The 53,306-nt window shown below is 36.1% G+C and overlaps 4 protein-coding genes and 1 long non-coding RNA gene across 8 annotated transcripts in view; 3 read left to right on the top strand and 2 right to left on the bottom strand.

The window, feature by feature from the left end:
• PTF1 (plastid transcription factor 1) overlaps positions 1-2,342 on the bottom strand; it is a 2,911-nt gene extending 569 nt beyond the window's left edge. Inside the window, exons 1-3 of one of the 2 annotated variants that reach the window (XM_086454811.1) lie at positions 2,326-2,342; positions 988-1,174; positions 1-665 (exon numbers count right to left, since the gene is read on the bottom strand). The exon at positions 1-665 is cut by the window's left edge and continues 569 nt beyond it. In XM_086454811.1, coding sequence (XP_086310937.1) covers positions 1-534 — 534 coding nt within the window. In that variant the 5' untranslated portion in view covers positions 535-665; positions 988-1,174; positions 2,326-2,342. Of the gene's footprint in view, positions 669-987; positions 1,260-2,325 lie in introns of those variants that run through there. The other variant, XM_086454812.1, reaches the window with a different exon arrangement.
• Positions 2,343-9,804: 7,462 nt separating this feature from the next.
• Positions 9,805-23,950, top strand: LOC147394659 (nuclear transport factor 2-like). Of its 2 annotated transcripts, none has more exons than XM_086453570.1 (9): positions 9,805-9,956; positions 16,788-16,975; positions 17,917-18,220; positions 18,669-18,925; positions 19,020-19,200; positions 21,283-21,404; positions 21,499-21,564; positions 22,360-22,423; positions 23,401-23,950. In XM_086453570.1, exons 2-9 carry the CDS (start codon positions 16,790-16,792, stop codon positions 23,652-23,654), a joined length of 1,434 nt encoding a protein of 477 aa, XP_086309696.1. In that variant the 5' UTR covers positions 9,805-9,956; positions 16,788-16,789; the 3' UTR covers positions 23,655-23,950. The 2 variants fall into 2 exon arrangements, with proteins under 2 accessions (XP_086309696.1, XP_086309697.1); XM_086453571.1 differs by having other exon boundaries at positions 18,702-18,925.
• A 2,988-nt stretch (positions 23,951-26,938) lies between these two features.
• On the top strand, positions 26,939-37,092 carry LOC147394660 (uncharacterized). The gene is made up of 4 exons (XR_015181439.1): positions 26,939-27,467; positions 31,624-31,713; positions 33,041-36,979; positions 37,055-37,092. It is a non-coding gene; the product is annotated as an uncharacterized LOC147394660 (long non-coding RNA).
• Positions 37,093-39,262: 2,170 nt separating this feature from the next.
• Positions 39,263-43,308, top strand: LOC147394661 (ninja-family protein AFP3-like). Of its 2 annotated transcripts, none has more exons than XM_086453869.1 (2): positions 39,263-40,352; positions 42,584-43,308. In XM_086453869.1, exons 1-2 carry the CDS (start codon positions 39,734-39,736, stop codon positions 43,003-43,005), a joined length of 1,041 nt encoding a protein of 346 aa, XP_086309995.1. In that variant the 5' UTR covers positions 39,263-39,733; the 3' UTR covers positions 43,006-43,308. The 2 variants fall into 2 exon arrangements, with proteins under 2 accessions (XP_086309995.1, XP_086309994.1); XM_086453868.1 differs by having other exon boundaries at positions 39,289-40,358.
• Positions 43,309-44,976: 1,668 nt separating this feature from the next.
• RPK2 (receptor-like protein kinase 2) lies at positions 44,977-49,460 on the bottom strand. The gene is given in 3 exon segments (XM_086453867.1): positions 44,977-45,777; positions 45,902-48,787; positions 48,790-49,460. Coding segments are annotated over 2 exon segments (3,420 nt in total). The 5' UTR covers positions 49,352-49,460; the 3' UTR covers positions 44,977-45,777; positions 45,902-45,929.
• Between the last annotated feature and the right edge of the window lie 3,846 nt (positions 49,461-53,306).

The raw sequence follows: 53,306 nt of genomic DNA on the forward strand, positions 1-53,306 counted from the left end.
TTTGGTACTACTTAAAGGAGAATCTGAATTCCAAGGTGTTGATTTGGGTGATGTTGCTTGATCTTCTTCACTGACACCGTTGCTAATGATCTTAAAAACGTTCAAGTCATCCTTTACGTACTCCGTTTTTGCATCAACGACACGACCAAGGGAAGATTCAGGTGGGTTTTGGCTGAAGATTCCTGGTAGAATTTGGAGTGGAGGAAGTTCATCAATTTCATGTTTAGCAGCATTAAGCAACCAATCAACAGCCTTACTAGGTTGATCAAGTCCAAGTCTCTCTTGAAGATCATACAATTGAATAGCAGTGGGTATCGAAAGCCTTATGCGCCTGTCTCTCAATCCTCTTATGGTGCGAACTTTGCTATGTCGATCTTTTCCTCCAGAAGAACGGGAAACACGTACAATTCGGGGATCCTTTAGCCCTATCCATGTTCTTGAACTAGATGAACCTTTTGTGATATTGCCTCCATTATTGTCCCCTTCCTTCAAATTCTTTGCTGGAAAATCTTTTCCCCTCAAATTAATATTCATCTTATGACTCTCTCATCATTGGTAAGTAAGCAATTTAACGAGTTGATGGGAAATTTTCCTTTTTCTATTTTCCCCTTTTTTCCAAATGGAATTCTCTAGATGAGTAACTCTTGTCGTTAATCGATCGATCTCTGCTTCACAACCCATGGAGAAAAATAAAATATTATGAAAAATCATGTCAAAACATATCATAACATAATAATTGAAGACCAAAGATTTCCCTTTGAAAAAACTTCTATATTGTATGTAGCAACTTGATACATAAAATAAAGAATTAAAAGAACTTTTGTAGCACATTTTATGAACCTCTTTGATGAAACCCTACAGATGGAAGATGGAATAGTCCATGAGTTATGAGGAGATCAAGTTCATGATTGTCCTACTTGGAACTAGGGTTTACATGAGTGCTATGCTTTCTCTTTAACAAAAATTATGGGTTTTCGATGAACTTACATGTTGGTGGAAAATTCGAGGTGTCTTGCAATGAATTGACCAATTTCAATTTTCGATGTTTGAGTGTCAGGAATACTGAGAATCTTGCAAAACTAACATTGAATCCATCCCTCAACTTTGCTATTTGATCAGATCAGGTTTTGCATATGCTTCAAGGTAATACCTAATTTCGCATCGAAGAATGAACCTGTAAGTCAGGCCAAAGAATGAACCAGAATTCATCAAATTGTAGTCCACGGGGACGGAAAGTAAAACATGTGGCGTATATGTAACCATATGGCATACACTGGTACCTACCCAATAAATTGACTACTCATAGTTTTATATATAATACTTTGCATCACATAAACTTGCTTTCATTGCCATATAAAATAACTTGAGATGCTAATTACTTACATATGATGATGTTTGATTATTCAATAATCATGGTATCACATTAATACAAATGATTTGTTATCTAATAAAACTACATTTAAGAGAACTAATAATATCTTCAAAGGTAAAGTCTGCGTGGTTACCACAGGGATCCAAAACCCCATATTATTCAATTAAAGTTATCACTAAAGATAATATCATAGCGAGCGAAACATGTCATTAACTTTGACTTTCATACCATTACCTTTATACTTATTGAAAGTGATCGCTATGTCTTTATCGATAATTACCAAAAATTTAATGGGTTTTTTACACATAGAAGGTCCAATCTTCAAACCCTAAAATGGACTTGATTTGGTTCATCATCTGTGAAATTTTCCCTATAGTACTGCTAATTTGAGCTACACATACATATCTCTTAATCAAGAAACAAAAGCTCTATGTGAAATAATTGGGGAAGATGTAGAAGTTCAACATAGGTACGAGCAGCGAAAGCATGATAAAATCGAAAAGTAATTGGATTAGATTTCACGCTTCGATTTGTTCTAAAGATGAAAAGGATAAAGCTCCATCATGTGGTTGCTAAAGTTGTGGTCTAAACTCCATGAACTTTATCAGCCTGAGGTAGATGATAACTACTAGGGATACTGAGAAGGTACCCTTATAGGTGAGGGACCAACAACATAACTTCTTTAAAACATTTACTGAGTACAAAGAGGACCACATATAACTTTTCAGAGCCAATTGGCCAGGCATAAAGAATTTGGATGAAGCAATTGAATCAAATTACAACTGACAATTTGCATAATTGGATAATTTCAATTAAAACTCCTAAGCTTTGATGTGCACTAATTAGTATACTTCATGGGTTCCATATCCTGGAGCTAGCCTAGAAACAATGCAATTCAATTGTGAAATAATGTAGTTGACGATAATTTGAATGAAATACGTGTTTGATCTCACTTTGAAGAAAAGTGACGCTAGTCATATAAAGCTTCATGATTATTCTCTTAAATGATCTTCATGAACCCTGCAAAATAAAGCAAAACTAATTAGCTTGTAGAAACCAAGGAAACTATCCTTTCTTCACCAAAATACATGCCTCAATGTTAAACTGGTCTGTATGAGCTACTCCTGATTCATATTTGAGTGAAGTATATGACAGAAACACTCGATATCTCTTCTCTTGGTGTTGTTTGAATTGAACATAAAAGGGTAATTTTAGGTTTGTAGTTGCACCTGCCTAAATTAATGTTCTTAAGCTCTTCACCCACACCACACACACACACAAAGAGATGCAGTTACACTAGCCTAAATGAACTAATAATCATCCACACACACACACACACACACACACAACTAGCCTAAACTATCATCCACACACACAACTAGCCCAAACTATCATCCACACACACACGGAAGGATTAATTGTAGCTGCACTAGCCCAAATGGACTTATGATCCCCCACCCTTAAAAATATACAAAAGGGTTTGTAGTCGCACCAGCCTAAAAAAACTTATCATTCTCTCTCTCTCTCTCTCTCTCTCTCTCTCTCTCTCTCACACACACACACACACACACACACACACACACAAAGGAAGGAAGGATTGTAGTTGCACCTGCCCAAATGGACTTATCATTGCACACGCACACACACACACACACACGATGTTCTTTTCACTTCTCATGAATCCAATTCTAATAAGCAAAACATCATGAATTTTTTTTATGATGGCTTGATGCACCAGATCACTAAGCAACTTTAGTTCCTTTATTCTCTTGTTCTCTCAAGCAAAAAAAAAAAAGAAAGAAAGAAAAACCTCTATTTTTTATCTTGTATTAGAACCTAAAACGTCCATTTAATTTCTTGTTTCTTGAAGTGAAAACTAAGATGGGAATTTCATCAAAGAGTCGAAGTAATCAAAACTGACTTCCTTCCACTGTGCTGACGTGGCAGTCTGCAGAGAACCACAGATTCTTTTTCTCGAGATACAAGTTAAAAAAATCAGTAGTTCTCAGCACACTGCCAAGTCAGCACAGTGTTGAGCACAGTGTCCAAGGAAATCAGTTCAGCATTTTCCTTCATCAAATCATCAGAAGTAGTTAGAAACTTGTTATCCTGCAGAGAGAGAGAGAGAGAGGACTCCTTTTAGGGTTTGCAGTTGCAGGTAGACAGTGATATGGGCCTTGGCCATTGGGGAAAAAAAAAACCCTAGAAATTTTAATTTTCTCTCTCCACTTCCATATAAAGTATAAAAATCTGAAGGCACTGTTCTGATTTAAATGGTCCCCATATTCTTCCGGGCCAGATGATTTAGTCTGACTTAATTATATTATTATTAATTTTTAACATTAATTTCAATGCACATGGATCAAAATGCCCAACAATTAAATCTTATGTTTGATTGTATGGAAAGTGACTTTCCATGAAATTTAAAATTCATAAAAAAATAGTGGTGAAAAATAGGTAGGGTTAGAAAATCAAATTTTATTGTTTGATTTTACTTAGATAAAATCATGAGAAAAGAAGAAGAAGAAGAAGGAGAAGGAGAGGAGAAAGAAGATGAGAGGAGGGGGAGAGAAAGAAGAAGATGAGGAGAAAGAGGGAGGGAGGAAGAGCATGTGGTGGTGGTGGCGGTGGCGGTGGCGGTGGCGACGGTGGTGGCGAAGGTAAATAAGGAAGAAGATGATAAGGAAGAAGAGGGGAGAACGTGGTAGTGCTGGTGGCGGCGGAAGTGAGGGATGGAGAAAGAGAAGAAGAAAAGAGAGAGAAAGAAAGAAAGTGGCCGGAGATGGTGATGACGACGACGACAAGGTTAATATGATAATGGTTATGGTGGTGGTGATACGAAAGAAGAAGATATAAGTGGAGAAGAATTGGGGATGAAAAATATGGGTGAGAAAGTGAATTATATGTTTTGGTGGACTTTTTGATTGGGGTGGAAAATGAATTTCCATGGATATGTGCAATCAAACACTTGAAAAATGTCATTTTCCATAGAAATTGATTTTTCACCATATTTTCCATATGCAATCAAACATACCCTTATGACACTTTTAGATTTTTTCCCCCCTTTTTTGTGCAAAAAAACATATTTTTCAGATCAATAATGCTGAAGTGATAACCTCAGCTTGGAACCCTTCACGACGTGAAAGTGAATGGGAATCTATGGTTCCTATCCACTTTCACGTCAAGAAGTGAGATATGAGGTTCCAGGCTTAGGTCACTCCAGCACAACTCTTTTCAAATCTTGTCTACCACAAAATTTTGATTCAAACATGCCTTTGCCGATGTAATTAAGCATCACCTACCTTGTCGAACAACAATATTGTATTTTTTTTTTTTTTTGAGGAAGAAAGATTGATTTTTTACTTAAGTGAGTTGAAATATGGCAATTTCTACTCCTTGAATTACATCCTCCATGTAGGTTGGCATTCAAATTTAAAAAAATGGATTCTTTTGAAAATTGGCAAATATCATATAATCATAAATTAAATAGGGATAACCTCCCTACTTTATGTTTTAAACATCCACATGTCTCCTTCAAACCCATAACTAGCGAGGGGGAAATTAAGAGTAAGAGAGAGGTTGTGCGAGAAAAAGGGGTACTATGTGAAAATTGAAAAATTCGATGGACCAAAGCCAATGAATTTTAGAAATCGAATTTCGATGGACCAAGACCGTTGAAAATTTTTATGTTCCCTAGATTCAACAGCTTAGAGCCGTCGAATTTCTCTCATCCTTCAGTAATTTAATGGTTTCGACCCATCTAAAAAACCAACTTGACAATGAAAAATTCGACGCCTTGGTCCATATAATTTTATGAACTTCCGCACCATTGAGCCGTCAAATATGGGCTTTTTTCACGTTGGAGGGGATGGGGACCAAGGGGGGAATATAAGAAGACCTCAAGGGAAAGGGAAAGGGAAAATCTTTAAAAATAATAATAATAATCTAGAAGATAAAAGATAGGGAGAACATAATGAAATATAAAAAAATCGAAGAAAAGAAATCTTAGAAGAAGATGAAAATGGATTCTATAATCGGTTATCCTTGCTTGGGATACCATCCAAGTTGAGCAACTACCTAAAAAGGCTCTATTGTATGCCGTGTCTTCAAATGCCTAATATTCACTACGTGAAAACTCGAAAATTCAACGGGCCAAGGCTTCCCCAGATTCAATGGCTTAGAGCCGTCAAATTTCTCCCATCTTCCATTAATTTGACAGTTTGGGCCCGTTAAAAATAAAAATTTGACAATGAAAATTTTGATGCCTTGGTCCATTGAATTTTATGAAATTCAACGGCCATGGGCTATCAAATATTAACTTTTTTCCCATTGTGATTTGCTTTTCTGAAATTTTGACTCTAACATCATCATATCCATTTTCATGAAAAGCACATTCTCGATTGGGAGCTACTTATTATGAAATTTACTCGCACACCTTTCTTTTCAAATATGGAAAAGAAATACATTTTTTTTAATATTCCGGACGCAAGATCTACACTTCTGAAGGAAGCAAAAATCCAATTACCAAGCTCACTACCCCAATCAGTCGATCACACATTCATTTGGAATATAAGGAGTGCCTTACAGTTATACTCAACAAGTCCTTAGCTATTCCACACTACTCCATACACAGGTTGTTGATATTCTCGACGATGAACCTTCATAAAACACGATTCGAGGAGCTTAAAATCTTCCAAGCCATTAATTTATCTCAAGTACTTACCTGTCTGTCCATCCATGAGAGTCATCCAGTGCTTGGGAATAGCTTTGTTCTTGTTCCATAAAAACTTAGACCACTCCACATGAAACTTAGTTTGATGGAGGCCTTAGTTTTCACACAATCATACTCTTCATTTGGGCCCAACTCAATCTCCCCTAGTTGGTCCCAAAGGTGTGTCATACTTGGGTCAGATGTGATAAATGGACTCCATCAATTTTCTTAGAATTAATAATAATTTTCTAACTAGAAAGTCTTCACTCGGTTAGTACTCAGCTGACATGGAACAGACATGGAACCATAGATCTTTTTTCTCAAGATACACACTGTACATCCCCATAAAAGATGTACTGTTGTGTATCCTGAGAAAAGATCTATGGTTCCGTCACAACGTGAAAAAACCTATCTTTGATGGTCCAAGGCCGTTGAAATTTTCATTGTCAATTTTATTTTTTCAATGGATCGAAATCGTCAAATTAATAGAGGATGGGACAAATTTGATGGCTTTAAGACGTCGAATTGGAGAACATCAAATTGCAAAGGCCATGGGCCATCGAAATTCGATTTCTAAAATTTATGGGCTTTGGCCTGTTAAATTTTCTTGTGAGGGAAACCTATCGTGTGGTGGAAGCTTATTCCTCCCCCACATTCATCCTCTTGTTTGCCTAACTAATTGGGTAAGATTTCTTAACCATTTCTAGGATAGCTTGTAGGAATCTAGACATATATACTTTCTCTACCTCTTTGAACAACTCGATTACTAAACATCGATGTTTTCTAGCATTGATTTTACAAGCTCCGCTCCCCCTGCGTAGGATGAAAAAGAAAAGAAAATAAAGTATATATGTCTAGATTCCTTGTTAGCCCCCCTCCTCAAATTTTCAATGAATATTTGAGACAGCCCTTTGCTTTCAAATCAATAACATGCCCCCTAAATTTTTAATGGATATTTGAGATACCCCTACGTTTACAAATCGATGACATGCTCCCCTCCAATATTCTTGTTGATTTGAACACCCCTCAGTTTTTCAATGTATATTTGAGATGCCCCTATGTTTTCAATAGGAAGACATGCTCCATTGATCTCATTCTTATTTTATACATTAACAAAAAAAATGATCTGAATACACACATCTTCAACCTATAATTGAAAATCCTTCATTTTTTGTCCTAAAGTCTAGCATTTTTATAATCTTCAATTTCTATAGAAAATAAATTTTACAATAATTCATTATAAAAACAAAGGTCGCGGAGGCATGCATAGGTGTTTTATTCAATATTTGAGATTCTTATATAGGTTTTTGAGCTGATTTGGTCTTTTCTCGTAGACTAGTGAGAAATGACCCAAATGCCATTTTCTTTAACTTTTAACAAAAAATCATTGATTTTTCTCCTAAAAAATAAACATCTTCGAGCTCTTCAATCTTATTAGGCAATTATAGTTTGCCCCCTCTATAAGAAAATCCTGGCTCCACTACTGTTTTACAAGACATGTGTGGACCTTGTTTTGCCCAAATAAATCATTTGTAAAACAAAGGTGAGTAACAAGAATGAGTGTTTCATATTGACTACATTCTTTCACTTTTTTAGGATTAAGGTGTTGAAGGCCTCCATAATAACCTCAAAGAGGTAAAGAGACATTAGATCCCTTTGTATTAATATCCCTTTCTCTTGTCAAATAATCCTTTCAACCTTCAATTGATTGATATGCACAACTTGGTAGAGTATTTACAACTCCAAACTTATCTAATAAATCTACCAGGAAAATTCAACTAGGGGCATTGAATAACCACCTTTCATCTCACCGAGTCATAGGCCTTTTTAAGGTTAAATTTGACAAAATTTTATGTCAAATAGTCTCGAAAGATGTATGTATCTATATTCTATATTATAAAACATAACTGAGTTGCTACAGTTTGTAATTTTTGAATTAGGGATAAATGTCTTATCAACTACAATTTTATGGTTGGACAAATATCCCATCGAACATATACCACATGTTTTTCTTTCTTTCCTCTTCACTCCATCCAATTTATTATATCTCCTCTTTAATCCATTTTATTATTTTTTATTTTTTTCACTTAACCTCAAATTTTTCTAATAAGAATGGTGGGACCCATTTTTGTGGGAGGCAAATCCAACTACCATCAAGCTATAAAGAAACTGATAATCTTAGCTATGCTAATATAGGTTATGGTGATAATGAGATACTTAAAGCAATTGAGACGTTTTCTTCACTACATGTGGAAAGGCAAGTCATGACATTTTTTCCACTATCTCAAACTCGATAAGCATACAGTTGAAATTGAAAATTAAACTCAAAAAAAAAACTTCTAATTTATGAAAATTAAGATCTTAGACATTATAATTTTTATTTATTTGTCCACACCAAGGAATCAACTAAGTTTTTTTTAAGAGCATGATAATCTGACTCCCCCTTCTAACATATGCCCCCCTATGTTTGCCTCAGGATATACAAGAAAGAGTTATTGTTCTATATATCCTGAGGCAAATGATCTACTATTCTGTGATGGTGGCGCATGTCAAAGGTGGGCCATTAGACGGGTTGGGCTTGAACTAATCATCCGACCTAGTTTGACCAAGGAAAGGTGCATTTCAATTAGGGGTGTAATTTGGTTTGGTTCGGTTTGAGGTCAAATTGGAATCGAAACCGATATAGGTCGATTCCACTAAATAAGAACCAGAACCAAACCAAATTCCATTGGAATCAAACCAACCCAAACCAAATTAAAGTCGGTTTGGTTCGGTTCCATGGATTGCAAATATTTTATAAATTATAAGTAATATTTATAATGAAAAAATAAATATAAAATTTCATATAATAAATCACAAATCGATCCATAAAAAACCATTAATTTATCCATAAAAGATCACTAATCTATGTACTAACTCTTAAAAATAATTCATAATAATTATTATATACATATATATTTATTTATTACATAGGGGTTCGGTTCTCGGTTTGGTTCGGTTCTATACAAGCTTGATCCGAGAACCGAACCAAATTGATCGATTCTCCATTTTCATAACCTGGAACCAAACCGCAACTTGTTCCAAACCAAACCACCCCAAAGCTATTAATTTGGTTCGATTATCGGTTTGAACCGGATCAACTTGCACCCCTAATTTCAACCTTAAATATGCTCACATTATCCTTGCTCCCAAACAAAAATCCCCAGATTTTTTTGCCATTGTGGATGGGCGGTCTAGATCAAATTATATAATAAAGATGAAGAAAATATCATTTAATACCGTGGTGCTGTGCAGCACTTGAACATTTTGAAGAAAATATTCCTTATTGATTAAACAAATAGAAAAATGCTGGAATGACACAAAGGTGACAAAAATGATATAGTGGCGTGCATATAACCATAGATGTTTTTTACTCGTATCTCGTAGAAAAACATCTACGGTAATGTGTATAACAGCAGGAGTTTTTGCCACCTTTGTGTCATCCCCGCACGACTCAAACAAATATGGCAAAATATTAACTCTACAGCTATTCGAAGTGATTCCATATTTACACTCTTATAAGTCCCCACTCCCCTACTACGCCACCAGGTTCTAATCAGTCAAAACCGCTAAATCAGTGGACCCACCAATAGATGAACCAACTGAAATGTAAAATGTGGGCTTATATAGGATTTTAATCTGTATACGAATTATACTAGATATCTACTATGTATACATTTTTAATGACTAAAATACCCTCCGAAAATATACAAAACCCTTGAAAGAAGAAATAGCTTAAAGATCTTAATATTTTCTGTTGCTGCATTGCTTTCTTCGTGCGCGAGCTCTCTTTCCGAATCTCTCTCTCTCTCTCTTCGAATTGGTCCAGAAGAGGTAAGAATTTTTGTGTTCATGACAAGTAGAAGGATCGGTGTAAGTTTGATTTTAAATTTTTTATCTGTTTGGATTGCTTGGAATGAGTCGTGGGTAAATGTACTTTTTTTGTTGGAGTGTGTTTTTCGATCGAGTTTTAAGTTTTATTCTTAGAGTTTCTGTGATTTACGGACATGGGGAATCTTCTGATCAGTGTTTTTGGCGGATCACGGAGTTTTGGATTATCAAGTTGCCACTATTTGATTTAATATTTGGGGTTTGCCTTCTTTTTATTTTTTTAAAAAGATTTTAGGGTTATGGGGTTTCAGTTTGTGTTCATTTCTAGGGTTTATTCGATGATTTTAGGGTTTTAGGGAATTTATTAATCCACCATCATTTGTGTATATTGCAGATTGAATCCATTGTTTAGTGTTTGTGTTAAATTTATGATTTTATTTGCTTGTGTTAAATTTATGATGGGTTTCTTTTAGGGTTTAGGGTTTTGAATTGTTAGGTATATTGGTTTTATCGACCATGATTTATCTCGGGATACATATTTATTTTGTTGGATTTTGTGTTTTAATGGTCAGGATTTTGTGTTTTTTATATCATTTTTCGTGAACCATCGGAACCTGACCCACTAGTAAATGCCTATTTTTGGGCTCGAATCATCTTAATGTAGGTTCTTTCAGATAGCCCATACAACTATGGCATGTGGACCAAGAGTCACGATGCATAAGATTTAAGACCCATGCCACTATGAATGTCAAGAGTTTTAATTTTCATTTATATTATAGGAATACTTTTAGAATTAACAAGTTGGGTAAAGAGATAGTTATTAATATGTTTTACTTGTAAAACTTATAACTATTAGGAATAATTCTTAAGAGCATCTCAAATGGACATGTTAATCAATGTTGTCAAATGTGGTTGCATATGCGAATATGCAATCACATATAAAAACAAATGCTATTTGATAAATATGCGATGACATACTATCCTACAGTCAATTTTTTTTGCAACATATGCGATAATATACTGTCCAACAGTCAAAGTTTTTTTTTTTTACAACATATGCTATCGCATATACGATGTGTGAAATCACATATGTGAACAACACGTGCTAGTCGCATATGCTATTTAACAACATTGATGTTAACTTTTACATGTTAAAGGTGCCACGTAAGCATATTTTTAACTTGTTAGTCATTTTTTAACAAGTGAATTTATTCAACAAGTTCACTAACTCTAATGAACATGTTAGTGTATACGTTAGAGCATCCACAATGGACGCGTTAAAATGTATGTTAGTGTCAAACGTCAAAGTCTGAGGTCAACCAGATCCTGGAAGGTGGCCCTAAGGAATTCATTGCTTTGTGAGCTCATCCTTTGAGGATCAAGAAATGATTATATCCAACATTATATAAAACGAGTGCAAAAGACAACTAATTTATTGCTGACTCAAATACTAGCTACACTCTTACAACCAGTTGGGAACAGACGATAGGGAAACCATCTATTGATATGGAGAGATTATTTCTTCGAGAATTGTACATATCTAGCTGACTTCTTTCACAGATGTTACCGAATGCGATGAGAGTTCTTTCTTCGCATTTTGAAGAACGTTGAAATGTATGACGAGTCTTTCGTCCAAAAGAAGGACTGTTGTGGTCGTTTGGGTACTCTTCCGATTAGAAGAGGACAATTGCAATACGTATACTTGTTTACGGATCATTATGATGAGTACTTAAATATTGATGAGAGCACTACGATCCAGAGTTAGGAGCGCTTCTGTGATACTATCATTACGTTGTATGAGGGACAATACATGTGTTCACCGAATGAATAAGACATTGCATGTTTTCTTCAAGAAGGAAAGGAATGAGGATTCCCAGGTATGCTTAGCTCTTTAGATCATATGCATTGAGAGTGGAAGAACTGCCCCACTACTCGGCATGACACACACGAGGGCCACCATCATAAGCTTATCCTCGTATTAGAGGTAGTTGCATCAAAAGATTTGTGGATTTGGCATGTTTTCTTAGTTATACCAGGTTCACACAATGACGTGAATGTTATAGATCATTCCCACTATTCGACAATCTCATCCATGGTAAAATACCCCCGGATAATTATAAGGTAAATGGGTGTCAACATACATTGTGGTATTACCTAATTGATGATATATTACTCTCAATGGGCAACTCTAATGCAAGTGACCTCACACCCAACAACGGAAAATGAGAGATTATTTGCTAAAAAAGAAGAGGCTATTAGGAAGTATGTTGTACGTGCGTTTAGCATTTTGCAGATTAGGTGAGGTATAACACAAGGACCGATGCATTATTGGAATAAAGATAATCTTTGCATCATAATGAAAATGTGCATCATATTGCACAACATGATCATCGAAGACGAGCGCAACATTAACGTCGAAAGATGGACATTTCCATCAAAGGAGGGTATCTACCTTCCAAAATACAATTGAAATCCAATACTTTTAGCGGCACGCATATCATCTCGTCTTAGTAGGATTCGTAATAGAGAGACAAATACAATGCTGAGTTTGATCTCATGGAACATTTGTGGAACCAATTCGGTGATCAAGTTGTTTAAAATGTTGTTCCATTTAGAGACTTATTTGGTATTTTAATTTTATGTTGTTTTTTTGTCATTTTCTAGTCACGTGTTGTTCTCGAAGAATGTGTTTTCATTTAAATAATTAATACAAGTGGAAAAGAAAATGAAGGATCGATCCCAACCACCTTAAGTTGAAGAAATAAAAAAGATAAAGAATGTGTGTGAGTGTCCAAAATGGTCGGACGACTGACGTATGTCTGGTCGACTAAACTTGAGAAGAACACATTTTTTCTCTTCATGGGACGATCTTCAACCTAGAAATTTTTTTCATGGGATGATCTTCAACCTAGAAATTTTCTTCATGGGGCGACTAAGGTACATTTGGTTGACTAAAACCCGAGAGATGGGCATTTTTTACATCTCATGGGACAACTAGTCGGTTGACCCTGCCTTTTTCTATATGGGGCGACCAAACCTAAGAGTTGCATAGCTCTTCGATTTCTCCAAAAATTCTTGATCGACCAAACTTTCTTTGGTCGACGAGCAATATTGTTCTAACAAACTTTGAAAAATTATTTGTTATTTTAATTGTTTAAGAAAAAATAAAATTGGTAAAAGATTTGTTAAAACCTATTCAACCCTTCTAGATTTTCATTATAGTAATTTAAAATACAATCTTAGATATTAATGGAATTAAAAACACTACCTATTACGTATATAGAGTTAAACTCCACTACCACTTGAGCTATCTCCAAAGTCCCTTTGCATTCATATCAAAATTTTCTTTTGTTGTTCAATAATCCAAGTTTTCCCTTCTAAAGTGAGAATCAAATTTGGATCGGTCATCATGATATCTTTCTCCAACCTCATTCAATCAGACTCATGTTTGGTCGCAATTTTCAGTTGTTTTTAGCCTTTCCAGTCGCTTTTGTTTTGTTTGAATCTTCAGTCAATCTTGTTCATGTGCCATGATAATCTCTTTTTCAACAATTTCCTTTTGGTCCATTCTCAAGTTAAATTCTTTAACGAATAAGTTTACAGCATCTTTGTTATTTTCCAACACATTTTCTTTGCAGCTTTTCGTCCAGGGGGTCATGGTAACTTGTGAGATACTTTACTGAATGGTGAATCTTCATCGTCAAGGCTTATAGATCTAGTAGTCGAACCCGGTGTTGCAAGAATAAAGGGATTCGATGAACCTCTAGTTTTCTCAACTTCCACATTGATACTACGTTTGCAATCTTTTGTTTTGTTTTGTTTTTTTTTCACTTTCTTTGGTGTAAGTAAACCATTTTTTATTGTCTTTGAACAGTAATCAACAACCATCCCACTTAGAATGGTGTCCCTCTTTTTCATAATATAGTTGTTTTATAGCACCTATCTACAAATAACAAATAACAAATAATAATTGAAATTAGTCACAATTTAAATAAAATCATAAGAGAAAAAATGTGTCAACTAATTAACTTAACGAATCTTCAACATTATATCCACTTGACAGATGCATCTCTATTGTGCAAACGTATCCATGATATTTGTTGAGGTGGGATTGGACGCTTGACCACCGATTCATCAAACTTGAGCTAATTCTCTTTGTTGCGATCCAAAGTATTACCAAACTAGTCACGAATTCGATCTCATAATTTTCTTCTTGCTTGATCTGTAGTCGTGGCCGCATCTTCCGAGACATGCCACCAAGTTTTACACAATGCTTCGTCTTCCGTCTTATTCCAATTAGAATTCTTTTTCTTTTGCTGCGTTTGACTCTTTTTCATTTTTTTTGGGTGGGATTTTGTGTATTATTAGTTTAAAAAAGGTTGATGAGATGACAATTGTGATTTATGAGGTGGATTGAACATATATTGAGTATCAAATTGTGGGGGTGGTTGTATTCGTTGAAATTAGGTTTGAAGAATGGAGATGGGAGGATCCATGGTGGGAGAATGGAAAATGAAAAAACTGAAAGAATAGAAGAATTTGAAGACAATTTGATAGTGCATAGTAGATTTTATGGTGTAGAAAATTTGGAAGAAGTTTGGAGGAATTTATAGTGTATAGTGTATGAAAATAAAACGGTCAAATTTTCAACCGTCAATGTTCTATTTAAATTTTAAATTGTATTAAAATAATTGAAATACCCGTTGTATTCAAAAAGTGAATTTTAGCAGATTGACGTGACTAGCCGTTTAACACATATTCTAATGTTTGACACATTTAACACATGCTAATGTGTTCGTTAGAGTGAATTGGGTTGGCTAGACTTTGACACTAACATACAATTTAACGCGTTCATTGTGGATACTCCAATGTGTATACTAACATATTCATTGGAGTTAGTGAACTTGTTGGGTAAATTCACTTGTTAAAAAGTGACTAGCAAGTGATAAATGTGCCTACGTGGCACCTTTAACTTGTAAAAGTTAACAATAATGTTGTTAAATAGCATATGCGACCATGTGCAACCAACGTGTTGTTCACATATGCGGTGGCGTATGTTGCAAAAAAAAATTCTGACCGTTGGACAATATGTCATTGCATATGCTGCAAAAAAAAAAAAAAAAAAAAATTTATGACTGTTGGACGGTATGCCATCACATATTTGTCAAATAACATATTTTTTTAGATGTGATTACATATTCCCATATGCAATTGCATTTGACAACATTGGTTAACATGTCCATCAGAGATGCTCTTAAGAACTATTCTTAATAGTCATAAGTTTTCAAAGTAAAACAAATTAATAACTATTTCTTTTACCCAACTTGTTAATTCCAAAAGTATTTCTCTAAAATAAATGTTTTTCATTGTGAACGTTTGTAATGGCAAATCAATGCTTGGTGGATTTGAATGGGTAGAATACCTCAATTCACTTAGGTGAATGGTTGGACAATTGCAAAGCTTCCCTCGAGAAACATTTGGTTGGGGCATGATGTTGTGCATTAAAGATGAGATAAATAAGCAAAACAATGAAACACCAATGTACATTTCATCAAATTGAACTAAAATAAGTTATACTTCCCAGAAACTAAAAGCAAAGGAGTACAACACCTATAGTTATAGTGAGGAGTAAGAAGTCTAGAACTCCATCTCCTTTTATAGATACAATGGTGGGTAAGACTATACCTCTTCCATGAATGTAACGATCACAATCATAGCAAATTGTGACTTCCTTGGTTTTGATGGTAATTAAACTATAGGATCTTGAATTCTTTTGTGGATTTTTCCAAAATCATTGTCACGGCTACTTGACAAGTTGATCGTAATGATCAAGATCACAACTCTACTCCTCACCAAGTGCTCCTGGCTCTAACCAAGTTTGAAGACGTGATGCCTAAGGAACTCCCCAAGTCATTTCCTCCCCGAAGACCGATCAACCATCAAATTGAACTTGTGTTTGGAGCTCTGATGGACCAAGGCCCTACCTAGCTTGAGCTCTCAACTATTGTTTGATTGTTGAGGAACACCTTACAACCTATTTTCAAATGTTTGTAGTTTGTCATTTGCTTAACATTGGCAAACACAACTATAAGATCTTTGTCTAAGACATTCGAATAAGACAATGATGAGGAGAGAAATCCATGGCGAGCATTGCAATTACCGAGTAACCTAAATCTTTTCAATTTGAGGAAGATTTGTTGATCAGAGCATTGGTTTTACTTCTTGATGGAAACCCTAGGAGAGAAACAATAACGGGTGTGAGAGAGAGCATGGTCATTGGAGGATGGGGGGGGGAAAATGAAGTTTTATTTTATGGAGCATTTAGCAACATGTATTTGGCTGCAAACATTTGCATTATCATAGGTGCAAATTGGTGGGGCCAGCAACAAATATTTTCCAATTTGTACAGACATTTACTGTTTACTCTTAGCCCCTGAAAATTTCCAAACGGATGCATATATATACATTGTTACAATTTATGGCATTCCAACATGGTCTAACAGTAAAAAACTGTAGGGAAGGGGGATTAATGATTTTTAATATTAAAAGAAGCTAGATAACTTCTTTGTGGATGGTATTGGACTAATTGGAGTGGAAACTTGTATTTCTTCGGCATATCATTAATTAGGGTATTCCCAACCTATTTTCTTCATCTTTCTTACTATTGTTTGTTTTGGTGATTTATTTTCTTGGTTAGGATTAGCTATTTGATTCCCTTTTGTTGATAATATTTCATTTATGGTTTAGTTTTTTAGTGTCTTTTTATTCATTTATCTAGAGGAATTAATTGGAAATTTTTTGCAATTTTTTCCCTTTTCATTGGATTTTATGCAGACATGGCAATGCCGACAGCAACTCCTGCCGCTGCTCACAGCGCCCAAGTGGTTGGAAATGCATTTGTGGAGCAGTACTATCATATTCTTCATCAATCCCCAGAACTGGTATACAGATTTTATCAAGATTCAAGCGTGCTAAGTCGGCCGGAACCCAATGGGATAATGACTTCGGTTACAACCATGCAAGTATGTTTCTTGAAAGTTGAAACTAACCTTACATAGAGTTATTGACTGAGATGCGTATTTTTATTTTTATTAGCTACCGATCAGCACAAGAAGGGATGCATGGAGAAAGTAAACACTATTAATCCATTAGCACCAATTTTTTTTAGTAACAACGACAATGTCAAAAGCTACGTCAGACATGCCTTAAATAATTTGCACCCTTCCCTCACACTGTAAATGCATAGTCCCGGTTATTGTTTCTTTAGTACCTTTTAGTTGTAAGCTCAATATTAGATATAGATTCCGATTTATACTGGTTAGAAGAGATTTCAAATCCTTTCTAACATTGAATGATATGGTCAACAGTCAGAAGGAAATTGTTCTTCCGGCCATGTCCAATCAGGAGTGGCTAGTTATTATGATTAAAAGCTGTCTCATCCAATAGTAGAGTCACAGCTTACAATCAGTGTGTTCGTGAGGCAACATGGTTCCTCACCCTGCCCGGTTAGGAGTTTCTACAAGTACCTTGATGAATGTGTTCATAAATGTATTGTTTAAGATGGACATAAAACTTGTGTGCCATCAACATGAAGTAGATAAAGAAAACCAACAAGCATAATTTGCCCATAGTGCATTACCTAATCTATTGTTATTTTGACATTGTTTTATCCGATCAGTTGTAATTTTCTCAATGATTTTATTACTAAATGGTAATATACTCTTTTTTGAGTAAAACTCATTGTATTTTATATAACTATGATGAATGTGCTTTGGATGTGTTGGGACATTTGGATTGCTGTCTCTGATCTCCTTCACCAAGTCCAATGCCAATTCATTTTTCTAAGTCCAAATTAAGTGTTACAAAATGTTATTGGACGAATGTTTGGTAAAAAGCTTCATTTTTTTTTATTGTTTAACCTAGGCTGATAAATGACCTTTCACTGCTACCCATCTTGGAGCAGGCTATTAATGACAGGATTATCTCCTTGGACTACAAGGACTGCAAGGCAGAGATAAAAACTGCAGATTCTCAGGACGCTTACAAGGATGGAGTGATTGTTTTGGTAACGGGATATCTAACTGGGAAGGATAATTTGAGAAGGCAGTTTGCACAATCCTTCTTTCTGGCCCCACAAGATAAAGGTTACTATGTCCATAATGACGTTTTTAGATATGTGGAAGAAATTGAATCACCGGAGACCATTCCCATGGTGGCAAATGGTATTGTTGAAACTGCTCCAACAGCTCCCCTGACCCCCGATCCAGGTTGGCTTCTCTCCTCCCCTCCCTACCTCCCCAAATTAAATAAGAGAGCTGCTATTGGCACCCCAACTTTTACTTATTACACCTCAATTAAAAATAAAGAAAATGAGTGTACGGTTGAGAATAAGTAAAAGTTGGGGTGCCAAAAGAAGGTCTGTTGGTTTTTTTTCAGTGCTAGATTTCTAAATTTTGGGTTAAGGATTTTATATGAGCCTAATCATAATTGTAAACAACTACTGAAATTGTTTGAGCGAGTGTAACAATGTTTTGTAGAGTTGAGATTGTAATGTGAGCCAAACCTTTGTAATGTTTGAAGGGTGTGTTTTAATCTTTAATTGGGGTGAGATAAATAATTTAAATAAGAAATTTGGGTGCAATAAGTTAAAGTTGGGGTGCCAATTGCAGCTCTCAATTTAAATGACAGCTTTACTCTTATCTTTGATTTGTCCAGAGCCTGCTTATGTTCCTGATTGTCATTCACCAGACCGTCCAGCTTCACTTGAAGAGGGGGTTCTTGATAATGGTGGGGAAGTCTGTAACCTGTCAGACAATGAGGAAGTATCAGTTATTAAAGTAGAGGTTATTATGGATCCCCCAACTCATCCAATTCAAACTGAAGTTCAAAGTCAAACTGAAGTTCATCCGGTTGCCGAGTTAGCTTTGCCAACTGTTCGTGAAAATGGTCCTAAGAAGTCTTATGCATCAATTGTGAGTACTTCTTGTTAAAAAGTGTCATCTTTCTTGAACTTGAATTTTATTTTATTTGCTCCGGAATGTTAATGAAATGGAAATTTGGGTACAGCTGAAAGTAATGAAGGCTAATAAGGTGCCTAACTCAGCTTATGTACCTACTAGTGCTGTAAGGGTGGCACCTGTGAACACCGAACAATGGTCAAATGGGGTTGCTGCACCTGCTCCAGGGCCTGAATCATCAGCTCCTATCAGCAATGATGCCCATGGAAATGAAAGTGGTCAGGAGGAAGGTATCCATATCCATCTCTCTTTTAACCTCCATTTTTGAAATGTATGTTATCAGAAACACATAGAAGCTTTTACAACAATCTATGATTTATCTCTTCTCTTGTTTTCTGAAGCTAGTTATGTATTACCGGGTTTGTTATAGTTTATTCTAATGCATCCTTTGTACAGTGTACTCATGTACATTAGTGTTATACAATAACTAGAGTTTGCCCGTGCAATAGGCATGGGCATCCTCTTTGGGGTTAAGGGGGTAAAAGTGGAAAACGAATAAAATTGGAGGGGTATTATAAGAAGTCTTTGAGGTTAAGGGGGTAAAAGAGAAAAAAATAATAAAGTTGGAGAGGTATTATTAAGAAAGGTGGAGAAGAGGAAAGACAATAAAGTGGGTTAAAGGGGTAAAAGAGGAAAAATAGTGAAGTTAGAGGGGTATTATTAAAAAAAAAGGGGGAGGGGGGGGGGGGGGGGGGGGGGTGGTAAAAGAGGAAGTATAATGATAAACTAGCTAAAAAAAAGGTCACTTGAATTTCACTTGTTGATGTGGATGTGTGTACGGAACCATAGATCTTTTTCCTTGTGAATCTGGAGGAAAAGGATCTATGGTTCCGTGCGCATGCTATGTCAGCAATTGAATTCCGAGAGGCTTTTTTCGAGTCAGTTTATCATGACTCAAAGAGGAAAGAGGGTTACTTTTAAGAGGGGATAGGGGGAATAAAGTAAGATTTTTGGAAGACTCGTGGAGCGTAGTGGGACACCATTGAAGGATAGATTTTCCTTCTTGTACGCAGTTTCAAGTAAGAAGAATCTTCTTGTGGCAAGCTTTTGTGTGTTGGAAGTAGGTGGAGAAGGTTGGGTTTTGGTTCTAAGGAGGCTGTTAAATGACTGGGAGTTACCGGAGATCGCAGAGTTGATGGGTGTTCTTGACTTGGTATTTGGGGGCTGAGTGGAGAAGCTCGGAGAATTTGGGCTCCTAATAGTAAAGGTTTGTTCTTGGTAAGAGAGTTTTATAATGATCTAAGACATGGGTGGAGACCCTAATTTCCCCTTTGTTGCAAAGTGGATCCCAAAGGTGCTGTCTAAGGTGGCTTTTTTCATTTGGACAACCATTAGGGAAAGGATTCTAACATTTGATCAATTGAGGAGAAGGGGTTTCTGGGTCTGAATATTTGTTGTTTGTGTTTATCAAATGAAGAATCAGCTAATCACTTGGTTGTGAATTGTGTGGTGGCAAGGGAGTTTGAAACCATTTTTTATCATTGTTCGGGGTTGATTCCTGTCTTCCGGGATCGGTAAGAGAAGTCTTTAGTGAGTGGCTACAGTTGGGGATGAGCTTTCGTAAAACAAAATGGTTGATTTGGAGTTTAACCCCTTTTATGTTTTTGTGGAGTATTTGGAAAGAAAGAAATGCTAGTGTTTGAAGGGAGGTCTCAAACAAACCTAGAATTAGTTTTTTTCGGCTCTAGGGATTCTCTTTTTTTTTTTTTTTTTTTTTTGTGCAAGATCTATAAAAAGTTCAAAGGGGTGTTCTTTGAGGATTTCGTTGTCCGTTAGGGGTAACATTTGTAATATTTCAGAATTGTAGCTCATTTCTTTCTTATTTGTTTTTAATTTTCTTGGGTTGGTAATCTCGTCCTTCCTTTTCTGTTGTACTTTTCCTTTTTTCCTTTATCTATCAAAAAAGAAGAAGAGGAACTATAGTAAAATTAGAGGGATAATAGTGGAAGGAGGAGAGAGAAAAAAAATGGGGGGGGAGGGGAGGAAAGAGAATAAAGTTGAAGAGGAAAGGCAAAAAAGTGGGTAGTGTGGACCCCACTCCACTATAGCTGGTGTGAGACATTTACCCCCACAAAAGTAGCAGAGTGGACCACTGTTGTGTTGTATTATATAGATATGTCCAACATGGATGTACTATGTGAAGGTAGTGTATTGGATCTATACGTTTTTGTGTTTATGACACCTTGTAACTTATCTAGTGAAGGCTATATCTTGTTGCTTTTCTTCTGAAGTGCTGAAGTATGTTTTTACCCCTGAAGTTGGATGTTTTGTCATTTATGCTGTTCTAGTATCTAACATTTTGCTCCTCGCAGTTGAGGGCCACTCCATATATATCCGTAATTTGCCTCTGAGTGCACTAGATGAACAAGTTGAGGAGGAATTCAAGAAATTTGGCCCAATTAAGCCTGGTGGTGTTCAAGTCAGAAGTAACAGGGTCTGTTTCAGTTTTAATTTTTTTTTCTCTCACATCGCATCTAAGCATCTTTGACATCATATTTACTCTTTCCCTTAATTTATGGTCTGTACAGCAACAGGGCTTCTGTTTTGGTTTTGTGGAATTTGAATCGTTGAGTTCCATGCGTAGTGCAATTGAGGTATATACTTTTTTGTTTTAGTTGAATTGAATGTGTGTTTCTTCCTTAACTTTTGAATATTTTTAGATGATTACATTCTCTTCATTACACACCTGGCACTGTTTAGCATTGTTGTTTGATAACAAACTTTAACCATATGTCCAATGTAGTAGCCAATTAGAGAAGGTTGGCTGAGTAAACCTCCAGGTTTCTTGTCCTTAATAGATGAGTTTCTTTAACATGACTAACTTGAGGAAGTGAATTTTGTTTCCTATTTTATTGGAGCGAGCTATTTAAGGTGTTTTGTTCAAAGACTTAACATTAGATGGGATTCATTTGGTCTGTAAGGATAGGAGAAGACTGCTCGGTTTGTTGTTTTTCTTAAATTTTAATAAAATCTTATATTTATCTGAAAAAAAAAATTGTTTTTTTCCTCATCTGGATTTTATTTCCTATTTCTAAGGTGTTATTTTACTTCTCTTCTATAGGGTGTTTTTTTAAAGATTTGAAAGGAAATTTGGGAGTGGGTTTGTAGCATTTCCTTGTAATCTTCATTTATCAAAAAAAAATAGAAGAGCATTAATAATGTCATGATCCGATAGGATCAGATAATGTATGAGAAAATATATAAATTATGTTTTATATTATGTATACCAATGGTTCAAGCACTAGTAGCCAGTAGTGTCTATTTAGATTCTGTTGCATATATGCTTGAGTATTTTAGTAGTTTGACCCCCCTATAACATTTTCTATTTGCAATATTGATTTTTAATTTCTGGCTCAACTTTATATCTAATTCTGAAGTTGTCCACTCAGGCTTCTCCGATCACCTTTGCTGGACGTCAAGTTTATATCGAGGAAAAGAAAACTACATCTCGAGGCAAGTTAAAATCTTTAGCCCTTTTGTGTTCTTACAAGGAATTTAAAGTTGGTCTGATTTATTTAGAGATTTCAAGATTAACAACTTGTGCTAAGATATTAAGACTTGTGGAGTGTCGTTCCCACGTCCTAGGTTCAAACCCCCAACTCTTCTTCACCTTGGTGACCACAATAACTCTCTACCTGTTAACAAAAAAAAAAAAAGATTGACAGTAGAACACCAGCCTTTTTCCCTTTAGTTTCGTTTTCTAGTGGAGTGAAGTTGTTTTACTTAGAAAAACGCTTTACTTACTAACTTAGTACGATTTAAAATCTTACTAAGGGTCGTCGGGCCCACATGGATTACCACATTGGCAATCTAACACCCCACAGCTTTCTCGATTTCATGGAAAAAACTCAGATTCAATATATAGGGGTTAGAAGTTTCGGAATGGGCTGATTTTTGGTGAGGATGATCTCGTCACCATAGAGATGACGAGATCATCCTCACCAAAAATCAGCCCATTCTGAAACTTCTGACTCATATAGGACAGAACACATTTGTCAAATAGTTGGCTCTTGATCCTAAGCCAAATATATATGTATATTAAAAAAAAATTTGAGCTTGAACCAAGGTGTTGAAAATGGATGACTACCAAACTCTCAAAACTTAAAATTAAAATGCAATGGTGAAAAATAATGTTTTTTGAATTCTTCGTTTTAAAAGTTCTTAAAATTTCATCCTCTACAAACCTTTGGCATCAGATCATGTTTTTTGATGTCAAGATGTGAGCTCACGACCCTTAGTAAGAGTTGAAATATCACCAAGTTAGTGAGGCTAGACAGACTATTTTACACCCCACCCCACCCCCTCTAAAAAAATAAAAATAAAAAAATAAAATATTGATCAGTCATCTGAAACTCATTCATAAACTTGAAACTGAGCCAAGAATGTTGGGCTTCACATGAGACTGACCATTCTTCTGGGGGTCCTTGCAGTTGGCAGTGGTAGAGGACGCCTACCTCCAGGTAGAGGCTGGCTCCGGAATGACAGCTTCAGGAACCGTGGGAACTTCGGTGGTGGCCGGGGGGGATATGGCAGAAATGAGTTTGGAAATCGGGGCGAGTTTTCAGGGCGAGGGCGTGGTCCATCTGGGCGCAGTGGGGACGGTTATCAACGGGCAAATCAGAATGGAAATGGAAGAGTTGGGCATCAAGGCGTGATGAACCACCAGACTGCAGTTCCTGTATGAAACCGCATGCATGGTGAAATCTGTGAGTGATGAAATTTTTCGTGATCAAGTGGGGTTGTTTGGGGTCATCCTTCGACCCTAAAATTTAGGTTTGCAAATTTAGAATTTCTGACTTTGCATGAGGAAATTAATTCTTTTGACCCTAGGTAGAGTGTGTCTGAGATGAGATTTTTTTTTTTTTTTTTGTGTGTGTGTAATTTTTAACACTTTTACTTCAAATTTTTCTTTACTTCTCCATGATTTAGAACATTATGATTTTTCAGTAGAAAATATGAGAATTTTCTTTAGAATATTAATCATGATTTTTCTTAGACTCTTCTCATCTCACAGTTTGATATTCATGCGTGCATGGTTTTAAAATTAAGTGGGAGGCCGAGTTGACTCAGGTGAGTTATCTCGGTCATGCAGATAACTGGTTGACATACTCGATAACTCAAAATGTGAATTGTCCATCAGATTGATTCCTCCGAGATCGAGATGGCTCATCAAAGATTTATAATTGAAGATCTGTTAAAGAGTCACCTCGGTTTGGTGAATTTTTAGTGTAAAATAATCAATTTTTAATGGATTAAATTAAATGGTTCTTATCTTTATTATATATATATAAGATTAAATAAGAAAATTCAATGAATTAATCGTTGATTTATCTATTAATCATGGAATATGATGACATTTTTATCCTTAGAATTACAAAATCATATCTTCCTTGAATCTCAAGAACAAGCTATGATTTTGAATCTCAAAATCATATTTTTAGAAGGTTGAAGATGAAGGGTTTTATGAAGAAACCGTGAAATATCATTTGTATAATAATCATCTTCTTAGTGGTTGCTGATTCATGAGATGGCTTTGGACTGAAATTCTCAATAGGTGTTTGATTTGTAGAAGTGTGGGAGAGTGGGCTGAAGAAGTTGAATGGTTTGCCATTAATTTAAAGGGTGAGTCGATGGTTGATGGTCCAAAGGGTGAAGCAAGTGGCCACAGTTGGAGGGAGTGATGCAATAGAGTTTATCAGAATAGGTTCCTTAGTTCGGAGATGGTCCTTGGTAAGATCGTGGAGGACATTTGGATCAACTTCGAGGGTGAGCTCTAGTTGACATTGAAGACTCTGACTTCAATCGGTCGTTCTTTCATCCTTGGGACCTTTCAATCAAGCTTCATCCATAAACCGAGAATTTATTGCTCTTAGCTTAAACCAGGTCATGGTGTTTGGGCCATTAATATTGATGGTTCCTACTCCCTTACAAGAGGAGTTTTTGGGGGCGATTATTAGGAATCATGATGGAGAGGTGATGGCAACCGTGGCTGGTTGTGAAGCTCCGTATTTGATCACTTACCATGAGCTTCAGGGTATTTTTCATGGGATTAGGTTGGCCATTTCTATGTTGGCCATCCAGGTCTTAAAAGGATATTTGGAGCACCCTTGGAGTGTCCTTCACATGGTCCTCTCCAGAAGGAGCTTGCTTAATGGGTTCATCGAAATTTTCTTTTTCCATGTTTTCAGAGAGGCCAACAGAGCTGCTGACATGCTTGCTTGCTTGCTTTCAGGTTAGTCTGGGATGTAGTATTCTTGATTGTGAGTTGCTCCCTAACAATTTTGTTTCTATTTTATTTCAGGATGCTTGCGGTGTCCTTTTTCTAAGGTTGTAGTTGGTTTGAATCTGCCTTAATCCTGATCTTTCAAAAAGGGCAAAAAAAAAATCCAAAATATTTTACTAAAATTAACTAAATTGAACCTCCGAATCCAAACTTGGTTACTATGGTAAAAACCACCCTATTACCATGTGTTTGGTTTACGAAGGAAATTTATTAAACTATGATTAATGTAACTTGGTTGATATTCACATATTGTTGTGTAATTGAGACATACAAATGGAAAACCAAAATCATGTCATCACATTGAACACTAGCTCACAATTTCACATTCCCTACATGGTTTGGTGGATGGTTCACATAGAAGGATCTAACACATGATCACCATGGTTTTAAAATTGGTCGGGGTCAACTTGACTCGAGCAAATCATCTCCATCTAGAAGGCATCTGGCTAAGATAGTAAATGTGAATTTTCCTATCACATTGACTTGTTCGATATCTAAAAAGATTCGATCAAGTCATTTTGAACTCGAAGGCATCTGTGTTAGACAAGACGATCGATGTGAATTGGAAGTATAATAAGTAAAAATTGGGGTGTTAATAGCAATTCTTTTTTAAACAATACTTGATAAAGTGAGCACTAAAGAGCCCATAATTTTTTTTAGAATGGACTTTATTATATATATCTTGAAAAAATGGGTCTTCGCAGTCATTATCCCAAAAACTTCAAAAGTAAGCAACACGTGTAGTGCGTTAAAAGTGATTGGCACTTCAAAGTGAAACAAGACAGTCCCAAGTGTCGTTTTGTTATTTTTTTAATAAAAATTAAAAAAATATATATTATTTTTCATAAAAAATTAAAAAATATACTATTTTTAAATAATTAATAATCATTTAACAAGGGATGCTAATATCCAAAATCTCATCAGGATGTTAATATTCTTCGCCACATTCACTTTTCGATAATACCCTTATCTATTTCGTTTTTTAGTGAAAAAGATAATGGTATATTGATCATTTATAATAAATATTTATTTACATAATAATATTTTCTTTATATAATAAATATTAAAAATAGTTTAATTTTTAAATTTAAATGTCTTGTTTGCAATAAATACTTTGATAATAAATGCATTTATTATGTAAATAAGTATTTTATCATGTAAAAGATCAATGGAATTTTGTTTACGTGTGCCTTAAAATACATAAAAATGCAATAAATACATTTTGTAAATTGTATTTTATAACAAAAATGCCCTTAATTTTTTATTTTTTTTTATCAAAATGTCTTCAAATATTTATTTTCAAAGTGCATTTATTGTATTTTAGGGTACAAGTTAACAAAATTCAAGATCAACATATCCCTATTTTTTTCACTAAAAAACAAAATAAACAGATATATTATTGAAAAGTGAATATGATGGATTATACTAATATCCTCATGAAATCTTGGACATTAGAATTCCCCTTATTTAATTATTATTTTTAATAAATTTTAATAATCTTTACCATTATAACGAGATAAGATAGAGTAGCAATGGTTCAACACGAAAATTTGAGTTGCCGTCCTCACTTTCATATTTAAATTTGATATAATCAAAGATCATTTGATAGACTTATCAAAAGGATAAGTATCAATCATTTGTATTTTGTATGAATCATTCTTCGTGAGCAAAGTAATCTGACACAATAACAAGAGGAAGATTAATGCTGGAGTGATCTCAATAGGAATATATGAGGGACATCTTAACATGATGTTGCACATGCCCATAGATGCATTTTCTCCGAGATACAAGTAAAACATATCTATGGACATGCATGCGACACCACGTCAAGGTGTCCCCGGCAGTCCAGCATGACTTGACAGCGGGGGGGGCATTTAGTAAAAAAACATTTTAAATCACCCCCGCAAATTAGGTCCCACAACCTCAATCCTCACCCACTAACCCTAGACTCTCTCTCTTTATCTCCTTCAATGGCGGACTAACGTCAAGGTGTCCCCGGCAGTCCAGCATGACTTGACAGCGGGGGGGCATTTAGTAAAAAAACATTTTAAATCACCCCCGCAAATTAGGTCCCACAACCTCAATCCTCACCCACTAACCCTAGACTCTCTCTCTTTATCTCCTTCAATGGCGGACTCTGCGATTTCGACGGAGAAATTGAAGGAGTTCTTACACTGGCAGCTCCACGACGAAGAGAAAAGGGCCTTCAACATGGTACTTTCGAGTTTTCTTTGTCTTATAATTTAGAGATCTTAGTTGCATTTTAATTTAATCTTCGATTCCCAAACCAAAATCCGAATAGAGATTGCGCTTTAATCCTTTTTGAATCTGTCTTGATTTAAGTTCGATTGCAATGTGATCTTGATAATTGCGATATAATTTATTGATCTGCAATATTTAAAAATAAAAAGGTTTCTGTTTTCGATTGTGATATTTGGATCCTAGAGTTGTTAATCTTGTTTATCTCTATTTGATTCCTTGAGTGGTTCTTGTACTATTTCATGACCTAATTTATTAGCCTTAATGAAAAATGAACAAGAAACACTTGACATTTAACAGATTGGCATCTTCAAGGTTGAATTTTCATGTCTGAAAATATGATTCAATGGTTTTAAATCTCGTCCGAGACCGAGATGACTCGGACAAGATTTCGAGTCAGTAAAATTTGTCCGAGTCAACTGGGATTTTGTTGTTTTAATTAAAATAATTAAATTTTTTAAATTTAAATATTTATTGTCTAAATAAAATATGATTTTATAATTAAACATCTTCTAGTCTACCTTATTTTATAAAAAATATATAATTATTTTAATATAAATATAAATATATATTATATATTAATAAATAATTGTAAACCAAGTTAAATGGTTTATCTTGTACGAGACAAGTTGACTCATCCGAGACAAGTCAGTCTCGTCCATGAACGAGACGAGATGTCAAACTGAGTTTTGAAACCATGGATTCATGTGAGAACAACAGATAGTAAGGTTGAGTTTGAAATTAAGAAATTGGAATAACTATCCTTCATTGAACCACAGTTCTGATTTTTATTTAGAACTGTGATAAAATGAATCCCCCATGTGGCATACTCAATCAACTTTCTTGACGTTACATGTGTTAGAACCGTAGATCTTTACTCCTCGGGATACACAACACCACTTCACCATAAATATGTGCAGTTGTGTATCCCAAGGAATAAAGATCTACGGTTCTAACACATGTCACGTCAGGGAGTCAATTGAGTATGCCACGTTGGGGATTCATATTATCACAACTCTTTCATGTATTGTAGGAAACTATGATGTGGGTGTCCCTTATCTCTCTATTGAACCACACAACAAAAGAGAGCGAAGCATAACTATCCCTATTTTGAAATTTTAATGCATGCCCTTATGGTGTTGAAAGTCAATTGTTTTTTTTTTTGTTTTTGGTAAGTATTGAAAGTCAAAATATTGGCAGCCCTTAGTAGTCATTTGGAGAGTGCAGTGTAATTTGTTGATGTCAAAAATGGAAACAACACTGCTTGGCTCTTTAGTCAACTTTGAGCTTGGATCTAATCAACTCCTTGCCTTCATTGAACAGCATTGGGGGTACTGGCAATACATTTTGATGCTCAATTCAAAGATTTAGACTAATTAAAGTATTCCAACTCAAGAAGACTTGAATTCAATTACTTCCCATTGAGTTCTCTATCTTGTTTGCATATTTTCATAGGTCTATTCCTAGCCTAATTGTGCTACACTGAGTCTGCACCCGTCAACCAAGGTTTTTAATCTGGTTCCAAGGCAATGTTTTGGTTAAGAGAAAAATCAAGACACTGTCCGAAACATTCTGAGACAATCCGAATCATTTAATGTTTTGAGGTCAATGTTCCATTTCGATTTTTGCCAAAATGTTCTGAAATGGCATGAAACTTTGAACCATACCTCTAGCTCATCAATATGTGTTTCTCGTGATTACATGGCGTTGGAAACTGGCTACTAGTTTCTAAGAAAAGAGAGTGAAGAAAATCAAGAAAAATTCTTATTTATGAATTGAATGTAATAGAAGAAACATTACATAACTTAATTTAATTGATAGGTTGAGCCATGCACGAATATACTGCCCTAAAGCGAATTTCCTACCTGCTACAGTACCACAATTTTGTAGGTGTCCTTCTCCAAGATACACCAACCCACACTACATTAGGGTACTCTAATTGAAATATAAATGCGAATTTGACTAAAATGTGTGTTCTATTAATGTAATTTTATAATAGTAAAGTGAAGATTAATCAATTGTAATAGAGAGACGAGTGAAGTTGCAAAAAATTCTAGTGCTCAAAATTGATTAAACCAAGGAGAATTAATTGTCCAAGCAATCACAAACCCTTTGTTCATGTCTTTGTAGTATTGGTTCAGAATAGACACAAACATGGAGGGTTGTAAGGATGTTGGACTTGTTTCCGACAGACATAACAAATTAAAATTTGATTAGAAATTTTTAAACAAAATTTGAGTAAAAACTTGGTCAATTAAGACCCAAACCCAAGTCCGAGCCTGGCTCAGCCCAACTTGCACATGTGTGTGAAATGCGCAGGATGCACGACACTAGCTAAGGGGTTTCGGAGGTTAGATCCAAATTCCATTTGAAACTCACTAGAACTTTAGGTTTTCTTGTTGCCCCCCCCCCCCCCCTCTCTCACTCGTGCCCACATTAGCCTTCCCACGCGTGTGAGACTGCCCACTATCTTTAATAGCTTCAAGACTAATAGAAACACATCAATATAAGAGTTGCATTTCAACTCTTCTATTCGATGTGAGACTAAACAAAAAAAAAAAAGACAAAAATACCAAAACTTTAACTAAACAAAAAAACAAAATGAGGTTTTTACCCAAAGAATAAAAAAAGGTTTTCTACATTCACCCTTTTTAATTCCAACAATCCCCCATAGGAATGAAGAAAGATACTAGAATTAGGTCGTTTCTATAAGAGTTTGAGCTAAGCTCTCTAAACACTCACGTTACCAGGTTATTATTTAGGGCCAAAATGAACACCACCAAAAGGACGTGACTATTGATTGATTAATCCGTGTGTATAGTCTATTGTCTTGGTTTACATTAAAAGTTGGTAGTTCAAGGATGAAATTCCATTGATCGATTAGTAAATCCGATAGACTTCTTCTAGGTAAGGTTTAAGTCCAAAAGACACCTACTGAAACATGGTTGATCAAAAGTGATATCTGTATTTTTTATATGTATTATTTATTTTTTGTTTTTCTATATTCATGTGGGGGATTGTTGGAATTAAAAAGGGTGAATGTAGAAAACCCTTTTTATTCTTTGGGTAAAACCTCCGTTTGCTTTTTGTTTAGTTGAATTTTGGTGGTCTTGTTTTGGTTTAGTCCCACATCAAATAGAAGAAGAGTTGAAATGCAACTCTTATATTGATGTGTTTCTATTAGCCTTGAAGTTAATAGAGGTAATGGACGGGCTCACGCACGCTTGCACATGGGGGGTCCAAGAGGGAAACCCAAGGTTTTAGTGGGTTTCAATTGGAATTTGGATCCAACCTCCGAAATCCCTTAGTGCTTGTGTGCTGGCGTCGCACATCTTGCGCGTTTCACACACAAGACTAGGCTTGGATCTTAATTGACCAAGTTTTTATTCAACTTTTGTTTAAAATTCTAATCAAATTTTTATTTATTTTGGCTGTTGGAAACCCAACTGTGGGAAACAAGTCCAATATTGGTGTCTCTCTATGGTGTCCTTACAACCATCCCTGTTTGTATCTATTTTGAACCAGTACAACAGAGAGTCATGAACAAAGGGTTTGTGACTATTTAGACAACCACTTCTCTATTTAAATTATTGGTTTAATTAGTTTTGACCACTTGAATTTTTCACAACTTCTTCTCTCATTCTCTCCCTATTACAATCGATTAATCTTCATTTTACTATTATAATATTAAATTAATAGGCCACACATTTCAATCAAGTTCATAATTACGTTCCAATTGGAGTACCCCCTTAGAGTGTGAACGCCTACAAAATTGTGGTACCGTAGTAGGGGCGAAATTCGCTTTAGGATAGTGCATTCATCCATGCCTCAACCTTTCAATTAATTTAAATTAAGGAATATTTCTCCTATTATTTTCAATTCAGAAATCAGAATTTTTCTCAATCTTCACTCACTTTTCTTAGAAACCTGTACCAAGTTTCCAACACATGGTTCTATCGATTCTCTAGGACTCCTCGCTATTTCGGTTTTGTATCTATATTCATTTAGCCCTGGAGATTACTTTGGATCCCTATTAGCAAGGGGGGCATCATTATCATTGAAGCCTCATCTGAAAAGAAAATTGCCTAGACTTTCGTGTGTGGGTTTTCAGGCTTCACCCAGGCTTGCTTTTGTACAGCCTTGCCTAAGGGATCAGGTAGGCAAGGTGGGATGGCATCACATCTCCTCCCCTAACACCTAGGTGAGCACCATTCTCTCCTTCAATATCACTGTCTATAATATGTAATCTTAGTCCTATTCATGAGATTTCTCCATCATTTCACACTCTAGAATATGTTTCAGTTTTATCAGATCTCCGAAGAGACATCTGCTAATTGCAGTGCATTTTTGTGGTCATGGCACATTTATTGAGTTCTGATGAGGTTTTCTCTATAGTCGAATTCTATCTTGAACCTGACCTAGAAATTGGATATATATACCACATTTACAGTCTAATGTGGTTCCAAGTTTATGTACCACATTATCATCTTCCGACTCTGATTGGGTGATTTGAGCATGGAGGCGCAATGATGCTTTTATAATTAAATATTTTATGAGATTCAAGCTGAGTGTGATATCTCCTTTTCCAACTAGAGTCGATTGGATGCCGCCATTCCATTCAAAAGTTTTTTTTTTTTTTTTTCTCTTCTTTGGACGACTGTACTTGATGAGAAGTTGATGGTGGACCAACTCCTGAACAAAGGGGTTTCTAGTTCCAAATAAAGTGACTATGTTTAAGCATCTATACGTATATATAGTTCTAAGGAATAAAAATACATCAATTAGAAACGTTGTGGTACAAGTCAAATGCTCTAGACACTGATGCTTGTCATATTCCCTAAGCAAAACTTGGAACCAACCTGTTGGGCTTTGTGGAGCCTAGTTATATTTTGATCCGGTTGACGACCCGACCCGACCCGAATAATGTTTGCGTGGTATTTTGATGGGATATTTTCTGAGGCTTAATCCATGGAGTGGAGGCTTGGGCCCGTTTTGTAACCCATTGTGTATCTTGTGCGCAGTATATAGAAGCCGTTTTTGGTGATTAGGGTTTTTTAAGGTTTTGGTTGTCGTCTTTGAGACTTGAGCCGCACTTTTGTAATTCTTCTCGAAATAGTGAAATCTCTACAACTCCGTGGACGTAGGCAAATTGTCGAACCACGTAAATACTGTCTTGTGTGTGTGATTGTTTTCTTTTTCGACGTGTGTGTTTTTTTCTCTATTTCTTGTTTCTCACAGGTTGGGAATTTCGGGTTGAATTCCTTACACAACCTTGGACCGGCTCAAAATTATGATTCTGATATTGGGTGCCAAACCTCATCAACCTCTTGGCCTAGATTACCTTGGACGAACCCCACTCGGAAAATGATGAAATGGAGCAAAACTGATTTGCTCACAAAGCTGTTGTTTACAAGATTTATATGCTTTGTAAAACTGGTTTTCGTTCGTCATAAACATCTTTTTGTGGCTTTCTACATTTTGTTTTTTTTTTTTTTCTCTGACTTCAACAATGTTTTGGTGTTCTCCAGAAGCTGTTGAGGAACGCTGGATTCTTTGTAGGCTCCATCTTTCTAATGCGCAATTTTGGTCATCTCATGGCCATTTGAGGATGAAATGCAGGCTCACACGGACTTAAATCCCTTCAGTCTTTGATATCAACCCGGATCGACAATAGGTAGTTTTTTTTTCCCTTCTTTGAAATAGGCGTGTAATGGATCTCATGTATATTTGTTTGGAGTATCCAGTTAATGGGCCTAGTTAAAAGATAGGGAGTGGCTATGAACTTCGGACAATGTTCATCTTTTTGGGTTGAAGATCCACGACTGGCCCATTGATTGGATCTTCCAGTTTCCCACATTTTCGACATTTATTGCGAAAATCAATCTTGTATTATAGTGACCCTTTGAAAAATTCATATACGACTAATGATAAAATAACTCCCTAAAACATACTTGGTCTGTATGTGGTCGACGTATATCACAAGGAAAAAGATCTTCGGTTCTATGCACTTGCCGCGTCAACCGTGTACTGACGGAGTACGTTTTTTTGAGTCGGGTTATCACGACTCTTCGTATAATTCGATTAAATCTAATCAGTCCTTGTGGATGATATTATGTGTGGGGCTATCAATGGGCCCAATATGGCCCAGCCCAGTGTGGACCTGGTTTGGGTAGTGTTACTAGGCCTGATTCATGTTTGAGACCAGCCTATATCTTCTAAATCTGTGGGATGGCCCCATAAAGAAGCTTCAATACATGCGGGCTGGGTTTCTTGGATCTAGACATCTTATATTCGGCCGGGCTCCACCATTAGATGGGCTGGGTTGGATTAGGATTTTTTGGCCCGACCCATGGACACCCCCCTCTCTTGTTGTCACTTGTCAGTACCATACGGTGGTCCAAGCACGGATTTGGTGTGTCATAAATGCTCTATGGGCCCATACTGAAACTTATCTCAACCACCCAAAATTTTCATTGGGTCAATAGCCCAAATTTTCTCATTGAAATGGTCTCAATCCTCTGATTTATGACTTGTCCTCAAACTTCAACCATCAATAACACTTGGCTGTTGAAGCTTTTAGAGCTTGCTAGCTTGGTACCAATCTGAGATCTGATCTTTCATTTTAAGAGGACTTGATTTGATCTGTCATTTTAAGCCCAGACCCAATCTGGTTCAATATGTATCGTTTTTTATCTGATAAAAGAAATCAATATTTTCAGATCAGTCCAATCGTCGGGTCTTTATTTGAACCCAAATCCTTGATTTGGACCTCTAGATGTCCAAAGTTATTGTATCAGATTTCCAGACTGATCTGCCCCATCAATTGCTCTGTAAGGTTATGTTTAGGGGGTGTCAATGGATCGGTTCCTAAGAAAGTTAGAATCATAACCACTATATTTTTTTCGGTTTTGGTTCTTGTCAGTTCTGGATCCGGTTTTTAAATAAGTGGAACCAGAACTACCAAAAATCACGGTTACCCATTAGTACCGGTTCTCAAGAATCAAATGAGAAATATTTTTAAAAAATTTATTCTTCTAAAAAATAACTTATCATCTACAAAATATCAACTTAATTTTAATTTGTTCCACTAAAAGTATGGTGTACCGGTTTTTTTTTTCAAAAATTAAAACTCATAGCCATTTTAAGTCCCATTATTTAGTTTATATGAAAAATTGAACAACTTTATATAATATATATATATATTAATTTTAAAATATAGGAAAACCTGAAATCATGTATAATGTAAAAAAATAAATTGGTTCCGGGTACATGTGGTTACCCTCCGAATATAACCTAATGGTTTTGGTTCCTATCGGTCCAGTTCCATGTTAGACCCGATTCTAATAGATTCCAATACAAAGGGAATTGGAACCGTGGTTGTCAATTTTGGTTCTGGGTTGGTTCTAGGTAAATGAGTACCAGTTAACATGTCACTTCAGAGATCATGCAAAGAGAATCAGTTTTAGAGTGTCAGATTACTTCTTAAATTACTGATGAAGATCATTAAAAAAGGGAGCCGTGATTTTGTGACTCGAAAATTTTCACTCGATCTGTACATGACTGATGTGGAAAGGGCAAAAAAACCATAGATCTTTTTCTTTGAGATACACAAGGAAAAAGATCAATGGGTCTGTGCCCATGCCACGAGAGCCGAGTACAAACCGAGTGAAAATTTTCAAGTCACAAAATCATTAGCAAAAAGAAAAAGTCATGCTGGAGTGACCTCAAGATTAACCTCATTTCACACTTTCCTGATGCATAGGTGCGCACAGAACCATAGATGTTTTTATTGAAAGGGTTCAGAAGCATCCGCCATATCAAGAAAATGCGAAATGAGGTCAATCTTTGAAGTCACTGCAGCATTATTAAAAGAAATGGTACCACGTGTAGATATGTCATGGGTCGGATTAGACCCAAAATCTGATTTGATAACTTTGGGAATGGGTCGGGTATTTTAATCCTGATAAATATTCGATATGGATCTGATCCGGACACAATCCATTAAAAAACCATACAGAACAGATGCAGGTACTATCTGGGCAAGGTTGGGACTAGGCAATAAGTCCCCAAGATCCTTATATATTTGCTCGTATTAACTGACACGTGGCGTTAATATGTTGGTTAATCCTCTGACAGTAAGTGACTGTCAGAATATTATTTTGTCGTGAAGAAACCTTCGACCGCTTTAATTATAAAAGTCAATATCGCTGACGTGTTCGAGATATCTTAAGAAGATTTCACACACTTTTCTATCCTCTATCTAAGATAAGTCCCTAAACTTAAGTAATATTTACATTTCTTCCCTTTAAGTCTTACTTATTTTCAACTTCATTACATTTTTTTTCTTTCTTACAAAATCATTTCTTCTTAAATAAGAGTGGTCGAACAAAAATGTCTTTAAGATGCATTAATAATGTACATCCTTCGATTTCATACCATGGTTTTAAATCTAATTGAGTCATTTGAGTCTCGTTCAGCAACGATACGAATTTATACGATGTCTCAACATTAACATCATCTCACAAGATAAACAAAATATTTCGGATAATATTTTAAAAATCTCGATCAAACCAACTAGGATTTTAGTTAAAATAATTAATTTTTTTTAAATTTAAATATTTACTATATTGATAAAATATGATTTTATGAATAATTAGTTTCTAATGAATCTTATTTTATTTAAAAAATTAGAATTTTTAATGTAAATATATATAAATTGATCAATGTAAACCAAGTTAAAATTAGATTGTCTTGTCCGATACGAGTTGAATTGTCCAACACAAGGTGTCAAATCGAGTTTTGAAGCCGTGGTTCATACCTAATTTTCTACCCTTAAACACTCAATACTCTACCTTATAAAAACATTTTGATAATCAAGTAATTGTTTATGTTGACAAACGTATAAAAGTATGTCAAATCAATCTATTTTCAATAACAATTTCATACTTTTGTTATTCATAAATGTCATTTTTTTATGGGGGTATTTAAATTTACATTCGACTTGGGGGACTGAAAGAATTAGGGCAGGAGCCTAGGCATATGGGTCCTCCCTTGAACACCTGCAACGCCCAAACATCACTCCTAACCAGGTAAGTGAGGGTGGGCCCTTGTGGGTGACCCCGAGGAAATACTGTTCATACTGTGTATCAAACTCACAATCTATAGACTCTCACCGTTTATTGGATCAGAATTTTCCATTGAACCACCCCTTTGGGTTTTATTCATAGATGTCATATTTATAGATTTTTAAGATCATTGGGTGTATCACTAAATTATCTTGCCATATAGTCGGTTTTTATCACATTTTGTGACCTGATTTCATGTCTCAAATCTATGGTTCTTATGCATGTCATGAGACATGTTGAATGTGCCTATTGATAATTATGAAAATTGGTCTCTTTGAACATCGTTTTTTCTTCATTCTTTTATCCGTAAAAAGTAGTTGTCTACTCTAATACCGCATAAAGGTATTACATTTTATTCAACTTTTCTAACTTCTACCCATAGTTGGGGCTCTAGTTGACATAAGTGGAAAAAACAAGGGAAGATGTTTTTTGTTTATGAAATTTAAGATGAGGGATAATCTTGTAATTTAAAAATGGGTCTTGTCTAGGGCACACGTTAAAATGCAATAAATACACTTTGAAATTTGGTTTTTGTATTGAAAATGCCCTTTTTTTTATATATATATAAAATCAAAATACTTTAGATTCCTTTTTCCAAAGTGTATTTATTGCACTTTAACACGTGACGTGAGCCCACACGTTAAAAAAACCCTTGAAAAATAAAAGGTTTTTTTTGTAAGAATAACGTTGAAGTGACCTCAAGATTGGACTTCACATCACACACCCTGACGTGAAATAGAATATTTCCTAGCGATGCGATTGAAAAAAGCATTTATAATTTCGATACCTTCACATCAAGATGTGCGATATGATGCCATTCCAACACGTAAAAAGAGAGTTACTATTCCCACACCAAATTTTACTAACTAACATCACACCAACTATGTAATTCTTGAGTGATTTACATAAGAATTGGTGTGGCATTAATTAAAGTTGGTGTGGCAATAGCAATTGTTTTTTTTGAAAAAAGGAGGATTACAATATAAGTAGCAAAAGTGAGGTTTGGAGAGAATTATCTATAACTTTAGGTGAGAATATGTAAATAGTAAAAGACTCTAGATTCGAAAATGGACTCAGACAGGATACGGGCATGGTGACAGCTGGTGATGTCAGTTATCTCAGTGACAAAAGCTGACACGTCGCCTTCGCAAGTTGATGCAGTATTAGATGTTGGGTTCTCAGATTTAGACACGTGTATAGAATACTATTAAGACACGTAATCACATTATTAACCCTACACCCCTACTTGCAATTAAAATATTCAATTTTGCCGGCTGGGTCCCACTTCCTATGATCTGGGCACGTGCTTCAGGGGACCACCATCTACTTCTAGTGCAATTCATTCTATTTTTGCAACATGTATCAACTTTCTCATGCCAAAAGGTTAACATTGACGTGGACGTTTGGGAGAGAGTTTTTTTTTAAACTCAAAAACTCGCTGACGTGGCAGGTGTAAAAATTATAGATTTTTCTCGGGATACACAATTACATATATTTTATGAAAATATGCAATTGTATATATCGAGAAAAAAAATTTACGATTCTTGCAAGGTACATGTTAGTTGAGTTAGACAATTATTACACTCACGCTCCCTATATGCCTCCTGACATGGCATGGATTAGAACCATAGAGTTTTCCCTCAGAATACATAATTGTACATAAGAGGCAGAGCTAGAATTTTCTTGTAGTAGGGGTAAACTATGGTTAGTTGTATCGTTGAAGAACTTGAATAATGAGAAAATTATTTGTACTGAAAAATACGATTAAAGAAAGGTGAGGGTGTAGGGGCAAATGGGGAGAGAGTGGAGACAAATGTAGGGGTGTTTCAAAGTTCTGTGGGGACAATTGCTCCCACCAATTCCTTATTAGCCCTATCCTCGATTGTACATCCCCATAAATATATACAATTGTGTATCTCGAGAAAAGAATTTATTTATCTTTATTTTGAAATTTTTGTATAAGTTTTTTGAATCTCTAATCGTATTGTCTGAGAATATCGTGTGTGTTCATTCTGTGTAAAAACATGTTTTACATGACGATCACTTAATCGATGTAGAGTCGACATCATGGTCCATCTATTAAGTATGATGTGTGCTTTATTGAGAGGCCATTTCCATATTTAGGATTTAGACATAGAAATTACCAAATTCAATGTATCATTTATGATTTTATGTTCAAGTTGCATTACGATATCTAATAAGTAGTTGCAACTTGCAAGTGGCCACGTGAGAGAGGGACTTTGTTATATTGCACTAACGGTGCATGTTAGCAAACTACACCGCTTTTTCTTCAAACTTCATTTTGGGACTACCGGTTCTCCCGGTTCCTCGCTTACATAGACAAAGAATCCACGGTTCTCCACGTGTCCTCTTTTCAGGCCGTACACACCTATTGTTTCGAAGGACAGCTAAGATGAGAGAGAAAAAAAACGCATGGATTTAATGGTCAATTAAGACATTAATGACACGTGTCATTTATTTTTCTTTCATTATTATAATAACACGTGTCTCCAAATAACTGAATCCACGACACACTTTTTATTCACTTTTGGGCTTTTAGCTAATGGACGCTTTATTTTGGAGTCCCCGCTGAATCTGTCATTGATGACACGTGTCCTCATTAAACAATGTTGATCGACACGTGGCGTTTCGTAAATAAAACTCTAAAAATCGGTCTTTATTTTTTCCTTCGTTCTTTTTCTTTATTTTAATTTCTCTGTATTTTTCCCTCTTTTTCATGGCTTCTACCTGTTTTCCCGCCGGAATTTCGCCTGATAATTGAAATTCCGGCATCTGGGTTTTGTTCAAATCGATCTGATAATAATTTCTGAGGAAAAAAAAAAAAATCTGAGAAAATAAGCTCTTTCGACTCTTTTTATTGATTTCTGATTGATATTTTGCTTTAGCTTGGTTCCTCTGTTTTTGCCTTTTGTTCATGGCTTCTTTTCTGGGTTTTTTTTTTTTTTTTTGAGATTATGAGTTGTAGTTGAGCTTTATAACGAAATTTCTCAATCTGGGTATCTCTAAATCTGATTACTTTTGGCAAAAAACAGTAACAGAAGCGTTAAAAATTTAATTTTCTTTGTTTTTATTTGAATGGGTGAAAGAAATGAAGTAGGTGAGAATAGGTACATGAGAGATCTTCTTCAAAGATTTCCAGAAGGAAAACCCATAGCTTCAAATGAAGAAATTGAAGAAATGGAGCTAAATTTGGGGCTCTCTTTAGGGGGTTGTTTTGGGGGAAATTCGAAAGAAAATAAACTGATTCGATCGACATCGATTGCTAGCTCAACGAAACTGTTGAGGGACGATGTCTTCGACGATGGATACCTTGCGAGGACTATTTCATTACCGGTGGAAACCGAAGAAGATCGAAGAAGGCGTAAAGAGTTGCAGTCTTTGAGGCGAATTGAGGTGATGAGAAAGAGATCAGAGAAGCAGAGGAACTTAAGGGTGGGTAAAGATCGAGTTCCTTTGGAGGGAATTTACGAGGAAGATAAGCGAGTAGAAGAAGAATTCTCATTGCCCATAGCTTTGAAAAGAAAGATCAAAGAAGAATCGATGGAATCGCAGCCCTTCGGATTGCCTAAATTGGTTTTCCCTGCTCAGAGGATTGATACAACAAAGGGTTTTCGAGGATTTCTGAATTTATCGCAAGGGTCGATCGCTTCCCGAGGTAGCTCTTCTGGGATTTTTGAATTCGAGAGCCGATCAGGTCAAGGTACCACATTTTTCTTCAATTTCAATTTTATTGTTTTAGTTAGTTTTTTGCCCAAAACTTGGTGTTAGATGTAAATTACTTTGGATTTATGTTGTTGAATTTTGATTTTGATTCACAATTATCTCTTTCTTGATGTATGTTTAGGGTTTGAGATTAGGGTTTTTAATTTGTTTGTGAAATTGGGGATAGAACTTACAAAGAACATAAGATATAACAAAAAAGAGATGATGGTTGAAGTCTAGTGAGGGATTTTATTATATGTGAATTTAGAAGATTACAAAATAAACCTAAAATGATGGTTTATACAATTCCCAAACCCTAACTTTGAAACTATATATATATTTTTTAAAAGGGTGATTTAGATACACCCCTCCACATTTTGGTCAATATTAGAGATACCCCTTATATTTTAAACTGATGACTTACTCTCCCTTGACCTATGTTGTGTAATAAAGACTAACATAAAATGACCTAAATGCCCTTGTCTTCAAGGGTCCAACAAAACCCCATTAATTTTTCTCTAGGAAAATCTGTTATTTTGAAGCTGTTAACCTCTAGGCTAAAAAGATTGAAGAAGAGGGTTAAAATCTTTACGCTAAGGTTGAAGATAATGTTTTTATTTTGCCAGAGATTGAAGACAAGGGCATTTAAGTCATTTTACTTGAGTCTCTGTTACAAAACCTAGGTGTGGGGTGGGTGGCATGTCATCTTGAAAGGGGATAGGTCTGAATCACCCTTTAAAAAAAGAATAATGCTGCAGTGACCTCAGGCTGGAACCTCATATCACAATTTTTGATGTAAAAAGTATGGGAACCATAGATGCTTTTCATCGAGATACGAGTGAAAAAGCATCTATGATTCCTATCCACTTTCATGTCAAGAAGTGTGATATGAGTTCCAGCTTTGAGGTCACTCCAGCATGACTCTTAAAAAAAATGTAATAAATAAGTTAACCCAAAAGCTTAATTGGGTTAGAACCGTACGCAAACCCAATAGTTGAATAATGTTAGACATTGTTACATTTTGTTTAGAAAATTGGTGCGAAAAACAATAATAACAATGAAGAAACATAAATCAAAATAAAGAGAGCACGACACATAATTTGTGTGCTTTGGGGAAAGATTACCTATGTACATGGGCAATTATGAGATCCTTTCACTATTTCCTTAAAAAATTGAGTTACAATCTCACTTTTTCTCAGTAAAACTGAAAATCTCCCACATAGAAAACTTAAAATGAGTTTACCATGAATTAATAGTCAAACCCCCAACGTGTTGGTGAGATGGCCTAGACCACTTCTCATGAAGTGTGGAGGTCTTGAGTTCGAATCACACCCCTTAGAGGCCACCCTCAGGGATTTGTCCCATAACTTACTTGGAGGCCCGAATACGCCCGAGGCTGATCAGGTGCTCTAAGAGGCCCGAATATGCCGGTTTTAAAAAAAAGTCCATGAAAAGAGGAAATTGCCCCGACGGAAAATGTTTTGAATTATTCTACCCATTTAGGACCCCTGACAGAATACAAGGCACAAACAACATTTTGAAACAATGCTTGATTATAGTCTACTTTTGCTTCTGTTGATGTATTTTAGTTGAAGTAGAAATTATTTGTTGTTGAAGTTCCAATTTTACATGGTTTTATTTCTTCAGATCTCAATAATCATTTTGGATTTCCCTACCCATTTAAATATGTTACCATGTTTGCGATTCACTGAAACAATTGTAGATATGATCTTGCACTTTAACTTGAGGAATGTCAATCGACACCAAAGGAGATATGACCTTATCGTACACAAATTTATGAAATAATGCAGTTATTCCCAAATTGATTAAACTGGAAGAATTTGAACTATAGTAATTAAATTAATAATCTAGCAAAAATGAATTTGAGTCTTCTATGTTATTAACCAATATCCAATAAAATGAGGATTGAACCTATGACATCAATATATAGAGCTTGGCACATAGGTACAAGTCCACATTACATTGTACTAAAGCAACCCTCATCCAATTCGCTAGGTGAATTGGTTCAAACCCTAGACCAAAGAGTAATAATCCAATGTGTTCAAAACCATTGGATTCGTTAGGTTTGTGAGATCGTTGATTAGATGACTTGGGTTCATTCAACCACTCATTAATTACTGACCACTAACTCGCTTGCCTATAAAAATATAAAAAGTGTTCCCTACCCTGTACCTGATGATTTTATGGAATTCTATATCTCAGGATTGAGTAATTGCACCGAAACACGAAGCCCAACAAGTTTCCACTCGTTGCCAGAGCAAAACGAGCAGAAGCCCATCATTGCCCCTAGTTCAACAACCACCGACAAATCCGAAATGTCTACTGCAGTCGAGGTTGAGAATCCATCAAAGAAGCCTAAGGTAATTGATGATGGTAAGAGAGAAATGGGAATGAAAATGATGGAAGAGATGCCATGTGTGTCTACCAAGGGAGATGGCCCAAACGGTAAAAGAATAGAGGGGTTTCTCTACCAATACAAGAAGGGTGAAGATGTGAGGATAGTGTGTGTGTGCCATGGCATTTTTTTCTCTCCAGTAGAGTTCGTCAAGCACGCCGGTGGCACTGATGTAGCACACCCATTAAGACATATAGTTGTCAACCCCTCCTCCTCTTCCTTGTTGTAATGGTAGTGTTCTTCTCAACCTTCAAAGATTGAGGGATGAGAAAGAAAGGGAATTTTCTTTAGTAGGAAAGTACTTCTATTACTTTTGAAGTAGATATGATGCCTCTTCTTTGGAAGAATTGAAGAGCAAAGTCTAGCTTTTTTGGAAGCACTTTTGGTTTCTGTTTTTTCTTTTTTCCTTCTTTTTGTATGTTCTCTTGGGGTACTTTTGTAACACCCCCTCAGAGAAGAACTATGTTACCTCAACATCATCATCAAAGGCTTATCCCAAAATTAGGGTCGATCAAACGAACTTTTCTCTGCATTCCACTTATGGGAATAATAGTATATTAGATAACCATCTTCATAAATAAAAATAATAATAATTATCGTAAGTATATGTAGGGATATGAATTCTTAACACGGTCCATGAATATGACTCGAAAATGATACAAAGTTAATGGGTTTAGATTGAGTCGTATAATTTTTGGGTCATAATCAAGTCAACCAATCTAAACTGGTTATTAATGGGTCGTGTTTGGGCCGGGGACATAAATCCATTTTACCCATTTTGACCTATATAATTACCTAGTCATTAAATGTGTCATGTTGACCTGTGTATAATTTGATCTGTATCTAACCCATTTACAATTGGGTTCAGATACAATCGTTGTTCATTTTCAGGTGTGTCAATCTGAACACAACCCAACTCAACCTGTTCATCAATCAGGATTATTAAACGGGTCAGGTTCCAGTTGGAAATTTTTTTTGGATCGTGCTTACCTCACCACCCCACGGATACGACCCATCATGACCCATTGCCACCATTGTTGTATATGACCATTTTTGCAAATATTAAGAAATTACAGTTGATTCAGTAATTTTGGCAAAATACATATTTGATTCAATAATTTTCTTTTTCTCTATAGGGTATTTTAGGGAGAAAAAAAAGGCCCGCGTGTTAATGCATCGTTGTCCTTACATATACATACTATAATTTTGGCAAAATACATACTTGATTCAATAATTTTCTTTTTCTCTAAAGGGTATTTTAGGGAGAGAAAAAAGGCCCGTGTATTAAGGCATCGTTGTCCTTATATATAGATACTATAATATTTTCATTTAAAAGAAAAAAAAAATGAAAGTTGTATAGATGACCATATAATATTTCGGGTCGATTGTATAGAAAATCTATTTTTAACTAAGTTAGAATTTGGATTTGAGGATGGACTTATATTCTCATATGGTTTGGTACAATACAAAGTTCAATCTATGAATTGATTTCTATTTTTTGTTCCTTTCATTCCAAGGTATTTGGGCCTCGTAGTGAATCTGACTAATCTTCGGGCACATATGCAGTCCACTTCATGGACATGAATCCTTGAGGGTGGTCCGTGGGGGTGTGATTCGTCTCAAGACCTCTGCTTCTTGAGGCATGATCCTGACCATCTCAGTGTCAACTCTTTGGGGTTATTTTTATCAAAAAAAAAGATTTGATGTCCACGATGGGTCTTAACTCATTACGATTATTTGTTAAACAGAGAAGAACAAGCGATCAAACTTCCAACATCCACAAATGGGATTTATACAATCTTGTCAACTTTTTTTTTTATGTTTCACTTTTAAGGCTTTCACCAAAGTTCTCTTTCATTGATGTAGTCATTAACCTTCAAGAGCTACAAAACCTTTACCTTATGCCAAAGATTTGGGATCAAATAAATAAAGTTAAATAATAAGACTCCATGGGTCTCACTTGCAAGAACATAAGCAGGTTTTATGGTTGTAGAGCCAACCAATGAATGTATCCCACCAAACTACATGTGTGCAACATGTGCAAACAAAAGGAATATCGACGAAAATCAATAAAAATGATCTAAAAAGTTGGAGGTTTACTCATCCAATTCCTTCAGCCAGTACTTCTCACAACACTTTTCAGAACGAGGTTCTCAAACGCAGTACTTATCCAGCTCCTTTAGTTAGTATTTCTGGCTCCTGCATCCAAATGGTCTTTAAACAACTCCAGCAGCTCACATAGAACTAAAAAGAAACAACTACTACAACAATTTTGTGATGTTAGAGCCTGCCTTTGATATGGGTCAGTCTTCAAACCTAAGGATTCAATTAGGAAACAAAGTTAAATCTATCCACATATTCTACATATGTAATGGAAACGAAGTAATGGCTGGTTACAAGTTACAACAGGGAGATAACTGTGTTCTTTAGTTTTATTTGACTGCAAAAGGAACAGAGATAGATTTGTACAAAAAATAGTTCCTGTAAATAAGTGGACACACACACTACCAACTTGCCTACAAAGATCAAAGACGTGGCATGGCTACATGACCGACCTTGGGATTCTATTCATCAGGATGACTTGGATTGCTCACTATTATAAATGCCAATAGAGGGCAACGTCGACAGGGCAATGTTGACTTACCCTACCTACCTCGGAACGAAAGCGATTTGGCGCACCAACTATGACAGAAGATGAGACATAGCAGGAGTTGACCTGGACTCCTCACTCCCTCTCTCCTTCAGAGAGTAAAATAACCCTTCTATACCAATAGAAGGGTCACAAGAAATTAGCCTCAACCATAGTTTTTAACTAAATTCCCACACAAATTCTTGATTAGACAACTGTGCCATTAAGTTTCTAGTTCACACCGCGTAACAGTTCCCATTCGGCCTTTGGAGCTTCTCTGTACAAATCATCAAACATGTGAGCGAAGTCCTTATCGACCCTTCACACAGTTCTGATGATTGTTCGAATTTTAGGCCAAGCATCTGCATTCTTCTGCAGAGCATGGAAAAAATGGTTACTGAAACATATTACACATGAGATAAATACAACTCAGAACCAAATCTGAGGAATGCCTAAAAATTAGACTGGCTATAAAGAGCACAAATTACAATTTTACCTTCTATGTCGAGTATGTTAATTGATAGCTAGGATGGCGAGGGTCGGATTTGCTTTAGCCGATGAACAACTTGCTTCATCGTCGGCCTGATTGAGAGTGAATCAACGGTACACATTACAGCCAAGTGCAGTGCCTCCACCAAATCATCGTGGGGGCCTGCATCCCATAGCCCAGGAGTGAAGAACTCCTTAGCCTGACCTTGTTGAAGAAGCATGCATGCCCACGCGACAATATTGAAACCATTTCCATACGAAGAAAACGAGGGATCCAAAGCTTTCTTGTCTGAGATCAACTCGAGAAGAACCACACCGTAACTGTACACATCTGCCTTGTCAGAAACACGACAAGTCATTGCATATTCCGGAGCGACGTACCCAAAAGTTCCAGCTACACCAGTTGTCGCATGGGTTTCAGAAGTACCCAACAGCCTCGCCAATCCGAAATCGGAAAGATAAGCATTGAAGTCGTTGTCGAGCAAGATATTACTTGGCTTGACATCACGGTGTAGGACCCTTGGGACACATTGATCGTGCAGATAGGCAAGCGCGCTCGCTATATCGAGCGCAATCTTGTGAAGTATCCTCCAATCCATGGTTCTCTGACACCGTCCGTGTATAAACTTTTCTAAATTACCTCCCGGCAAGTAATTATAGATGAGGAACATCTCTGTCTCGCTAGCATGGTAACCTATTAATGTCACAAGTTTCGGATGGCGTATCCTTCCAAGGGTTTTGATCTCTGCATGGAATTGTTGAACCCCTTGGAATCGACCAACCGAGAGCCTCTTTATAGCAACTAGAACTCCAGGAGAGATCTCAGCCTTATAAGTGGCCCCAAAACCTCCATTGCCGATGCAGTTACTAGCATTGAAACAACCCGTGGCTCGCACAACATTCTCAAATGTCACTGGAACACCAATGTCGGTAAAAACAGTAACCTCCTTACTTCTTTCAGACCCAACAACTCTCGACTTTGGAATGCATTTTCTTGTGTACAGGAAGAGAATAACGAGCGCAAGCAGAACAGAAACAACGGCTGATGCAGAAGTTATTGCTGCAATTTCAACAGAATTAAATCCGGTACCCTTGCTTTTCTCTTTCATACTTCGTGATGGAGAAGCTGAATAATTCTGTGAATCTGAAGCTTGAACGGATAGAAATTGGCAAGATTGAAGAGAAGGGTTTCCAAGAACACTGTTACATTTCATTAAATTCTTGTTCGACGGTAACGGCCCAGACAAGTTATTAAAGGACACATTGAATGTAGAGAGGGTTGTCACATTAGCAAACCCGGAAGGGATCTGTCCCGATAGTTTATTGTTGTCGAGTAGAAGCACATTAAGACTCCTCAAGTTCACGAGATCTTTCGGAATCTCACCCGAGAGAGAGTTTGACGAAAGTTCCAAAACCTTCAATGATCCTAACTGCCCCAAACTTGAAGGGAGATTACCAGTCAAGTTGTTACCAGATAATGATAGATACTTCAGAACCTTCAACCGACCGAGACCCATTGGAATCTGACCTTGTAATATGTTCCGACTCAAATCAAGTCCAACTAGAGAGTCCAAATCCCCCAAATTTTGGGGCATCGATCCAGTAATCTGGTTCCCAGACACATCCAAGAGCTTGAGAGACCTACACATCGCACCAATATCCCCTGGAATTTGACCTGAAATTCTGTTGTTGCTAACATTAACAATCATTCCGCCCAATTCATCGCACTTTTCAAATAATTTTCCTGGAAATGACCCATTTATCTTATTCCCATTAGCATGAAATGCATAAACAGTTTGCTTCCCTAATCTTTTGGGAGAAATTGGCAAAGAAGGGAGGGGACCGGTAAAGTTATTGCCACCGAAATTGTGGAAAATTGCAGAACTACCACTGGCTCCGAATGATGGGAACATGGATCGAATCTGAGTTCTATAAGTGAGGAATGACAAATATACAGAGGATGGGTTATAGGGTTGAGAAAGATGTGTATTCATGGAGGGTATGTTAGGGCAAATGTTGGTACTGAACGTGGGGATGGATCCCGATAAGAGGTTACCACTTGTATCAAACACAGTCATGCAAGGAACGGGCAGTTTCCCATCAATTTCCCCGATCAGTCTGTTTGAATTTAGATCAAGAAAATGTAGATTCTTGCATCTTCCAAACACCTTCGGTATTTCTCCGGTCAAAAAGTTTTGACCCAAGTTAACCATTTCCAAGCTTTCACAAGAACCCCAATCACTTGGAATCTCACCTTCGAGTGTTGCCCTTGGTGCCCAAATTATCTTGAGCTTTGGCAAAGTTGACACTTTCATGGGAATGCTGCCTTGAAAATAATTGTAATCATCGTAAGCTTCACTAGACGATCCCACCAAAGAATCTCCGCTTAGATTCTCAATGGGCTGGAATGGATCATAGAGATCTGAGAGAACAAGCACGGACAATTCAAGACAGCTTCCAAGCTCTACTGGTACAGACCCACTAAGACTGTTCCTCGACACATCTAACACTTCAAGCTTCTGAAGATGACCAAATTCAGGAGGAACAACATCTTGCAACAAATTAGAGAACAAAAGCAGTGATCGAAGCTGACTGCAATTCCCCAAACTACGAGGGATCCTACCGGAAAAAATATTTCCCGAAAGATCAAGATGTTCGAGGCTTGGACAATTGCTTCCGAGCTCATTGGGAATAAACCCACTCAGGCGATTACGAGACAAATAGAGGCCCCTCAACTTGGGAAGATCACCAAAAAACCTAGGTATTGTCTCATTTATTAGGTTACCAGCTAAATTCAACACCTCTAAATCAACACAATTCGAAAGCGAGGATGGAATCCCTCCTTCAATCTTATTAAACCCAAGATTAAGAACACGTAACCTTCTCAAACCCCAAATTCTAGAGGTAAATTACCACTAAAAGAATTTCCCTCGAAATCAAGCACTTCTAGCTTCTCTAAACCCCAAATTTCGATCGGAATTTCGCCATTAAAACCGTTAAATGGCAGAGATAAAACCCTAAGCTCAGTGAGATTCCCAATCAAAGGTGATAACTTTCCCTCCAATTTCAAATCATTTCCTGAGCAACTTCTTCTAATCCCAAACCCATAAAACGGATATTGATCAAGTTTTGAACAAGAAAAAGCTTCCGAATTACCTCCAATTCCACCACCACCAGTAAGATTGAGCGACAAAACCCTAGATTTCGAGTTGCAGAAGACTCCAAACCAAGAACAGTGGTCAGAATCACTAGAATTCCACCGAGAGAGAAGCCCTGAAGGATCTGAAACAGAGGTTTTTAACTGAAGTAGAACCGATTTTTCCGAATTAACAACATCAAGATCAACACCAGAAACAAAAGAAAACATCCAGAAGAGAGAGAACAGATCGAGAAGAAGAGCGTAAATTAAGGTTTGATGGAGCCAACGATGCCGTTTCATTGCAGAAATACAACGCATTTCTCACAAAATCCAAACTCCAAAACCCTAACCCTAATTCTCTCACAGAAGAACAAAAATCGAGTTGCAGTGAAGCAGAGATAACCCACCAGAAGTGCTTTTTGGGAATTTGGAACCCTAAATTCGACAATGTGAATTGGGGTGCTGTTACTAAAAATTGGTGTGAAAAATAGAATTTCTCTTTTTTTTTTTTATTTCTTTTGTGGTGGGATCCACCTGGACTTCCGGTGACAATAGAGTCCCACAACCGGTCAATCGTAGCATCAGCAGTCAACCCTTGCACGGGTTGACCGGATAGAAAGAATTTTAATCAACGTTGTGCCTATCTGCCACGTGGCACAATATACAAATGAATCCATGTGGGATGTCTGCTGATGACGGGTCAGGTAGGACTGGGTAGGATGTTTAGTACCAAATAAAACCTACGTGACTCACGCGTATCCGCGGCTGGGCTTTGACCTTAATTAGTCGCCTTAATTAGTCCAACACGTTCTCTAGATTCTAGAAGAAATAAAAGCTAAATGGGTTGGGCCTTGTTCTTAAGCCCGTAAAGAGATTTTCAAAAGTCCACTAATTTAGGCCGGACTATAGGGCTATTCTATTTGCACCCACATTTTTGCTAATTGCACCCACTTCTTTCTATACATTCCACTCCAAAATGTGCTTGTGGTGGGTGTAATCAGCCATCTTAGCGTGCGCAAATAGAACGATCCTTCTAAATAATCTCACTACTCTATCGAATTGTCAACTAACTTGATCGACAAAGTTTTATTGCATTATTGCATTATTGGTATACCATTGGAGACCCGTCGATTTATATCAATGGCGAACCTATCGAGATCCATCTAATCAACCAAGAATCAAAATTAATTAATCGTGTAAAGCCAACAATTCTATCGAAACCATCTTGACCTAACGATGATTTGGCTGATCAAGTCTGCTAGGGGCTTAGTGATCACAGCCATTTCTCATGTAAATCGTAAATAGAAATGTTGGTACGACAAATAGGAATGATTCAACAATTTTAGTAAATTAGAGATCGCTTGACGAACATTTTTTTTTTTTTCTTAAAGTAGATGATATTTGATCATATGGCAACATGTCTTTCTAGGAGGCACATACAATACAAAAAAGGATATAACTTGCATACCATTTAAAGATTAAAAAACACATATTATACTCCTATAGTAATTAAAATAAAAATAATATTATAATTAATTTTAAGTATAAACTACATGAATTAAATATGAGTAACTTTTCTTAAAGCTAAGAATTTTTTTTTTAATCAAAATGATTGATGGGTAGATAGATTTTGTCAAACATGTCCACAATTTAAATATAATTTTTCTAATCAAATATTAATGACCTTATTTTTTTATTATAAAAGATTTATATATAATATTAGCCAATCATTCAAAGAAAATGATATATAAGTGGTTCAACTTTATGAGCCGACACGAGGGGTTGGCCTAGTGGCTAGTCGAACCTTGATAAGTTCCTCTGGAAGAGTAGGACCAGTGTTTAAAACCCTACAAAGCAATTCAAGGGTCCAGTAGTTGACCCTTGACTCAATCAATTGTAGGTAGGACTTTTCAAGGGGGCAGTGTGTGTGATAGTGAGATTAATCTCACCCCAACGTGTGGGGATACCCATGATAAGAAAAAAGAGTCACAATAATATGACGCCACCCGCTGACATACGCCCCATCATAGAACCTTTGATCATTTGCCTTGGGATACACAAGAAAAAGATTTATGATTCTTTGCATCCCTAGGCAAATGATCTACAATTCTGTGATGTCGGCATATGTCAGAGGGGGTGTCAGAAAATAATTATTCAAGAAAAAGGAAAAAAAAAATTGGAATCTGCTAGGCAAAACCTTAGCCTTGCCCCCACATGGGTTCAGGCTTAGAAGATAGACACTTTAAAAGTTTGAAAAAAGTTGAAAAGTAGAGAGAAAATGATATATAATTTGTGCACCTCTATGGGATAACGTGTTAAAGTGTTAATGAACAGCTCGGCAAACCTTAGCCTTGCCCCACATGAGTTCTGGCTCAAACTTCATTTCAGGCCTAGAAGATAAATAAGAGATTTTAAAAGTTATAAAAAAGGGTGAAAGGTTGGAAATTGGAACCACCTAACCAACTTTCCAAACATTCCAAAATCTTTAACAATAAGGTGAATTACCATTTCACGAGTTGAATTTGATGAATTTATGATTCTGGTTCGTTGTTCATTCTAATTATCAAAACGTGAACGGTAACGAATTCGGAGGTTTGAAAGTGACTCTTTCTTAGGTTCGTAGCGAAACCTGCAAGATAGTCGCTTTAAACCTTTGAATTCGATACCGTTCACGTTTTGATGATTAAAATGAACAGTTGGCCGGAATCATAAGTTAATCAAAAGTTGATCACTTTTTCATAAATATCCCTAAAATAATTGTAACCATTCTTAAAATCCAATATTTAAAATTAAAATTTTATATATATATATGGGTCAGGTTCAAGGGCCATATGAGAAAACATATGAGAAAACTTTCGTTTTTCAAAATAAGGGTTAGAGGTTTTGGATTGAGCTGATTTTTTGCAAGGATGGTCACTATGATGAGAAGATAATCCTCACAAAAAATCAGCTCAATCAGAAACTTCTAAATCCATCAAAAGTGATTTACAAATTAGTGATAAAAATTGGTAAAAAATCGACGGTCCACATTTTAAATCACTTTTAATGGGGTTAGAAGTTTCAGATTGGGCTGATTTTTTTTTTGGATGATCTTCCCATCATAGAGATCATCCTCACAAAAAATCAGCTCAATCCAAAATTTCTAAACCATATTTTAAATTTTTTTGAAAAACGAAAGTTTTCTCATATGGCCCTTGAACCTGACCCTATATATATATATATATGTTTTTGAAAGTTGCACATTTTGAAGAAAAAAAAATTTTGTTACTTAGGCAACCTTTTGTCCCATCGATCTTTTCACCCAAAGGTTGATATAATCATTCATTTTGAAGGGTGTCTTACCCCTTCACTTCAATTTTAGAGGTTGATTTCTTTCATGTTTTAAATAAATTCAATTAAGATTTTTTTTTTTTTTTGTCGTTCCCCTCAATTACATTGCTTTGTCGAAATGTATCGTTTCAATATGAATAGATCAACATATCTATTACATGAACTTTTATATATATATGAATAATGATTATCTGATGCCCCCCTCTGACACACGCCCCTTGACGTGGCATGTGCTAGAATCATAGATTATTTTCCTTGGGATACACAACTGCATATATTTATGAGGATGTATAGTTATGTATCCCGAGGGGAAAATCTTTGGTTCTAGCTCATGCCACGTCAGGGGGCGTATGTGGGTGTGTGTCAGAGGGGGAGTCAGAAAATCATGACTCTATATATATTTGATCCATTGTACCTTGAAACCATCTTTGTCAGTAGCCCGTTGTTGATCACGATATCAATTTAAAGATATTGATAATTCTCGTGCCTCAAACCAATCTTCTGAAATTTTCCAGTCTCTTTCTCGTTCCTTCCCAATTTCTTTAACAAATGTTACACAATGTAGTTTAAAATAGAGATTGAAATAAACATTATAATGCAGGAAATTCTATTTGCTTTTTCTCATAATTTTTTGTTCCAAAGAATGGGGTGGGGATGATGAAACAAACGAAAAAAAAAAATTATCCCCACTCCCTTTAAAATCGTTTATTTGTAAGATTATATTAGAAAATTAGTGTAGCAATGTTGAAAGATCCATTAATGCATGGGTTCCACCTCCATGCCTGTGTACATGACATCTCTGTACGTATGTATGCCTATGTTCTTTGCAATAGTGTTTTTAAAGGCATATGAGGCGAAGCTCATACGGAAAAAACATAAAAACAACTGAAGAGTACGCTTCATATATGTCAAATGCTGTATGTATGCGTCGCATACTAACTTT

This window comes from Akebia trifoliata, chromosome 9 (genome assembly GCF_017979445.1).
Source record: "Akebia trifoliata isolate Shusen 1 chromosome 9, ASM1797944v1, whole genome shotgun sequence".
In the NCBI taxonomy this organism is placed as follows: domain Eukaryota; kingdom Viridiplantae; phylum Streptophyta; class Magnoliopsida; order Ranunculales; family Lardizabalaceae; genus Akebia; species Akebia trifoliata.

Coding starts and splice junctions, on each gene's coding strand:
- LOC147394659 (XM_086453570.1), top strand. CDS start 16,790: ATGGCAATGCCGACAGCAACTCCTGCCGCTGCTCACAGCGCCCAAGTG. Junction 21,565..22,359: donor CCATGCGTAGTGCAATTGAG/GTATATACTTTT, acceptor TTGTCCACTCAG/GCTTCTCCGATCACCTTTGC. Junction 22,424..23,400: donor AAAGAAAACTACATCTCGAG/GCAAGTTAAAAT, acceptor GGGTCCTTGCAG/TTGGCAGTGGTAGAGGACGC.
- LOC147394661 (XM_086453868.1), top strand. CDS start 39,734: ATGGGTGAAAGAAATGAAGTAGGTGAGAATAGGTACATGAGAGATCTT. Junction 40,359..42,583: donor CGAGAGCCGATCAGGTCAAG/GTACCACATTTT, acceptor TCTATATCTCAG/GATTGAGTAATTGCACCGAA.